The sequence below is a fragment of the Ceratotherium simum genome, chromosome 7 (genome assembly GCF_057802395.1).
Source record: "Ceratotherium simum simum isolate JZ-2026a chromosome 7, ASM5780239v1, whole genome shotgun sequence".
Classification (NCBI taxonomy): domain Eukaryota; kingdom Metazoa; phylum Chordata; class Mammalia; order Perissodactyla; family Rhinocerotidae; genus Ceratotherium; species Ceratotherium simum.
In genome coordinates this window covers 25,097,181-25,158,699 of record NC_141906.1, presented here as the reverse complement: position 1 = coordinate 25,158,699, position 61,519 = coordinate 25,097,181, and the positions used below count along the sequence as shown (strand labels likewise).

At 38.4% G+C, this 61,519-nt stretch overlaps 1 pseudogene; it reads left to right on the top strand.

Annotated features, from left to right (window-relative positions):
- The first annotated feature begins 9,173 nt into the window (after nt 1–9,173).
- LOC101402390 (E3 ubiquitin-protein ligase TRIM22-like) lies at nt 9,174–44,161 on the top strand (annotated as a pseudogene).
- Nucleotides 44,162–61,519: the final 17,358 nt, after the last annotated feature.

The window sequence follows — 61,519 nt, the reverse complement described above, 5'->3', positions numbered from 1 at the left end:
AACTAATACGTTCCCTTCAGACTCTGTGAGATGTTTTATGAGGTGTAATTAGTTCTGGAATGTAAAGAAAGATATCTCTTCAGCAGTAGAGGGTGTAAAAGCTGGCTGACCTGGATCCCTTCTCTTTAGCCCTCAAGAACTCCTTCTTCCAAAACTCAAGCCCCGGTATACATTATGCATTTCTGAGTAGATTGAGATAGGGCAGCTTTGGGCTATAAAGCCTTGGGTCAATCTGTAATTTGAAAATTGCAGCTACATAGAGAATCTAATATTTTTGAGCTAGTCTGGGAAGAAATTATAAAAAATTCATCTGGAAAATGTAGGAGGGAATCAGAGGCCCAAGAGGGGATAGGAGGGCAGGGAGAGTGCCGCTGATGTCCTGGGAAGCTCCTCTGAGACATTAGATGTAAGGTGGAGAGAAACCAGTGAGGAAATCAGAGCTTGTCAGGGTACAAGAAAACGTGGGCCAAAAGGAAACCTGAAAGAACCATGTTCCTTCTTCCACCATCTTGGAGTCCATCTCCAAAACTAACCACATTGCTATGGTCCACATTCTAGCTTATTATGTTCTGAGGTCCCAGAGAATAGTAAATCCTCTTTAGGGCTCTGTGTTTGCCTTCAGCCCCTACATCTCCTCTTGGAGAGGAATCTCATGAAAGATCTCCCACATGAGGCCCATGATGTTTTACTGTTTACAGTCTGAAAAAAACACCGGGCACAGGAAGTAACATGGTTAGAGTGTGGTGGTGTAGATAGATGAAATAACAGGCATTGAGGTAAGTATCTGAGTCGACTGTCGATCTTAGGAACAAAACAGAGAAGATATGAAAAATTTTTGGTTAAAATTCATCAGAGGAGTTCATATAAATGCTAATACTAACACAAGAATTCCATTATGTATCATGGCGATTATCTTGACTATCACAACAACAGTAGAACATAACAGTGATTATCCTCACTATGTTCAATGTGATTAAAATGATATCTATAGCTATATAAGTGCATGTCTTTCTATTTAGATTTCACTCCCTGTATACAACACTTTGTAATAGAGCTGAGACATGAAGAAGCAACATAGAAAAGGTCCCTTTCTGCCTTCAGACAACTTACTGTTGTTGGGCACAGGGCTGGATGAGGAGGGATACTCAATGACAGTATTGTGTGATAACAAAGATGATAAAGGAAAAAATGCAATTTGTACAAAATGTAGATGATTGTCACTGCACTTGAAAAGCATCAAAAGTTTATTGGTTGTTAGAAAAAATCTTATTCCTACCCAAGAAACTGCAATTGTCAATACGGATCAGCAATTATGTCTCTTTAATTTTCAGTTCTACCTCATAGACGTAAGTGAATCATAAAGAGTTTATAAGCCAAGATCAGCTTAGTTTTCTGCAGGGTAAAAACAGTACCAAAATATTTGTGCTTTAATTGGAAAAACATTGGCTTCTCAGTGCCCTACATGTCTCACCTTATTTAATGTGTGAGGATTGGTGAGTTCTGCAATCCTGTCTGTCAGGGACCCATATTAGAGAGCTTCCACCATCTTGTAGCTGCCATATCTGGAACATGTAATCAGAACAAGAACAGGATAGACAATAGGACACAAAAGTATGTGTAGGAAATATAAAATGTTTCAGTTCTGCTTTTCATTGATGGTGTAAAAAGCATAACCATAGTACCAGGAAAAGCATTTGCCATCCCTAAATATGCCTCTTTGGCATAAGAATTACTTGAGACTGATTATTTTTTTGAAACAGCTGACACCAAGGAAAGCTCTGAAAACCTAAGAGAAGTTAGTCACTTGTAAGAGAAGTTTACTTTTATAGGAGAAATCTCCATTGGTATGGGTGCCTTCTGCTTTTTGTCAGGAGGGAGAGGATGATTAAATCTCTAGAAACTCTTATCAATAGAGAAGACAATGACTTAAATCTGCATAACAACTTTACCCCTGTTTACTCTGCTGACTTTATGTTAACAGCAGAATGTTGAAGGTATTTTTGAAACGTGGCAAGCCAACCAGGAGCATGCATAAAAGAGAAAATTTTGATCTGCCAATCAAAACTCGTCCTGCCAGTGCTTTCTCATACCAGCCTGATCTCCCTGATCCCTTAAACCTTACTACACACCCTGAATCCAGGAGACTCGGTTGAAATTCTGTCCTTCTGTCTCCTTACCAATCTATTGTGTAATAAACTGCTTCTTCCTTCAAAGACTGGTGTACCACAGTCTTTGGCTTCTGTGTGCATCAGGTGGAGAGAGCCCTTGCTTGGTAACAAAAGGACCAAATGTTTCCCAAAGGAAGCAGAAGATAGTGGAAAATTTTGCAGGTGTGAGTGTTACTCAGTGAAAGATCAAACTGGAGCAACACCATCTATTAACCTCACAAGTTCTCACCTCCTCCTGGTTGCTGAGTAACATGGCACTGACACTGTTTTACCACAATTACTCTCCTGAATCCTTCCTCTTCTGGCCTGTCTGGATAAGGAGCAGAAACTGGTAATTAACTGATGGACTTTTAAGATTCAATGACATTGTAGAAATATTTTCTCAATAGGATCACACTGAAGAATTTTTTTTTAATTGTGTTTTTGCCATCCACAATGACAGCCTCTAATAATCACTGTGTCAGTTCAAAATTACAGGGCTTTATAACTGATTATTGCCCCCATCATTGTGTGTTACAAGATGTCCGGTGCCAAGGCTTTCTGGATCATTATTTTATGCCTAGTGACTTTGCTTAGGATCTGAATATAGAATAAGCTTAACTAATATTTATAGGATTGAATTGAAATTCTGAGTATTCAGGCAAGCTATAGAATGTGATATTGTAATTCACACTCTTTTTATAAAAATAATCTTACTGGAGTAAACTGGGAGAGGAAAAAGAATGTAGCGACTGGGTTTCTTTTCTTTTTTTCTTTTTCTTTTTTTTTTTTTTTTGTGAGGAAGATCAGCCCTGAGCTAACATCCGTGCTAATCCTCCTCTTTTTGCTGAGGAAGACCTGCTCTGAGCTAACATCTATTGCCAATCCTGCTCCCCTTTTTCTCTTTCCCCCCAAAGCCCCAGCAGATAGCTGCATGTCATAGTTGCACATCCTTCTAGTTGCTGTATGTGGGACGCGGCCTCAGCATGGCCAGAGAAGCAGTGCGTTGGTGCGCACCCGGGATCTGAACCGGGGCCGCTAGTAGCGGAGCACGTGCGCTTAACTGCTAAGCCACAGGGCGGCCCCATGACTGGGTTCCTAGCTGGCGGAAAATACTAAAGCATGACACTCCTCTGGTGTGCGATCTGGTAGCCTCCCATTGTTATTGTTTTTAAGTCTCTGTTCTGCTTCCTCTGTTTCATCTCTGCTTCTAAGAATTTAACTTTCATTTCTCACCCAGCTTCTGTGGGGGAACTCCTTTGTGGAGAGCATGCCTCTGGCTTGATGAGTGAGTCTTGATCACACCTATCCCTGATCTCCAACAAGTCAAGACTCCTCCACTTCTCCTGTAGGTATGTAGGGGACTTTGTGAGGGCAAATGGCAGGAGGATTTGGGAGGATCAGATTGAATGTATTTGAATGAGTTTAATTTGTGATTCTGAAGCTGCTCTGAATTAATAAAAAGAGCCAGATTGTAGGTTTGTCTGCTAAAGTGGAGGAAGAGGAGAACATTGAATCTAGGAGAGGAGTGACTTTTAAAGAAGGTTTAAAAAGGCAAAGAGCCTTGTTTATTTTTTGGAGGGACCATTATTTCTCCAGGCAGTTACCCTCATCTTCTTCCTATTTTGTAGTTTTGACTTTCTACCCTGCCAAGGTGAGCCAGAATATTCTTTTATTTCAGAGGCAGAAAACCCCCTGTTCCTTTCCTCTAGAGAATCCTGTGAGATGGATCCCTGTTTTCCCTCTTCATAAAAGCCTAAGCTCCTGGTCAAAGCCTGCAGAAATGAGAACCGTTATCTGGACGCACGATGGAGGGAAGCGATCTTAGGGGCTCTGACAAGGATAAGACCCTCTTGAAATTCATCCACTTCCTCTAGTTCTGGTAACTTTTAGGAAGCTGTCCACAACCTTCTTGATAAATTACCAGCGCTTTGGGAAGCCTGGTGAGAGAGGCTGGATGATCGAATGCTTCCCATCTGTGCAGCTCCTCTGTGGTCTCTTATCTCTGGAGTTCCAGGCACAGGGAATTTGTTCTCCGCTGAGTGCCAGGGCTTACTCTTAGCCCAGTAGTGCCCCGTGACCTTCTGGTGAGAGAACTTGCTTTGGAACTTGTTCTTCATAATCTTAGACACACCTTTCTATTGCTTAATTACCTTAACTCCTCACTCAATTTTCCGTTGCACAGAGATAAGACAAGGTGTTGGTCATTTCTCAGAAGGAATTTCCTCTTAATCTCACCTCTAAGTACTTTGTAACTTGATCTCTATGTTACATATACTTTGACATGTAGTTTATTTTCCTCTCACTATTCAGAGGTCGTGAGTCTGTGACTAACTCCTGGACAAGGTCCACAAATAGTATATATTAATTGCCTACTCAACAGCTAGTAGAGGTCACATTAAACAGGAAGAAATGAATTTTATAAAATTTTAATATTTTTGATAATGTATACAATAACAAATTCATACAGCTATGGGGAAAATCTTGTATTAACATCTACCTCACCTATAATAAATATTAAGTACCAAGAAAAGATTATATTATGGGTGAGGGAAAGAAAGTAAACAAAGAGTAAAAGAGCAAAATAGTATGCAAAAAAAATGAAACTCACTATGGTACAAATGTACAACCAAGAAAGAACAATAATACACCAAAAGGACTGTAATGGAGCAAAGGATCTATGTGCCCTGGGAAAGGTCTTTGCAATTTTAAATAGATTTCAGGTTAGGTCTCAGTGTGGGAAGGTGATTTTGATCAGAGTCTTCAGGGAAACTATGGGTTTAAGTTGGATTTTTGGATTTTTGTCCAGAGTGATTAAGGAATGTAAAGACAGCCAATGTGGGCTGGGGAAGAGTAGGAGGTGAACTGAGAGAGATGAGGCCATAGTAGGGATGCGTAATGTGCACCTAACTAGACCACGATAAGGATAGACTCACACTGAATGACATGCACTTGAGCAGAGGAGTGACAAGACTTATGTAAACTTTTAAAAATCATTCTGGCTGTTGGTGTGAACAGTGATGAGAGCAGGCTGTGTGAGATCATGAGAGTATCAGGAAGACCAGTGAGGAAATTATTCCTGGAATCTGGGTCAAAGATTTTGTTGCATGGGACCTAATTCAAAGCAAGCACTATAGGATTTTCTGATGAACTGATTGTGAGAAAAAGGGATGAAAGTAAGTGTAACTTTATGAGGATGGCCTCTGTTACCAAATGACTTCTTTGAAACTAACTGACCTAGGAGCTAGAGTGCTTGGGGAGAGGTCATTGATAGGGGACAAATTAAACCCTGGCCTCTAAGGGGTGGTCAAAGAGGGATCCTAGAGTATAGAAGAATGGAGAGGAGTTGCAATGTTTCTGAGTTTCCTCAGATCTCTGGGTGCCAAGAACAGGTCCACCTTCCCATTGGCAATTCCTGACCCAGGGGAGGGGGGAAGTTTCAAGGATGTTGGCTAAAACCCTCATAGGACTTTTTCTCCCTATTGTGAAGACACTTCTTTTTTCTTGTCTAAACTGTACAGATACAGACATCTTCTGCGCAGACCGTCAGGATATAGTGAGATAAGAAAACTCAGGACCTAGTTCGTCCTTACCCTAATGTAAAAACTCCTACTTTATACCATCTCCCAAAGGGAGGATGTATTTTATCTCTCTCTGTGTGTGTATCTGTCCATGTGACTTAGGTGGGGAGAATTTCAATGGTGAAGTGCTTCTTCAATGATAGAATCAAGAATGAATGAAGAAAGGAAAAATAAGCACTTGTATTATTTTCTAAGGCTGCCATATAAAATGTACCACAAATGGGTGGCTTAAATGAAATTTATTTTCTCACGATTCTGGAGGTAGAAACACAAGGTGAACAACGTTGGCAGGGTTGGTTCCTTCTGAGGGTTGTGTGGGAAGGATCTGTTCCATGTCTATGTGCTAGTTTCTGGCATTTTCCTGGGAATCTTTGATGTTCTTTGTTTGTAGATATATCACCCTGATTTCTTCCTTTGTCTTTACATGGATTCTCCATGTATGCTTGTCTGTCTGTGTCCAAATTTCCCCTGTTTAAAAACACACGGTCATAGTGAATTTAGGCCCACCCTTATGATTTCATTTTAACTTGGTCATCTGCAAAGACATGATTTCCAAGTAAAGTTACATTCACACATACTTGGGGTTAGGACTTCAACATCTGTTCAGGGAACACAATTCAACCTGTAATAGCACTCAGGGTGTTGCAAACAGGATAGATTTTATCTCTCCATTCTCTGATGTCTCTTATATATTGAGACCTCTCTCTCATGACTGACAGATGCCTCATTGGAATTTATGTTTCTCAGGTCTGTGTCATGTGTGTGATCCTATGAGTATATTGATAAATAAGTGACAAGCAATAGGATATATTGGAGTATATGAGGAAGCCATTTGGTGTAAAACTAATTTGTCCTGAACTTGTTTTTCCAAAAGGGCCTGACGTGGCTGTTGAGCATGCATCGTATACCTGCTTTAAGTATTTACTATGTCCTAAAGACAAGAACAATGCCTTTAAAGATAAGGATGTAACTTCTCCCACAGTGGCATTGTCTTAAGGACAAGCATCTATCCCTAAACTAAAGATTGATTGCTGAACTGCTGCACTCACCTTGTGATCACCCACCTTGCAACCACCAACCTGCTGTGTTCTCCAAATCGCTGTGCCAGCAACCAATTGCATGACTATTATAAAAGGGACATTCCAATCATATGTGATGCATGCTTTTTGATGGTATATAACCAATCTGGGGCCGGCCCTGTGGCTTAGAGGTTAAGTGCGTGCGCTCTGCTACTGGCGGCCCGGGTTCGTATCCTGGGCACGCACTGATGCACTGCTTCTCTGGCCATGCTGAGGCTGCGTCCCACATGCAGCAACTAGAAAGATGTGCAACTATGACATACAGCTATGTACTGGGGCTTTGGAGAAAAAGAAAAAAAGGAGGAGGACTGGCAATAGATGTTAGCTCAGAGCCTGTCTTCCTCAGCAAAAAGAGGAGGATTAGCATGGATGTTAGCTCAGGGCTGATCTTCCTCACAAAAATAAATAAATAAAAAACCAATCTGAACACTCTCACTTCTTTGGAGTGCTCTGTTCCTTTGTGAAAGGACTCCCCCAGGCTATATGGTCTTCAGGATTGGCTCATAGTAAACTCCCCGCAATTTTGATTCATACATTGATAATGGATATTTGTGTCGATAATATGAACATGCTCTTTTCTCCCTAGAAATATACACCTATAGTTGCTTATCAACATCTTTGTCTTATGTCCAGGCCAAGATAAAATCCCAAAATCTACAAATACAAGACTCCCCAGAACCTCCCAGTCAGTCTTCATCTCTGCATTTCTACACCCCCTTAGCATTGGGTATCAATCTAGTACTTGCAAACTTTACCTCGGTTTCTCTTTGGTAAAATCTGTGCAGTAGTGGAGAGAACTCTGAAGGAGGATCCTGAGGATGGTATGTTCACCCAAATCTACCTATTATAATGGAATGATCTCCGTGTATAGAATGATAGGTGTCACTTGATTCTATTTACACATCTGAAGAAAGGGAGTACTCTTATTTGTTAATGATTTTTATATGCAGAGTAAATAGGTCAAAGTGATTTCTGAATTGTAACTGCTATAAACTTGTTAGAGATAAGATTACCTCCCTATTATGGTCCTTGCTGTTTCTGTAGGTATCTCTGGGCAATGAGTTTCAGGGCAGGGGTAGGTTCCATGTGGGACAGGTATGTTAGGAGGTAGACACTTCTCAGCTATTGGAGAACTGCTAATAGATGGAAATAAAAAAATGAAAAGCTAATAAGAAAGGTCTAATCATCTATGGAGAGATGAGAAGGTTTTAGCTTTACATATTCATCAAACATTGTATTCCTGTGTGTGAAGCACTATTCCAGGTACTGAGGATACATAGTGAACAAAACCATGCCTGATCCATGCATGGATTACTTCTTAGGAGGAAGAGGTAGACATTTAAAGAAAGATGGTAGATACTCTGTAGTAAAAATAAGAGAAATATGGAAAATGTACACCAAGTGATAGTATCGGCACTTGTGCCACTGGTAAGTTAGAGCAGGTCCTTCTGACAAGAGGAGACTCAATGAAATGTGAGAGTGAGTCATGCTGACATCGGGGCGAGAATGCTTCCATGCAGAGAGACATGCAAGTGCAAAATCTCTGAGGCAGCAGTGTGTTGTGTACTTTTAACATTGAGAATGTGTTTTTGGCCTGGGAAAGAAAGGCAGGATAGGTGAAGCTCAATAGCAATATGCCAAGTGAAACAATTAAGATTCAAAAGACCATATATTATGATTCCTTTTTATGAGTTGATGTGAAAAGGCAAATCTATATAAACACAAAGGAGATTAGTAGTTACCTGAGGCTCAAGTTCAGAATGGGAAGGACTGCTAATGGCATTAGGTTTGTATTCAAGTGGTGAAAACATTATAAAATGGGATTGTGAAGACACACAGTCATACAGTTATGCAGTTCCATAAATTGAATAGAAATCATTGTATTGTACTCTTGAAACAAATACATTACATGTAAATATAACTGAATAAAACTGTTTTTAAAAAGCAAATCATGCAAGTATCAGGGGTAGCATCATTCCATGCAGAGAGAAGAGCAAGTGCAAAGGCCTAGGGGCTGCAGGGGGTTAGGTATAACTAACATGGAGCACGTGTTATGGGGTGGGGAAGAAAAGGCATGTTTTGCGTAAGGTTTGTGGTAGGAAGGGCCTCAATTTGTCCTTGTCTCAAGTAGGAGAAGAGAAACTAGGAATCATTGCCCTAATGGGGTGAAATTTATCATGCAACATATACTAAGAGTAAAGTATTTGAAATTAATGACTGAAAGCCCTTTTCATTGAGTCACTGATCTATTTCTCTTGTCTCTCTCTTTTCCTTTCTTTACTGAATATTAATGTTTTGTCCAATTCTAAATCTCTGCTCTTCCAAATCAATTTCCTTTCTATTCCTGCTTTCTTACCTAGTGCCCTTCAACATTCCCAGCTCTTCAGGACATTGTGAGCAAGAAGAGTCTCCAGAGTCAGGACAGAAAGAAACAAGGAAAACATTGCAATGGATTTGTCAGCACAGGTAAATCTACAGACAGAAGTGACCTGCCCCATCTGCCTGGAGCTCCTGACAGAACCTCTAAACCTGCCCTGTGGCCACAGTTTCTTCTAAGCCTGCATCACTGCAAAGAACTAGGAGTCAGTGATCCACCAGGAGGGGACTGCAGCTGTCCTGTGTGCCAGAGCAAATAGAAGCCTGGGAATCTCTGGCCTAATTGGCACCTGGCCACCATAGTGGGGAGAATCAGGGAGGTCAACATAAGCCCACACAAGTGGCAGAAGAGAGATCTCTGTGAGCACCATGGAGAAAAACTCCACATATTCTGTAAGGAAGATGAGAAGCCTTTGCAGGCGTTCTGTGCTGTCTCTGGAGCAACAAATATTCTGCATGCAAGTGGTGGTCAAGGAAATCCAGGTAGGCCCCAGGGTGGAGGAAGATAGGACAGAATGGTATCTAAAGTGAAATCTTCCCTTTTTCATCCTACATTTGTCGTCATAGAACTGAGCCCTGCAATCTTCCCATACCCTTTGCTCAGTTTCTGAGGCTTAAAGGACATTTACGTACATTCATTCATTTGCTTTTAAGAGTAAGCCTATAGTACCAAATCTTAGCACAAGAAGTTTGATGAGTGGAGAACTGCTTCCCAAGATAAGTTCTGATTTCCCCTCTGAGCTGAAGGGATTTTTGGGACCATAGTTAGTTGAATGTGGGGAAAGTGTCAATGAGAGGAAAGGACTTTCCTTGCTGCTGGATCAGTTCTTCTTCTAGGGAAAGAGAAATGCAGACTATTGTTAATGAAGGGATCATAACTTAAATTTCCCAGGGATAGAGAATACACTCACCTCTTCAGATTTTTGTCTATATCCTAGATTCTACCTGCCAGTTTCATTTCTGTAAACTTTAGTCTCTTCTAGGATGAGCATGATTTCTTCCCCATTTATCTAGATGCTGAGAGAGCTCGTAGCTTGAGTCTGATGATTGCTTTCTCACAGGAGAGGCTCCAGGAAGCTCTGAAGAAGCTGAGGAAGGAGCAGCAGGAAGCTGCGGAGTTGGAAGCTGACATCAGAGAAGAGAGAGCTACTTGAAAGGCAGGAAGGGATTTTTCCTGAGGGAGTTCTGAGACAGGAAACTGGGCAGCATCTTGGTCCAATCACAAGGAGGCTCCTTTCTCTTTGTTACCTCAGAAGTAATGAGTCTGGAAGACATTTGATTAGTCTTCACTTCATTCCTTCCTTGTTTGAGGTCCAGGGCTAGAGAGTAGACATATCACAAGGGAATATATATATTTGGAGGTGAAGGTCTAGAGGGAAGCAATACAAAAACAACTCATGCATCCCATGTCCCATTTCCCTTATCAAATTTGAGGCTCTGATACCTCCAGAACACACACTGAGAAAGGCCCAAGTTTCCGTTTAGGAAGTATGGGTGGAGGGGTTTAATACACAGTGTAGCATGATTATCCAGGACAGGGGTCTGCAATCCAAGCCTCCCCCAGGTACCACATTGTGCCTCAGGGTGGGCCTTGATAGAGTAGACTTGAATATTTTGCTTTGTGATGAGCTCAAGGGGAAACAGCAGGAAAAATCACTTTCCCAGGAATTGCTCACTGCCTTTCACCTCCTGTCACTTTGAGAATCTCCTGAGGAAAATAGTTCTTGTCTTGGCCCCCAGGACCACACAAAGTAGGCCCTCATCCAGACAGACTAACAGCTTATTCTCTTTTCATCCCCAAAGAATCACATGCAAGCTGAGAGACAGAGGATTCTGAAAGTGTTTAATGAAACGAGAGGCATCCTGGACAGTTTGGAGCAGAGGTAGCTGCAAAAGCTGGAGGAATATGAGGTGAATGTGCTGGATGACTTGGTATCGGCTAAGGATCATCTGGTCCAGCAGAGTCAGTACATGAGAGAGCTCATCTCAGATCTGGGGAGCATCAGATGTAGGGATCATCAATAGACACAGCAGGTAAGACTTGAGTTGGAGCTCCTACACAAGGGATTCAGGGGAAAACACAGAGATTAAGTTTCCTTCCCTTCTTGGTCCCTGTTCTTTCTTCCTCCTGGTGACGTTACAGGATTCCTTGGCCCCTCAGTGCCCCTTTTCTGTCACTCATTTCAAGAGTCATAGGAATAATTGAATGCACAAATGGTAAGGGAAATTCCCATTGTTATTAATTATAAAAAGGCAGTGCAAAAATTTGGAGAGAAAATTTTTATATTTGTAAGGCCTCTCCTCACTAAACTTACATACAAGCAAACAACACAAACCTTTGTTTATGTTTGAGTTTTATTGTTGTTGTTGTTATTGAGGAGTGATAAATGTAAGGCTAGACTGTGTAATACCTGAGTGAAGGATGTGCATGTATGTTTATGTGTGTGTGTGTGTGTGTGTGTGTCTATGTATGTTTATGTGTTTGTGTTGGGCAGGGTAGAATATGGGGGCCAACCTAACGAGACTTGATGGACGAATTGAACCTAGTATGAATGTTCAACTTTTCTTCTGTTGCTTTAGCAGTGTGACTGTGATCTTAAGCTATGAAGTACTTTAGGAAATTTCAAATTTTATCTACTTAACTTCTTGCCATTCTACTTTGCTAGCTGTTCAAGAGTTTCTTTATTTAACTTTTGTTCCAATACTGGGGTAATGAGCTTTCATCTGCTGGATTTTTATCTCTGCCTTAAAAAAAAACGTATTTCTTGAGGTATAGTTTACATATGATAAAACCCACCCATGTTAAGTGTGCTATCGAAGGATTTTTAGTAAATATATTGAGTTGTTAAACCATAAACAAATTCAGTTAACGTTTGTTGAAACGACTCTCCCTTCCTCCACTGAATTATTTTAGCACCTTTGTTAAAAATCAGTTTGCTCTAAATGTAAGGATTTTAGCAGTCTGTTACATGGAGCTATGTCTATTCTTGCCCTAATACTCTAAGCTTTTGATTACAGTGGCTTCATAAAAAAAATTTTAAATTAGTTAAGTCTTCCAACTTTGTTCTTCCTTTTCAAAATTGTTTGAAAAAAAATTGAAACATTCTATTTCATAACAATTCTATTCTAAATTAGTTGTTCTCTATGGGGTCAGTTATAACCAACCCTGGCCCCAGGGAACCACTGTGGAGAATGCCACTTCCATCTAGTGAGTAGAGGCCAGAGATGCTGCTAAATCTCCTACAATGCACAGGGAAGACCCATGACAAAGAATTACCTGGGCCAGAATGCCAGTAGTGCCAAAGTTGAGAAACTCCGCCCTTGGGTCCTTTGATTTTTGCATGAAAATTTTGAGATATCTCGTTAATTTTTATATAAAGAGCCTACTGGGATTTTGATAGGCATTTTATTGAATTTAAAGAAAAATTTGAGGAATATGGCCATTTTAAGGTAAAATTTCTCCGTTTATTTAGGTTTTCTTTAAACTTTACCAGCAATATTTTGTAGTTTCCAGAACAGAAGTCTTTTACTTATTTTCTTCCATTTTTGAGTTGATTTTTTTTTATTCTATTACAAAAAAATGTCTTAATTTCTTATTAGATTTTTCATTACAAGTAAACAAAAAAATACATTTTTATACTAATCTTGTATCTCACAACATTCTTAAATTTTTTTGTTAGTTTTAGTAGTTTGTGTGTGTGTATGTGTGTGTGTGTGTGTGTGTATTCCTTGAGATTTTCTACATAGTGGATCATGTCATCTGTAAATAAATCCAGTTTTACATATTTTCTACTCTGGACATTTTAATTTCTTTTATTTCCTCCATTTTTTTCTTTTCTTTTTCAGTTTTTATTATCTAATATAAAACATTCTTATTTTATGCTCTTCAACTTTCTCTGTTTCATGTTTATGAGCGTGACATTTCTGCCATTCAAAACTAGATAACCAGAAATACTACTAAGTTGTCTGGGGATAACCAAGTGAAATCTGGGAATGACACTAACTCAGAGAAAGAATAAGCTCAGAAATAGCACACCAGTGTGATAATTTGAGTTCATCAAACCAGTTATTCCTGGAGCCAGATAGGTGACTTGTCAATTCCTTTATTTGTTTTTGCACAATCTACTTCTATCTTTTTCTAATCAAGCCTGTTTGATTTTGTATTTGGTCATTTGCAATAAAAACAATGCTGCATAATTTGTAAATGATTCCCTGTATTTGTTGGGCTGCAAATGGCAGAGGGAAGTGAGGCAGCTCTTACACAACCACTTATTGTCTAGTGCGACTGTTGACTTGTATGTGGCTCTCTTGTTTAGTCTTTGGTAATCACCTTTGGGATTGAGAAATTCCAGTTAAAGCTGCTAAGAGAGGCTCCTTCTTTTTGCACCAAAGTCCAGCCTTTCTATTCCAAACTAAAGTTAGTGCCAGCAAAGTCAGAGAGGATGAAAGTTAAGCATGAGTTATGCCTGGGACTAGTGAAGAGCCAGAGACTGAGAAAGCAGTCCTAGAAAGGTCAGGTGGTAAATTTCCTGCCTGAGATAGGGCACAAGGACATCACTATTAATGTCTATCCACTGGAATGCAGGTTAGGGAAAGGGGTTGATAACCTGTTTTGGATTAACTCTAGGAAAATGTCCACATGCTAACAAATAAGCTAAACTCTTGGATACAAATCTGTAGGACTGGAAGAGATCTCTAAGTTACTAGCTCATGTAATTGGCCATTAAAAAAAAAAAAAGCAAAATCACACAACACATTGAATAAGTAGTTGGGAAAGATAAATCACAATCCTGGGAAACAATGCCTGTGATTGTTCCATTCCTTAAGCAATATACAGACTTTAATATGCAACCTGCAAGACTGTTTGTGTTGGAAAAGTATAGTCACATAATGGACAATCTTTACAATTTTCCTCTTGGGATTTTACCATGCACCACTACTGTCAAGAATAGGTCTGGGATCAATAAAGAAACTTTGCCAGTTTTGGCTATTTTTTTCCAAATGATTATAATGTGTGATGGGCTTGTGGTGTTTACTCTCCACAAGTTTGCCAACTAAGAGTTCAGATGACAGTTTCTCTGTTTTCTGGACTATTTTGTGGCAATGTTGGGAATGGATCATTTTGTCATATACACATTGGTTGTTAGACCATGAGAAGCTAGCTTTAGACTGATAAGGATGAGAATGAGTTGAAAGTGATACCAGACTGGGGTGGATTGGGGTCCTGGGTGAGACCTGGCCCTTAGTTTGTGTTCTTGACCTCACACAGGAAGGAATTCACAAGCGGGTCAGGAGAGATTATGCAAGTTTATTGAAAGACAAAAGCCAGCCTGGTTAGAAAGAAACTGAGGAAGGAAAGCAGGCCAGGCTGACCGGGTGAAAACTCACCGACCATCCCTACGTGGGGGTCTGGGGTCCTGATTTATGGTGGTTGAAGTGGGCAGCTGGGGACTGGTCAGCTTGAAGCTGGGATGCTTAGGCAAGACTGGGGGAATGCTTAGGCAAAGGGAGGGGGCTATTAGGCAAGGGGAAGGGGATGTTTGTGGAGCATGGAGTTACGGGAACTTGTGAGTTATTGGCTGAAAGTTAATCCCAGGTGCTGGGTAACAGCTGCATCCTGTTGCTGCTCAAAAGACAGTTTTTGGTTCTGCCTTTTTCCTGTCTCAAAAGTAGATTTGAATATTAGATGAGAGTTTAGATCTTCTACCCTCGAAAAGGGCTCTCATCTATTTCTTTTAGCAGCTTTGTTGAGATATAATTCACATATCATGCAATTCATCCATTTAAAGTGTAAAATTCAATAGTGTTTGGTATACTACATTATTAAATTTTTAAAACAATTGTGATAAAACGTAAAAAAATTCAGTACTTTAACCATTTTAAAGTGTATACTTTAGGGGCATTAATTGCATGTATAGTGTTGTGTAAAAATCACCACTACTTATTTCTAAAATTTTTCATCAACCCAAACAAAATCTAACCATTAAGTAATAACACCACATTCCCCATTCCCATGACCCCAGTTCTTAATAACTGCGAATCTACTTAGTGTCTGTATGAATTTTCCTGTTCTAGGTGCTTCTACAAGTGGAATCACATAATATTGGTCCTTTTGTGTCTGGCCTATTTCATTTAGTATAATATTTTTAAGCTTCATCCATGTTGTAGCATGTATCAGAACTTCATTCCTTTTTATGGCTGAATAATATTCCATTGTGTGTATATATCACATTTTGTTTATCTATTCATTTGTTGATGAACATGGTTTGTTTCCACCTTTTGGCTATTGTGAATAATGCTGCAATGAACATTGGAATAAAAGTATCTGAGTCCCTGCTTTCAATTCCTTTGGGTGTATACCTCGGAGTGAAATTGCTGGATCATAATGGTAACTGTTTATCTTTTTGAGGAACCAACAAACTATTCTCCATAGAGGCTGCATCATTTTACCTGCATACCAGCAATGTACAAGGGTTCCAGTTTCTGCATATCTTCACCAATATTTATTTATTTTTATAAATTTTTTGCCGTCCTAATGAATGTGAAGTGGTATCTCATTGTGGTTTTGATTTACATTTCTCTAATGACTAATGACACTGAGCATCTTTTCATGTGTTTATTGGCCATCTGTATCTCTTTTTGAAGAAATAGCTATTCAAATCCTTTTCCCATTTTTTTAACTTGAGTGTTTTTTTTGCTGTTGCTGCACTATAATTCTTTGTATAATATAGATGTTAATACTTTATCAGATATATGATTTGCAGATATTTTCTCCCCTTCTGTGCCTTGCCTCTTCATGCTTTTCAGAGTGTCCTTTGATGCACAAAAGTTTTTAATTTTGGTGAGGTCCAATTTATCTATTTTTCTTCTATTGCCTATACTTTTTGTATTGTAGCCAAGAAATTATTACCAAATACAATATCAAGAAGAGTTTTTTCTATGTTCTCTTCTAATACTTTTACAGTTTTAAACCTTAAGTTTAGATCCCTAATTGATTTTAAGTAATAATTTTTATATGATGTAAGTCATCTGTTTTTAATATTATTGTAACCATTGTAATATATTTAGCCATTTTTTGGAAATAATTTGGTAAATGTGGTGGCAGTCAGCTAACAGATGGGCAGCATGGGATGTTTGTTTGACTTTCCAATCTGAATTCAAATATCTATCTTTTTTTTGTAACAACCTCTTAGATTTACCCTTTGTGGAACCATCTCTACCCTCAGTTGATGTAGTCTGTTAGGGTGGATAAAATCCGTAGCATCAGGGATGTATATGTCTCTCAATTCAAGGTACATCAGCATATCTGATTCCTATATGTTTATTAACAATTAAAATATTAATTATTTTAGTCATTTAATCATTGACCCAGTTCAGTCAATGATTTGTATTCCTTAGAATTTTCCTACCGTGACTAGAAAAAGAAATTCTCTTTTCTGTGAAGTAATATATCAGGGATCATCATTTAAACCAAGACATTCAAGTTGATGCCATATAGAGTCTTTCAAAGTCAACATATGAGGTAGAAAATAAAATTTTGTGGTGAAAGAACAGATTCTGATGACAATATTTTCACATAAAAACATAGTTATGAGTAAAATTCTACCTGCCCCCTGAAATTCTTCTTCTTTTTTCTAAATTTAAATCAGTGTTTGTCATATACAATAACAACAAAAAGCTTAATACAGAAAATAAAACTTTTTTCTGAGTTAGGCTGGAGAGGGAAAAAACAATATATTGGTACGGTTCTGTTCAAAAAAATAAAGCAGATAATGGTTATGATAGGGAAAAGAAGATGGCTAAAGTCAGTTGAGGATAAGGACTGGACTGCTTACTACACTATTGGAATTCAGGGTAAGATACCATAGTTTCTAAGACAGTGATTGAGGGGATATTAGTAACATTATGGACAATGGCATGTAAATAAGTGGGAAATAATATGTTACATTTTAGACTTTCTCAGGTGTTGGTTCCTGTGGCTTATTTCTTTCTTAAAAACTGATCAGATCACCTGTAGGTAATGCATAGGAGGTTTATAGAGTAAGTAGAGGAAGGCCAGAGAAACATTTACCTGAAGTGCTTGTTTGCTTGTACCTGCAGCAAAAGATTGTTTACTTTTTAAGGACTCTTATTTGTCATTCATCTTTGATTCCCCAGGGCCTGGAATCATGTCTGGAAAATAGTAGATTTCACCTTTATTTGTGACTACAATAAATAAAGCATAATGAACTAGTGAGGTCTTCTCATAAATGTACTTAAAACCATAGTAGGCCTCTTCTCTTCTTTTTAAATAGATCCCATCTCCAGATACTTGAAACATCTTTCTAGCATCCTCACTTGAGTCCTCAAGGATGGTTGGTCTGGGTCTTATCTCTACATTCTGTCCTCCGTACTCTGACTATCTGTTTATTCACACCATATCAAAGGGTGCTAGGGGTGTGAGGGAGAAGGTGGGTAAAACTTTGTAATGTAGTAGGGCTTATCACTCCTTCAAGGCTTGTCAGGAAAAATATAGGATGCATACTTAAATTTGAATTTCAGATAAACGACACACCATTTTTTAGCAAAAGGATATCTTAAATATTGCAGGGGTCTTGCTTATAGTAAAAATATATTTTCCATCGATCCAAACTAAAATTTAACTAGCTATTTATATTTTGTAAATCTATCAGTTCTATATGTGACTCATGTTTCCTCTCTTCTCCCCAGGATGTGATTAACCTCATAAGAAGGTATGTGTGAGAGACCAGATATGGTCTATTTTTGTGTGAAGACAGTGTCGTAGCCATAAGTTTTATCTTGAGAGCAATCAGAATTAAAAAAAAAAATCACAGAGCTGGGAAATTTGAGTATTATATTGTTTCAAATTGTTGATCACAGATGAAAGATGTCAGTGGTAGGGAATTTGGGTAGTGGGAGGTCACAGATTTAAGGACAATAGAAGTATTAGAAAGGATGGGTTGCTGTATCAGAACTCCATGACTTCACTCATTTTAGCCAGACCTTAGTCTCTGCTTTGGCTGTTGTTTCCATATTTCTTAGGCGCATGTTTTATTGAAGGGAGGATCCTGTTCTCTTTATCTGCCAGGCGCCCACGTTGCCCACAAGGACGACTCTTTTATATTTACTTTTCTTCCTGAGAATAGGAAAAACAAGGTCTTTGAAGATGGTTTTCCCTGGATTTTTCAACAAAAAAAAACAACAGTAGACTCAAGTCTGGGGGAATAGTGGCTTTGATTTTGGTGCCAGTAATTAATCTCTTCTCACTTATACACTTTGGTATCTTGTAGGAAAAATGGTTTTGTTGTGTTTAAAGTTGACTACCCACCTGGCAGTATCTTTCAGGATCTTTCCAAAGACATGAAATTCTGACCACTATTAATTTGGTTCTTATAACTTCTTCTTTTCCAAATGTTTGTAACATTTATAAGAGAATGTGACCTCAAATGTTATTCTCTGGGCACCTGTACTGGGGTAACAGGCTTTGGAAACTTTCAGGCTTTTGACACAAGAGCCCCACACTTGATAACCTAAAACCATCAGTAGCCATGTTCTGGTGTCTCTCTACTGACTATCTGCCTGGGACCTCACATCTCTGGCCGTCTCCTGGTGACACCACTGAGATGACAGTGACTTCATATAACAAAACTTGTTTTGGAGGAGTCAAATACCTATTAAAGGACCATTACTTCATCTTATTTTATATTATTTTTAAAAGGTAGAGAGTATGGGTTAATTTTTCCATTTTAGAAGGAAGAACATTAGTTTCTTTGAGGTGAAGACCTTCCTATGATCACAGAGAGGGTAAAAGAAAAGGTAGACAGGAGCATATTTCCTCTGGTTGCAACATCAGAGCTATGCCCTTCCGCAGGCTCTTCAGTGAAGAAGATTTAAGTGCATCAATGGTATGAAAGGTGAGGGAGACACTGGTCTTGAAGAGACACAGGTCAGAAGTATGGGGCGATAATTTTTGTCTTCTCTAGGAGTGAGACCTGGACCGTGAAAAAGCCAACAGACAAAAATGGTTTTCAAGAAGCTCACGTGTGCCTTCTGAGTTCCAGGTCTGAGAGTGATACTGAAAGTATTTAAAGGTGAGGAGAGCCAGGGGAATGATGTGAGTGTGAGATTCTTGTAGTATTAGGGCAAAATGTGGGAGTGGACGTTGTTTCTAGATGAGGGTAAAAGAGAGGAGGTAGGACTGAGAAGGAGAGAGAGCTCCTGTGCTGAAGATGATCAGATCTAATGAGGGAAGGCCAAACGTCTGCTTTGTCTTTTCATTCACCAGTTCATAGCCTTACAGGGCTCCTCTCCCCTGTACTCAGTCTGGAGAGAAGATAGGTGTTTACTCCTTTGCTTTTAACAACGTCGTTGCAACTTCTGTCATTTCAGAGCTGACAGAGGTTCAATGCTACTGGAGTAAGAAGTTACAGGGTCTTCAAATCTCCATGGTCTGATCCCTTTCAGAAGTTGTGGTTATTGCTAGGTCCCAGGATCTTGGCTTCCTGTGTTGCTCCCCAAACATGCATAATACAAGAATTCTTACGTGTCCTACTCATCTCTGACCCCTCAACACAAATTCCTCCCAGTCAACTCCCAATATTGCTTTTCACAATGTCACAAGATACACCCATTCTGTATCCCTCACCTGACCCTGTAATTTTTCCTGCAGTGCACGTGATGCTGAATTCAGTCAACACCATTTTGACTACTGTTGTATCTGTGGATCAGAGACAAGTGAGAGTTGTGCACCCTTTTACGTTTGGGAATATATCTCCCTGTGATTTTTCTGCTTTTGATGTCTTGGGCCACAAATGTTTCTCCTTAGGGAAATGTTACTGGCAAGTAGATGTGTCTTGGAAGATTGCCTGGATCCTGGGGGAATACACTAAAACAAGTAACCTCCATAGAAAAAAGAGGTCTGAGCTTGTTTTTGATCCAAAAGCAAATCATCCAAATGTATACTCCAGACACAGACCTCAAAATGGCTACTGGGTTATAGGGTTGCAGAATGAATCTGAGTAGTAATGCGTTTGAGGACTCTTCCACCTCTGATCTCGAGGTCTTAACTCTTTCCATGGCTGTTCCTCCACGTCATGTTGGGGCTTTCCTAGCCTCTGAAGCAAGCTCTGTTTCATTTGTCTATGTCAAAAAGCATGGTTCACTCATCTACAGTTCCCTAAATGTTGCTTTCCCAGACTTCTTATCCATATTTCAATCCTTGGACCTGTCCAGTTTCCATGACTCTGTGCCCACTGAGCTCCTGAACCTTCTGTTTTTTTCATCCACTTCTAGTGCCACTTGTCCTAGGTTTCATCTCTATACCTGAACTCATTTGCGCCATTAACATCATCTCTTCCTTCTTGTCTCTCTTCTTTACTTTAGAACTTTTACTCCTCCTTGGGATGGACCATATTTCAGGTTCAAGTTAGGAGAGATACTTACTTGCCATCTGCCTTTTTTTGTATTCTCAAAGAAAGATGTCTAATCTCTCTTAAGAGCAGTATTGATATAATGTTTGATCTCCCATTTCTCCATATTTCCCTTTATCATTGATCTGAGGAGACATGGCAAAGCCTGCCTGCCACCATCCACGTTATCTACAATAATCCTTAATCACTCCCCAACCACCACCAACAACTAAGGAGTCTCCGGGTGTATGTCTGTTTGTTGCCCAGGGTACACCAGGTTCACCAGAGAGGCAAAAGAAAGGAAAATATAGCAATACACGTACCCAGAGTGAATATTTTGTGTACAGAGTGTTTCAGTTCCAATACTGTTTCTTCTTTTGCAAGATGTATACCTATGCATAAATTCTGGATTGCTTTTTCCTAAAATACAACTTAAGATTTAAAACTACAACTAACTGTTAGATTGTTTTGTAAAACTAAGTGTCCCTCAATGTAAAGCAGCTATTATAGTGTCCTGTGTGATATAATATTTACTCTCATGATTACTGAAAACTACAAGCTATGTCAATATCCTGTGCAACAGATTTGTGCCCTTCGGAGGAGCTATAGTTGATTCTACTGAAGTCTCATTTCTCCAGACTCCACTGTCAAGACCACTCCAATTCCAACCTCGTTCTATAGAACATTTTATACCGAGGCTGGGACTGTTTTTAAGGCCCTTTATTGGAAATGGGGCAGAAAAGTGCTCAGGTATGAGTTTCCAAAATCTCTCCAGCAGAGAAAACCATGGGACACCAATTCTTAAAAGTGACAGGATTTTGATATTCAGGCCTTTTCCTTGTCGTAAAACACTTGAGTATACACCATTTATAAAATCTTATGCACTGTTTTTTTCTTTTCTTTTTTACTCAGTTTCAAATTAAGGATGAGGAATAGACTTACCCAGGATAGCAAGGGTACAAACTTTCTTAGAGAAGTATGCATTATCACCTAGGGCAGCCTGCTGCCCAGAACCCACGTAGAAGGGAAATAACCTGTCCCAGTGTAATGAAAAAAATATACGTGGCCCGGGAGTGGAATATACACACACATTCATACTTACACACACACGTTCGTATGGCTATATATAATTATGTATATAAATATATATACATGGAGTGTCTTTCTCCCAGTTAATCCTCAAAAATGTCATATGAAGAAGGAATTCCTACTAGGTGGTTAGAAGAATATATAACCTTATGAGACACTCCTCAAAGTCCCACAGCTAAAGAGTGGAGGAGGCAGGATTAGAACTAGGTTTGTGTTTCTCCAGCACAGGTGCCCTCTCTGCAGTACACCCCCTTAAGAATAAGTAGGAGGCAGATTCTCTAGGATGTGGGGCAGGAGGGAGAACCCAGAGGATGCTGATTTGTAGAAGGAGCTGTGATCATCGTGGGAAAATCTTGGGTTCCAAGAAATAGTGGTTGATATTCTCAATCCGTGTAGCCATTAATGAAGCAGGAGCAGGTCATGGGGATGGCTAAAACCAAGTTGAGCTACTTCATGACCAGGGTGCTCCTGCAGGTGACGTGATGTAGAAAGTGAACTCTTTGGAGTGTTAATAGCCTGGACTTTGAAATCAGATAGAATTTCATTATCATAGTCGTATTGCTAATTATTGTCTCCTGTTTAGTTAAATTTAATTGGATTCAGTTTATCATTAGAAATAAATAAGAATGAGAAATATATAACTAAGACTTACATCATAGGAAAATTGTGGGTATTAATAATAAAGTGTTGGTAATAGTTTCCTCAACTCCTAGCACTTAAGCACTGATCCAGATCGGTATTGGTTAACTGTTTCTGTGATCTGAAATAATTAATGTTAAGAATGAACATTAATCTGCTTTAAATATTAGTACTTTTGTTTTGGTTTGAAATATAAAAACTTGATTAAAGAATCACAGATCATTTCTTTATTTCATCTTTTTGCATAAAAAATATCTTTTTTTTAAATCTTCAAATATCTTTATTTCAGCTTACATATAATTATCTGAGTACACAATTCTAACCTTTTTTTCTCTAAATATTCTTTTTTAATTTGCTATTTAATAGTCTACCGTCAATCTAACTATCTTTTTAACATTGTGGTAGGGACACTTAACATGAAATCTAATCTCTTAACAAATTTATAAGCAGTTGCTGTTCAACAAATAGAAAGTTTACATTATACAAGATCAATAAGTTCTAGAGACCTACTGTACAACCTCTGCCTATACAATCATGCATTGCTTAACTACAGGGATACGTTCTAAGTACATTTCATCTTTGTACGAACATCATAGAGTGTACTTACACAAACCTAGGTGGTATAGCCTACTACACACCTAGGCTATATGGTACTAATCTTATGGGACCACCATCATATATATGCTTCAGCATTGACTGAAACGTCGTTATGCAGTGCATGACTGTAGTTGACAATACTGTACTGTATACATAATAATTATTTCTTCATTATAAGAGAAAATTTTATCTTCTTCAAAGATACTTACTTAGTCTTTTTTTAATTTGAATTACTGAACAGCCTCTTTGATCTAAATGAGTATACTAAGTATAAATCAAAATGACATTCTTTTCTATTTTCACAGTAATTCTCTTTCTTTTTAGTCTTTTTTGTGCTGAAGTTCAGCCCTTAGCTAACATCTATTGCCAATCCCCCTCCTTTTTTTTCCTTTTTCTCCCCAAAGCCCCAGTAGATAGTTGTGTGTCACAGTTGCACATCCTTCTAGTTGCTGTATGTCGGAGGCTGCCTCAGCATGGCCCAACAAGTGGTGCATCGGTGCGCGCCTGGGATCCGAACCAGGGCCGCCAGTAGCAGAGCGCATGCACCTAACCACCAATCCACGGGGCTGGCCCCTCTCTTTCAATGGAAATCATTTCTGTTTGCCCAGATAAATCTCCTGTCTTCAGGTTGTTGGTTCCCATCATGAGTCACAGTGATAGAGGAAGGGTCAAGTGTTCCATCATGGACTCCCTCAGCAATGCCATAGGTCAGGGTTTCCTTTTCCCGGTCAGCCTCATTCTTTCCAGTGAGCTGAAAGGCTACAGTAGTCCTCACTAATGAAGAAAAGCCTGTTCTCCAGTGAGACAGCAGGGAAAATACTGCAGCACGGAGTGGTCCTGCAGCACTTGATGGTGTCCCCATATCTTTTGGCATTTTCATTCCCAATTCTTTCCCAGCGTACTTATGAGCTGAGAGAAACAGAAATAATGGACTAATTGGCCAAATATCATCTGCTCTGGTCCCTGTTTCCCAAGAAATTCTTCTGTTCTCCATTTCAGGTTAGATACATCCAGTCTTTCTCCATACACACACACTTACACCCCTCAAACTCTCATCCATGGACACTGAGGGAAACTGATTCTTATCCATATTCCCTCTGACCTCTGCTTTCCTGTCACCCTATTGCTACAATGCCTGAGGCCATAACTCGCTGAGAACACCAGATCAATGGTTAAAGATAAAAGTACCTGTGTTATCAAACACAAATGAAAAGCTTGAGACATGCTTTATTTCACAGCATCTCCTGTCCCCATATGAAGTCCTTTCCTCACATTATTATGAAGCCTATAAGTATATTATATTGCTTCCTCTAAGTACATGTCCTGAGAAGAGATTCTGTACTCAAAATAAAAAAATCGTTGAGCATTAAGTACAGTTCTCTCATGAACAATTTCTCTGACTGGCGATTTCTCCATTTTATATTTCTGGGACTCTATGATTGTTTTGGACCATGAATTTGAGAGATGAGTGTCCACAATGAGAATTTTGGGGATCTTGATGGAAATCTCAGGGAATAAACAGGCTTCATCCTGCAGGTTCATCCATAAATAAACTAGCCATCACTACTTTAGATGTATCTAAACCTTGAGGACTTCAGATCTTTATCAGAATAAAGACATATGATCTGCATGCACTCAGTGATATGGGATTCCAGTGATCATCCATTTTGCCCAAGGATGATGATGGAGGATCTATTGTTTCTGACTCTTAATCTCTCTGTATTATCCTATCACAGGTCTGTTTTTGTCTCATACTTGTTGCAACTCCACCGTGCCTCACAGTGCTATGAATCCTCCCAGACTAGGTGACTCATCTAGTCACCCAGGGGTGTAAAGTTAAGCATTCTTTATCTCCTTAGGGTAGTTTATATTGGAACATTATTGTAAATGGATGTTTAAATTTAACTTTCCAGTTCTTCACTGCTAGATTGTAAAATATAATTGATTTTCAATATTGAACTTGTGTCCTATGATCTTACTTAATTTACTTACTATTTCTGGTAGATTTTGCTAGATGTATTTGGATTTTCTTCGTAAACCATTGTGTCATCTATAGAGATTATTTTATTTATTCTCTTCTGATATTTAAGTTCTTATTTGTTTTTCTTGCCTAATTTTTTGGGCTAGGAAATAGAGTTCAATGACGAATGTGAATGGTGAGGGTTGACATTTTTCCAATCATAGAGAGAATGTATTCAATATTTGACCCTTAAGTATGACGTAAACTGTAGGCTTTTTCTTTCTTCCTTTTATGAGATTAATATTCCTAATTTATCATTATCATGAATGAGTATTGGATTTTGTATGGTGGTTTTCGGCATATATTTAATGGAACATGTGATTTTTACCCCTTTGTTTCTCATTTAATTCAGCTACTTTTATAGTTTTAGCATTGTTGTATTTTAGTAGCTGTTCTCTTGTTTAAGCCTATGCTATTATCTTGATTTTTTTACAGAGAATTGAGGCTCTGTTCATTATTTTCATATTGGATCACTTTTATTAATCTATTTTTAAGTTCACTTAGGCTTTCTCTCAGGATCCTGAATTTCCCCTAAGCCAAACCTGGATTTGTTTTTTGAGTGGTTGTAGTTTTTAGTATTTCAATTAAGAAAAACCCAACTATTTCTATTTATCTTTTGACATTTCTTATTTACTCATTATTGTAAACATATTTTCTTTTAAATCATTCACCCTAGGTATAATAGCTGCTGTGAAGTCCTTGTCTATTAAATACAACATTTGGATTATTTTTGACTTTGAGTATGAGCCGTGATTTCCAGTTTATTTGTATGTTGAGTGATTTTAGATTGTATCTAAAATTCCCTCAGGGGAATTGTGAAAGAGATGTAGAGGCTCTGGATTCTGTTTATCTGTCTGATGAATATTATTTTTTTTCAGGCCGTTAACTTGGTTGAACTCAAATTCTTAATTCTCCCCTGAATTTTGCCACAGCTGAAATCTCTGTTCAGTTCTGTTATCCTGACTTGGGCTTCTTGGCATGTCTCTCACATGTGTGTAGTTGAGAGATTGGGTCAGAGTTTATATGTACAATTTGGTGTCTCTTCCTCTGGATCTCTCTTTTATAGATATTCTACAGCACTTTCCAGCTGCTGTGTTGGCCCAAATCATTCTTCTTCTTCTTCAAGCCAGTAAGTCTATAAGTTGCTAACTGAGTGTTAACTGTCCAGTCCACTACCAATTGAAGTCTGCCTTCGGATGAAGTCATAAAACCAGAAAACTCCTCCAATACTGTTCCCTTCTTGCAAGTGACTATTATGTTGTAGTTTACAACTGCTTTTGTCACTCTCTAGTGTGTTCACATTTGGTTTCCTCTTCTTGTTTTTTCTTATATTTGTCCAAGGTTTATAATGCTGATCTATGGCTTAGGGTACTGGTTTCTTAGAATGAATACATCCGTTAGTGGAAACAGACCATCAGTTTTGCTTGTTTTCCATATTCAACAATGATGGTATGGAGTATGGTGATTAATGCAGAAATATTAAGATAAATATCTCTTTAGGTATATTATATGATTGAAACTGGAGGGGATTGGAGACTTCAGAGGGCAACTGTGACAAGCACAGCATTAACAGTATTAATTGCAGTGTTCAAAAGAAATGAGCTCCCTTCTCCAAAGACCTCTTCTTTGTCCAATAATTCTTTCCTTTCCAGTCTTTCCACAGATCAATATCCATCTTTTTTCTCCTCTCCCTTTGAATCTCTGAACTGATCCCATATCCTTAGTTGAAATGTTGGGACTTTCCTAAGAAACATTATGTTTGCAGCTGAGTGAAATCAGGTCCTGTCAAGATACCTGAAAATGTGGGCCAGCAGGAAACCTGAATTCACCATGCTCCTCTTACCACACACAAGTTTTCATTAGAGCTGAGCATGTTAGCGTGCTCCACATTCCAGCTTATCATGTTCTCATTTACAGAGAAAAATAAATAATAAATCCTAGTTAGAGCTCTGTCTTTACCCTCCAGTCATTACATTTCCTGTTTGGAGGGGAAACTAATGAAATATCTCCCTCTGGCCCATGGACTTTTAGTATTTTCCCATTTGAGAAAACCTTAAATCAAAGTAAGAATTAACATGGTTATAGTGTGGTACTTGATTAACAGACAGATTAAACACCAATCTAAGCAAACCTTAGGAAGAAAACAGGAAATATAAAAAATTGTTGGTTAAATTCATCAAAGGGGAATCATATATTTGTTAATAATGCCATAATAAGAGGAGAATTGCATTATGTAACACAGCAATTGTGTTCATAGCAAGAACAGTAGAATAGAAGTATGATTTATCATCCAGATGTTCAATTCAGTTAAAATGGTATGTATAGCTTAAGTCTGTATGTCTATCTCTTTATCACTCCTTATATGCAACAACTTCTAATAGTTCTGAGGCAGGCACTAAGCAACAAGATACAGAAAGTCCCTACCTGACCTCATGAAATTTGCAGTTGGGGGTGCAATGTGTGGTGGGGGTGGAGATCACTAATGATGGTAGTACTGAGAACACCAGGCTCCCCACTGCAGTTCTCTCAATTGCCTTCCACTCTTGATTTCTGTTTCCTAACTCAGGGTATCATGATTGAAACCTCACCTCTAGGAGTAATCCTGGTGTCAGCAAGAACTTCCTGAGAAATCCTAGCAAAGGATGCCCAAGAGGAAGAGCCCATGGAGTCTCCATGGGGCACAGTCCAGACTTCTGGACCAGTTCTGCACAGAGAGCAGCAGAGAAGCGTGCTGTGCCTCTTCAGGGATGAAAAAGATCCTTTGAGGTAGAAATAGGGGAAAGTCAGAGAGTTATCTGAACCTTAATAATTTAGCGTCTGTCATTGTAATAATGTAGGATTTCTGCTTGGCTCACAAAATAATCCTGGCACCCTGTCCTCTCTGGGTTTTGGAGCCTTAGTGGTGTGACAACTGCCCTGCTCTGCAGTTTCTTTATGTTTACTAGTCCTGCCAGATTTCCAAGTTCAAACTCAGGAATCATCTCAGCACATAAAGACCACCAACCTTGCTCCTCCTTCTTCTTGGGCCATATCTGCCACCCAGAAACAGAGCTCAGCTGAGACATCAGGAGCAAGAGGAACACGTAGGAAGAATTTCCATAAGGGGCATCTTTATAACTTTTAATGAAACAAATGAGATGCTTGGCTGGTGTTAATGATGTGAAAAGACATCAGAAGAAGCAGCATTATAACAAGATTCTGAGACCCATGAGAAAAGGGGGTTAAAGCAGGAGTGTCTATTTAATCACGTCTCTTCCTGTGAAAAGCATACTGCACCCCAGACTGACCCACTCAGATGATAGATCCCAGTCAAAGCTCTTTATCTTTTGACCCTGACTTCCCCCTGTCTAAAAAAAAATTGAAACAATTCTATTCAATTCTATTTGAAAACAATCCTATTCTAAGTCAGTTGTTCTTTATGGGGACAATTTTAACCACCACTGCCCCAGGGAACATTTGGAGAATGCTACTGCCATCTAGTGGGTAGAGGTCAGATATGCTGCTAATTCTCCTACAAGGCACAGGGGAGATCTCGCGATAAAAAAATTTCTGGGCCAGAATGCCAGTTGTGCCAAAGTTCAGAAACTTCACCCTTCACCACTGAATTTTCCATGAACATTTTGAGATATCTTGTTAATTTTTATTAAAAAGCCTGCTGGGATTTTGATAAGCATTGTATGGAATTTAAAGACCAATTTGAGGAGTATTATCATCTTAACAATACAAAATCTCCATTTATTTAGGTTTTCTTTAAACTCTATCAGCATACTTTGTGGTTTCCAGCACGGAAGTTTTTTATTTATTTTCTTCAATTTTTGAGTTGATTCTTTTTGATTCTATTATAAACAAATGTCTTAATTTCTTATTGGATTGACTTATGGGATGTTGACTTTGTATGTGGCTATTTTGTTTAGCCTTTCTTAATGACCTGTAGGACTAGTAATAAACAAGTCGATAGATTTTTGTGTTGATTTTGTGTCTTACAATATTCCTTAACTTTGTTAATTTTAGTACTTTGCGTGTGTGTGTGTGTGTGTGTGTGTGTGTTCCTTGATATTTTCTACATACTGGGTCATGTCACCTGTAAATAAATCCAGTTTTACTTATTTTCCAATGTGGACATTTTAATTTCTTTTATTTCCTCCATTTTTCCTTTTCTTTTTCAGTTTTTTCTTATCTGAGCTAATAAATTCTTCTTATTTTATGCTCTTCATCTGTCTCTATTTCCTGTTGATGAATGTGACTTTCTTCCCATTCAAAACTAGGTAGCCAGAAAAATGAAACCTGGGAGTGAAACTAACTCAGAAAATGCATAAGCTCAGAAATAGCACACAAATGTGATCATTTGAGTTCATCAGGCCAGTTGTTCCTGGAGCCAGATACATTACTGGTCGTTTCATTTATTTATTTTGGCACAATCTAAATCCATCTTTTTCTAGTCAAGCGTCTTTGATTTTGTATTTGGTCATTTGAAATAAACACAATGCTGAGTAATTTGTGAAATAGTCTCTGTATTTGTTGGGCTGCAAATGGCAGAGGGAAGTGAGGCAGCTCTTACACAACCACTTATTGTCTAGTGCGACTGTTGACTTGTATGTGGCTGTTTTGTTTAGCTTTTGGTAATGACCAATAGGACTGAGAAATTTCAGTCAAAGTTGCTGAGAAAGGTTCATTCTTTTTGCAACAATGTTCAGCTTTTCAATTCCAAGTTAAAGTTAGCGCCAGCAAATTCAGAGAGGATGAAAGCAAAGCACTAGTTATGACTGGGACTAGTGAAGAGCCAGAGACTGAGACAGCAGTCAGAGAAAGGTCAGGGGACAAAGTTCCTACCTGAGATAGGGCACAAGCATATCACTAGTAATGTTTATTCACTGAAAGGCAGATTAGGAAAAGGGGCCAATGACCTGTTTTGTATTAACTTTTGTTGCAGGTACAAGCAAACAAGTACTTCAAGTAAATGTTTCTCTGACCTCCCTCTACTCACTCTATACATGTCCTACATACTACCTATAGGTGATCTCATCAATTTTTAAGTATGAAATAAGCCATAGGAACCGGCATCTGAGACATGTAACATACTAAAATGTAGTATACTATTTCCCAACTGTTCACTTGCCATTGTCCAGAATGTTACTAATATTTCCTCAGTCACTGTGTTAGAAATTCTAGTACCTAACCCTGAATTCCAGTATTGTATTAAGCAGCCCAGTCCATATTCTCAACTTCTTTTAACCATCTTCTTTTCCCCATTATAACAATTATTTACTGTATTTTTTTGAGCAGAAATGTACCAATAAGTTTTGTTTCCCCCTCTTCAGCCTAACTCCTTTTACACCAAAAACTTGGCAACCAGTTGAGTCTATACCCTCAGAAAAAGTTTACTTTCTATAAAATTCTTTTTTTTTGTTATTGTACATGACAAAAACTCAACTAAAACTGACTTAAATGTAAAAGAAAGAAGAAATTCAGGGGGCAGGTAGAACTTTAGGCATAGCTATGTTTCTAAGCAAAAATCTCATTATCGGAATCTGTTCTTTGTTCTCAAAATTCTATTGTCTACATACTTTTGACTTTCTTGTCAGATTTTTTTTTTTTTTTTGCTGAGGAAAACTGACCCGGGGCTAACATCCGTGCCCATCTTCCTCCACTTTATATAGGACGCCGCCACAGCATGGCTTGCCAAGCAGTACATCGGAGTGCACCCGGGATCCGAACCGGCAAACCCCAGGCCGCCACAGCAGCGCACGCGCAACTGCTTTGCGCCACCGGGCCGGCCCCATCTTTTCAGATTCTATATGGCAGCAACTTGAACTTCTTGGTTTAAATGAAAATCCCTGCTATATTACCTCGCAGAAAAGAGAATTTCTCTTTCTAGTCATGACAATAAAATTCTAAGGCATAGGAATCACTGACCTGAATTGGGTCAGAATAAAAAAATTACTGCGTCATTGGTAAATGTGTAGGAATCAGTTATGCTGATTTACCTGGAATTGAGAGACTTATACATCCCTTATGCTACTGATTTTATCAACCTTAAGCAACTACATGGACTGAGGGTTGAGATGGTTCCACAAAGGTTAATTCAAGAGATTGTTGGAAAAAAAGGGGGTTTTGAATTGAGGTTTGACAGACAAACACATGTCCCATGCAATCATCCATCCCTTAGCTGACTGCCACCTCATCACTCTTTTTACCAAATTGTTTTTTAAAAATAGCTAAATATATTACAATAGTTATAACAGCATTAAAAATGGATGACTTACATCATATATAGTTTATAGCTTAAAATCAATTAATGATCTAAAATTAAGCTCTTAAACTATAAAATTGTTAGAAGAAAACAGAGAAAACTTCATGATATTGGATTTAGTAATAGTTTCATGGATATGATGCAAAAAGTAAAGACAATAAAAAAAATAGATAAATTGGACCTCACCAAAAGTAAAAACTTTTTGAAGACAGTGAAGAGACAATGCACAAAAAGGGAGAAAATATTTGTATTTGGTACGGTATTCATAACAGAATATACAAAGAACACCTACAACTCAACGACAAAAAGCAAACTCAAATCAAAAACGGGTGAAAGGGTTAGAACAGGTATTCCTCCAAAAAGAAATATAAATGCCCAATTACACATGAAAAGACTCAGCATTTTTGGTCATAGGGAAATGCAAATCAAAACCACAATGAGATACTACATCACACTCTTTGGGATAGCTAAAAAGCTCATAAAATATAATAAATATTGGTGACAATATGCAGAAACTGGAAGCATATGCAGTACATTGCTGGTATGAATGTAAAATGATGCAGTCACTATGGAAAACGGTTTGGTGGTTCCTCAAAAAGACAGAGTTACCATTATGATCCAGCAATTCCACTTTGAGGTATATACCCAAAGAAATTGAAAGCAGTGACTCAAACAGATACTTTTATGCCAGTGTTCATTGCAGCATTATTCACAACAGCCAAAAGGTGAAAACAACTGTGTCCATCACCAGGTGAATAGATAAACAAAATGTAGTGTATACACACAATGGAATATTATTCAGCCATAAAAAGGAATGCAGTTCTGATACATGCCACAACATGGATGAAGCTTAAAAATATTATACTAAATGAAATGGGCCAGGTACAAAAAGAGCAATATTTTGTGATTCCACTTATAGATGTAACTAGAATAGGGAAATTTTTATAGACAGAAGGTAGATTATTAATTATTAGGAACTGGGGTCAGTGGGCAAGGGAAATAGGGAGTTATTGCTTAAGGGTTACAGAATTTCTGTTTGGGTTGATGAAAAAGTTTTAGATATAAGTAGTGGTGATTTTTGCACAACACAGTAAATTGAATTAATGCCACTGAAGTATACACTTTAAAATGGTTAAAAAGACAGATTTTATGTTATATGTTTTATAACAATTTTTTAAAAAAATTAATAATTTAATATACCAAATACCATTGAATTTTATACATTAAATGAATCAATTCTATGATATTTGAATTATATCTCAAAAAAGCAGCTAAAAGAAATGAATGTGAGCCCTTTTCTAGGGTAGAAGATTTAAATTCTCATATAATATTCAAATCTACTTTTAAGTCCATGATTTCTGTGATTTTCATCCTTATCACTCTAAAGGTATCTCCTCATGGTCTAGTAATGAATGTATATATGATAAAATGATTCATTCCAAGCATTGACAAAAAATAGTCCAGGTAACATAATTCCTAGTTGGCAAAGTTGTCAAGGGTAAACCACAAGCTCTTCATACATTATAACAATTTGAAAAGAACAGCCAAAACTCAAAAAGTTTCTTGATTGGCCCACATGGCTGCCCCAGATCTACTTTTGTCATTAGTGGTGCATGGCCCCACACAAGAGGAAAATTGTGGGGAATCTCCATTATGTGACCGTATCTTTCCACTATGTACAGTCTTACAGGTTGAATATTAAAGTCTGTTTATTGCCTTGGAAATGGAACAATCACAAGTATCATTTCCCACAACAGTGATTTATTTTTCCCAACTACTTTCTTAAAATGTCATGTAATTTTGTTTTTTTACGGCCAATTATACGAGCTAGTAACAAAAACTAGAGATCTCTATCAGTCTAACGGATTAGGTTAGCTTATTTTTTAGCATGTGGACATTATACTAAAGTTAATTCAAAACAGGTCATTGGCCCCTTTTCCTAATCTGCCTTTCAGTGAATAAACATTACTAGTGATATGCTTGTGCCCTATCTCAGGTAGGAACTTTGTCCCCTGACCTTTCTATGACTGCTCTCTCAGTCTCTGGCTCTTCACTAGTCCCAGTCATAACTAGTGCTTTGCTTTCATCCTCTCTGAATTTGCTGGCGCTAACTTTAACTTGGAATTGAAAAGCTGAACATTGTTGCAAAAAGAATGAACCTTTCTCAGCAACTTTGACTGAAATTTCTCAGTCCTATTGGTCATTACCAAAAGCTAAACAAAACAGCCACATACAAGTCAACAGTCGCACTAGACAATAAGTGGTTGTGTAAGAGCTGCCTCACTTCCCTCTGCCATTTGCAGCCCAACAAATACAGAGACTATTTCACAAATTACTCAGCATTGTGTTTATTTCAAATGACCAAATACAAAATCAAAGACGCTTGACTAGAAAAAGATGGATTTAGATTGTGCCAAAATAAATAAATGAAACGACCAGTAATGTATCTGGCTCCAGGAACAACTGGCCTGATGAACTCAAATGATCACATTTGTGTGCTATTTCTGAGCTTATGCATTTTCTGAGTTAGTTTCACTCCCAGGTTTCATTTTTCTGGCTACCTAGTTTTGAATGGGAAGAAAGTCACATTCATCAACAGGAAATAGAGACAGATGAAGAGCATAAAATAAGAAGAATTTATTAGCTCAGATAAGAAAAAACTGAAAAAGAAAAGGAAAAATGGAGGAAATAAAAGAAATTAAAATGTCCACATTGGAAAATAAGTAAAACTGGATTTATTTACAGGTGACATGACCCAGTATGTAGAAAATATCAAGGAACACACACACACACACACACACACACACGCAAAGTACTAAAATTAACAAAGTTAAGGAATATTGTAAGACACAAAATCAACACAAAAATCTATCGACTTGTTTATTACTAGTCCTACAGGTCATTAAGAAAGGCTAAACAAAATAGCCACATACAAAGTCAACATCCCATAAGTCAATCCAATAAGAAATTAAGACATTTGTTTATAATAGAATCAAAAAGAATCAACTCAAAAATTGAAGAAAATAAATAAAAAACTTCCGTGCTGGAAACCACAAAGTATGCTGATAGAGTTTAAAGAAAACCTAAATAAATGGAGATTTTGTATTGTTAAGATGATAATACTCCTCAAATTGGTCTTTAAATTCCATACAATGCTTATCAAAATCCCAGCAGGCTTTTTAATAAAAATTAACAAGATATCTCAAAATGTTCATGGAAAATTCAATGGTGAAAGGTGATCTCGAGATACTTGAAGCTTCTTTTTTTTTTTTTTTGATTTTTTGTTCATTGCAGTAACATTGGTTTATAACATTGTAAAAATTTCAGGTGTACATCATTATACTTCTATTTCTGCATAGATTACATCATGTTCACCACCAAAATACTAATTACAACCCATCAACACACATGTACCGAATTATCCCTTTCACCCTCTTCCCTCCCCCCTTCCCCTCTGGTAACCACCAATGCAATCTTTGACCCTATGTGTTTGTTTATTGTTGTTATTATCTACTACTTAATGAAGGAAATCATACGGTATTTGACCTTCTCCCTCTGACATATTTCACTTTGCATAATACCCTCAATGTCTATCCATGTTGTCACAAATGGCTGGATTTCATCGTTTCTTATGGCTGAGTAGTATTCCATTGTGTATATATACCACATCTTCTTTATCCATTCGTCCCTTGATGGGCACTCAGGTTGCTTCCAAGTCTTGGCTATTGTGAATAACGCTGCAATGAACACAGGGGTGCATGTACCTTTACAAATTGGTGTTTTCAAGTTCTTTGGGTAAATACCCAACAGTGGAATAGCTAGATCATATGATAGTTCTATCCTTGATTTTTTGAGGAATCTCCATACTGTTTTCCATAGTGGCTGCACCAGTTTGCAGTCCCACCAGCAGTGTATGAGAGTTCCCTTCTCTCCACATCCTCTCCAAAACATGATGTTTCCTGTCTTGTTAATTATAGCCATTCTGACGGGTGTGAGGTGATATCTCATTGTAGTTTTGATTTGCATTTCTCTGATAGTTAGTGATTTTGAACATCTTTTCATGTGTCTGTTGGCCATCTGTATATCTTCTTTGGAGAAATGTCTGTTCAGGTCTTTTGCCCATTTTTTAATTGGGTTGGTAGTTTTTTAGTTGTTGAGATGCATGAGTTCTTTATATATTTTGGAGATTAAGCTCTTATCAGATGTATGGTTTGCAAATATCTTCTCCCAATTCTTAGGTTGTCTTTTCCTTTTGTTGATGGTTTCCTTTGCTGTACAGAAGCTTTTTAGTTTGATGTAGTCCCATTTGTTTATTTTTTCTATTGTTTCTCTTGCCCGGTCAGACATGGTGTTTGAAAAGATGTTGCTAAGACTGATGTCGAAGGCGTACTGCCTATGTTTTTTTCTAGAAGTTTCACAGTTTCAGGTCTTGCATTCAAATCTTTAATCCATTTGGAGTTAATTTTTGTGTATAGTGTAAGGTAAGGGTCTACTTTCATTTTTTTGCATGTGGCTATCCAGTTTTCCCAACACCATTTGTTGAACAGACTTTCTTTTCCCCATTGTATGTTCTTGACTCCTATGTCAAATATTAGCTGTCCATAGATGTGTGGGTTTATTTCTGGGCTTTCGATTCTATTCCATTGATCTGTGTGTCTGTTTTTGTGCCAGTACCATGCTGTTTTGGTTACTATAGCTTTGAAGTATATTTTGAAATCAGGAAGTGTGATAACTCCAGCTTTGTTCTTTTTTCTCAGGATTCCTTTTGCTATTCGCGGTGTTTTGTTGTTCCACTAAATTTTAGGATTCTTTGTTCTATTTCTGTGAAAGATGTTGTTGGAACTTTGATAGGGATTGCATTGAACCTATAGATGGCTTTAGGAAGTATGGACATCTTAACTATGTTAATTCTTCCAATCCAAGAGCATGGAATATCTTTCCATTTCCTTGTGTCTTCTTCAATTTCTTTCAGCAATGTTTTATAGTTTTCTTTGTACAGATCTTTCACCTCTTTGGTTAAGTTTATTCCTAGGTATTTTATTCTTTTTGTTGCAATTGTAAATGGGATGGTATTCTTAATTTCTCTTTCTGCTACTTCGTTGTTAGTGTACAGAAATGCAACTGATTTTTGTATGTTGATTTTGTATCCTGCAACTTTACTGTTTTCATTTATTACTTCTAAAAGTTTTCTGGTGGATTCTTTAGGGTTTTCTATACATAAAATCATGTCATCTGCAAATAGTGACAGTTTCACTTCTTCCTTTCCAATTTGGATCCCTTTTATTTCTTTCTCTTGCCTGATTGCTCTGGCTAGGACTTCCAGTACTATGTTAAATAGGTGTGGTGACAGTGGGCATCCTTGTCTGGTTCCTGTTCTTAGAGGGATAGCTTTCAGTTTTTCACCATTGAGGATGATATTAGCTGTGGGTTTCTCATATATGGTCTTTATTATGTTGAGGTACTTTCCTTCTATACCCATTTTATTCAGAGTTTTTATCATAAATGGATGCTGTATCTTATCAAAGCCTTTCTCTGCATCTATTGAGATGATCATGTGATTTTTATTCTTCATTTTAGTAATGTGGTGCATTACGTTGATTGATTTGCAAATGTTAAACCATCCCTGCATCCCTGGAATAAATCCCACTTGATCATGGTGTATAATCTTTTTAACGTATTGTTGTATGCGATTTGCTAGTATTTTGTTGAGGATTTTTGCATCGATGTTCATCAGTGATATTGGCCTGTAATTTTCTTTTTTTTGTCTTGTCCTTGTCTGGTTTTGGTATCAGGGTAATGTCAGCTTCGTGGAATGAGTTAGGGAGCTTCCCCCCCTCCTCAATTTTTTTGGATATTTTGAGAAGTATAGGTATTAAGTCTTCTTTGAATGTTTGGTAGAATTCACCAGGGAAGCCGTCTGGTCCTGGACTTTTATTTTTGGGGAGGTTTGTGATTACTGTTTCGATCTCCTTACTGGTGATTGGTCTATTCAAATTCTCTACTTCTTCTTGATCCAGTTTTGGCAGGTTGTATGATTCTAAGAATTGATCCATTTCTTCCAGATTGTCGAATTTGTTGGCATATACCTTTTCATAGTATTCTCTGATAATCTTTTGTATTTCTGAGGTGTCTGTTGTAACCTCTCCTCTTTTACTTCTGATTTTACTTATTTGTGCCTTCTCTCTTTTTTTCTTGGTGAGTCTAGCCAAAGGTTTGTCAATTTTGTAGATCTTTTCAAAGAACCAGCTCTTGGTTTTATTAATTTTTTCTATTGTTTTTTTGGTCTCTATTTCATTTATTTCTGCTCTGATTTTTAGTATTTCCCTTCTTCTACTGATTTTGGGCTTTGTTTATTCTTCTTTTTCCAGTTCCTTTAGGTGCATTGTTAGATTGTTTATTTGAGATTTTTCTTGTTTGTTGAGATAGGCCTGTATTGCTATAAACTTCCCTCTTAGAACCGCTTTTGCTGTATCCCATAAATTCTGGCATGTTGTATTTTCATTTTCATTTGTCTCCAGGTATTTTTTGATTTCTTCGTTAACCCAGTCATTGTTTAGTAGCATTTTGTTTAATCTCCACTTATTTGTGGCTTTTCTGATTTTCTTCCTATAGTTGATTTCTAGTTTCATACCGTTGTGGTCAGAAAAGATGCTTGGTATTATTTCAATTTTCTTAAATTTATGGAGACTTGTTGTGTGGCCTAATATGTGATCAATCCTGGAGAATGTTCCATGTGCATTTGAAAAGAACGTGTATTCTTCGGTTTTTGGATGGAATGCTCTGTATATATCTACTAGGTCCATCTGTTCTAGTGTGTGGTTTAAGGCCAATCTTTCCTTATTGATCTTCTGTTTGGATGATCTATCCGTTGGTGTAAGTGGAGTGTTAAAATCCCCTAATATTATTGTGTTACTGTCTATTTCTGTTTTTATGTCTGTTAATAATTGCTTTATATATTTAGGTGCACCGACATTGGGTGCATAGATATTTACAAGTGTTATATCCTCTTGTTGGATCGTTCCCTTGATCATTATGTAATGCCCTTGTCTCTTTTTACAGTTTTTGTTTTAAAGTCTATTTTGTCTGATATGAGTACTGCTACCCCAGCTGTCTTTTCATTGCCATTTGCATGGAGTATCTTTTTCCATCCCTTGACTTTCAGTTTGTGAGTGTCTTTAGGTTTGAAGTGTGTCTCTTGTATGCAGCATATATATGGGTCTTGTTTTTTTATCCAGTCAGCCACCCTCTGCCTTTTAATTGGAGCATTTAGTCCATTGATGTTTAAAGTAGCTATTGATAAGTACGTACTTACTGCCATTTTTTAACTTTTTTTTTTTTCTCAGTGTTTTAGTAGTCCTTCTCTGTTCCTTTCTTCTTCTATACAGAATTGATGGTCACTTTAGTTTGGCCTCTGTCTGAAAGCTGTACTCTTTAACTCCCCTCCTCCCTCCTTTTATGTTTTTGATATCATATCTAACCTCTTTTTTCTGCATTTGTATCCATTACATTCTTATCATGGAAATAGATAATTTTTCCTATTTGTGGTCTTCTCTTTTCCCCTTAAATCAGTCCCTTTAGCATTTCTTGTAGCACTGGTTTCTTGGTGACAAACTCCTTTAATTTTTGCTTGTCTGGGAAAATTTTGATCTCTCCTTCCATTTTGAATGATAACCTTGCTGGGTAGAGTATTCTTGGCTGTAAGTTTTTTCCTTTAGCACTTTAAATATATCGCTCCATTCTCGTCTAGCCGGTAAGGTTTCTGCTGAGAAGTCAGCTGATAGCCTTATGGGGTTTCCTTTGTATGTAACTTGACATTCTCTTGCGGCTTTTAGGATTCTCTCTTTTTCTTTAATTATGGACATTTTGATTATGATGTGTCTTGGTGTGGGCCTCTTTGGGTTTATCTTGTTTTGGGCTCTCTGTGCTTCCTGTACCTGGATGTCTGTTTCCTTCCTTAGGTTAGGGACGTTTTCATCTATTATTTCTTGAAATAAATTCTCTGCCCCCTTGTCTCGCTCTGCTCCTTCCGGGACACCTATAACTCGGATGTTAGTGCGCTTGATGTTGTCCCAGAGGTCCCTTAGGCTGTCCTCACTCTTTTTAATTCTTTTCTCTTTTACCTGTTCACCTTGGGTAATTTCTTCTAGTCTTTTGTCCAGCTCACAGATCCGTTCTTCTGTGTCCTCTACTCTGCTTTTAAGTCCCTCTAATGAATTTTTCATTTCCAGTATTGTATTCTTCATTTCTGATTGGTTCTTTTTTATATCTTCCATTTCTTTGTTGACATTCTCACTGAGATCATCTATTCTTCTCCCCAGATCAGTGAGCATCCTTAACACTCTTAGTTTGAACTCTCTGTCAGGTATTTTGCTCACTTCTGTTTCACTTAGTTCCTTTTCTGGGGTTTTGTCCTGTTCCCTTACTTGGAATGTATTCTTTTGCCTCCTCATTTTGCCTCTTTCCCTGTGCTTGTGTCTACGTATTAGGTAGGTCAGCTACGTCTCCTGCTCTTGGATAGGTGACCTTATGTAAGTGATGCCTTAGGAGGCTTCCAGTGTGCTTCCCTCGGTTCTCAATGTTCCAGGGGTGACCCCTATGTGGGCTATGTGTGTCCTTCTGTTGTGGCCTGTTTGCTCTCCCTGTAGGCACCCAGGAAGGCCGAGTTATGCTCCTGGCCAGCTGTTGTAATGCTCAGATGCTTGTAGGTGTTGTGGGCCCTTCAGTCTCTTTATCAGGTTGGGGAGCCCCAGCACAGTTGGCTGTAAGTTCTAATACCACATTTGTGTTGCAGTATTTCTTTTAAGTGAGCAGGTCCCCAGTGTGGCAGGTTGTTAGGCTCAGGGCCTTACAATTGCTGTAAGCCTCTAGCCTATTAGGTCTCTTGTCAGCTCTCTGAGGATTGCAGCTGGGTGGGGCTGGCCTCATGCACAGGAGCACCCAATTGTTTTAGGCTTTGGAAGGTGGAGCAAACCCCCTATGTGGGTCTTTGAGAAGCACAAATCTTCTGCAGCTGACAAGCCCTGCCGCCCACAGCCCACAGGTCCACACACACAGTCAACACAGTCCTGCCCTGTGTGCACACCCCGACCTCCCCACGTGGACCCAGTCTCTCCACGGCGAGAGCCCCACACACTCTGCCCCTGCCCCACACTCTCCACCCGCTCCTTGTGAACACCTTGCCCTGCTCAAGTTGGCTCAGTTGCCAGGCTGCAGAGAATGCCAGGCTATGCAGGCCCACAAGTTGCCTGAGGGCTTGTTGATGGGTGGGGCCAGTCTCTAGGGTGGGCTGCCTGCCCTGGCTGAGCTGGATTAAATCGGTGCTCTAGTTGGTGGGGCAGACCCTGGGCTAGCAGACCTCAGGGAGAACTCCAATGGCGTCTGTGTCAGCTCGCCCACACCAGGCCACAGCAATGGCCGCAGCCAATGTCCCGGTCCCTGGAGGTCTCACCCCTCACTGAGATGCACTCAGGGCCTATTAGGTGAGTCTCTTTTCACCACAGCACTGTGCACCTTTCTTTCTGGTGATTTTAGGTTGCTTTCTGAAACGGGTGAGTTTGCGCGCGGCCCTTTAAGAGCCGGTTTTAGTTTCTTTGTGAACCGGGTTTTCGGGGGTACTCCCCAATGTTTTAGTAGCAGGCAAAGTCAGATATTATGCCGCTGGTCTCTATTGTGCTGGGTCCACAAAATGCCCCCAGCGGGGATGCTCCCCGGCTCAGGGCCCCGCTCCTCCAGGGTGGGCTGAGTACCTGTGAGCTGCTCCCGGAGGCCCTGAAGCTGGCGGCTTGTGAAGGCGGCGTTTTTCCTCTCCAGAAGGGAGTCTCTGCCTCTTCTACCTCAGTTAGGATTGTCCATTGTTGCAGGAGTTCCTCTTATCCAGTTTTCAGTTCTGTCTCAGGGGTAATTTTTCCAGTAGTTATAAATTGGCTGTGTCCACGGGAGGAGGTGAGTTCAGAGTCTGCTTATGCCGCCATCTTGACTCGAGATCCTTGAAGCTTCTTTATAACATCCTCACAGTAGTCCTCATGGATGGCTGGTCTGGGTCTTATCTCTAGATATTCTGACCATCTATTTATTCACACCATATCAAAGGGTGCTACAAGTGTGAGGAGGAAGGTGGGTAAAACTTTGTGAGGTAGGAGAGCTTATAAGCCCTTTGAGGGTTGCTAGAAAAAATATGGGCTCTTACTTAAATTTGAATTTCAGATAAATGACACATCATTTTTTAGTAGAAGGGTATCCTAAATATAGCAGGATTCATGCTTATACTAAAGCATATTTGTTATTTATCCAAAATTAAAATCTAACTAGCCATTTTCATTTTGTAAATCTAGCAATTCTATACTTGACTCATGTTTTCTGTCTTCTCCCTAGGATGGGATTGATGTCATAAGAAGGTATGTGTCTGAGATCAGGTATGGACCGTATCTGTGCAAAGACAGAATTGTAACCTTGAGTGCTATCATGAGATCAATCAGAATTTTTAAAAAATCACTGCAAAATTTTGGTATTATATGGTTTCAAATCGCTGATCACAGATGAAAGTTATCCATGGTAGGGAATTTGGGTGATGGGACGTCACAGAATTAGGGTCAATAGAAACATTAGAAATGAGGGGTTGCTGTATCAGAACTCCATGACTTCACCCAGTTTAGTCAAATCTCGGTGTTTGTCTCGGCACTTGTTTCTATATTTCTTAGGTGTGTGTCATTGCAGGAAGGATCCTGTCTTCTTTATCTGTCAGGTCCCCAAATTTTCTATGAGGATAGCTCCTTTATGTTTATTTTTACTCCTGAGAATATAAAAAACAAGGTCTTTGAAGGTGGTTTTCTTCTGATTTCCAAAAAGATAGACTGAAGTCTCAGGGAAGAGTGGCTTTGGTCCTGATTCCAGTAATTAGTCTCTTCTTGCATACAAAATTTAGAATCTTCTAGGAAAAATGGTTTTCGTGTGTCTAAAGTTAATTATGCGCCTTTCAAAAACACATGAAATTCAGACCACTATTAATTTGGTCATCAGAGCTCCATCTTTTCCAAATGTTTGTAATATTTCCCTAGAGAATGTGACCTCAAATGTTATTCTCTGAACATCTGTACTACAGGCTTTGGAGGCCTTTAGACTTTCAACACAGGAGCCCCACACTTCATAACCTAAACTCTTCAGTAGCCAGGTTGTGGAGACTCTCTACTGACCATCTGCCTGGGACCTCACATCTCTAGCCTCCTCCTAATGGAACCACCAAGACGGCAATGACTTCTCCATGCATCAAATACTTTTTTAAAGGCATCAAATACCCTTCATAGCCACCATTATATTATCTAATTTTATATTATTCTTAAGAGTTAGAGAGTATGGGGTTAACTTTTCCATTTTAGAAGGAAGAACATAGAGTTTCTTCGAGGTGAAGACCTACACAAGATCACTCAGAGAGTAAATAGAAAGGTAAACGTGAGCATATTTCATCTTGTTGCAGCATCAGGGCTCTCCCCTCCCCGCTCCTCTAGCTCTTCAGTGAAGTGGATTTAAGTTTATCAAAGGAGTGATAGGTGAAGGAGATAGTGGTCTTGGAGAGACATAAAGTTAGAAGTGTGGGACCATCAATTTTTGTCTTATTTAGGAGTGAGACTTGGACGTTGAAAAAGCCAAAAATGGTTTCCAAGAAAGTGAAGCAAGCATTCTGAGTTCCAGATCTGTTGGGATGCTGCAAGTGTTTAAAGGTGAGGAGAGCCAGGGGAATGGTGAGGATGTGTGATTCTTGCACTATCAGGGCAAAATGGGGGAGTGGATGTTGTTTCTAGATGAGAGTGAAAGAGAAGAAGTAGGTCTGACAGGGACAGAGAGATCCTGTGCTGAAGATGATCAGATCTAAAGGGGAATTGCCAGGTATCTGCTTTGACCTCTCATTCACCAATACATAGCCCCGCAGGGCTCCTCTGCCCTGTGCCCAATCTAGAGAGAAGTTAGGTATCAGTGTTTACTCCTTTGCTTCTAACATCATCATTGCAACTTTTGTCATTTCAGAGCTGACAGAGGTCCAATGGTACTGGGATAAGAAGAAGTTACAGGGTCTTCAAATCTCCATGTTCTGATCCCTTTTCAGAAATATTAGTTACTATTAGGTCTCATCATCTTAGCTTCATGTGTTCCTTCCCAAACACGCATAATACAATAGTTCTTAAGTGTCCTACTCATCTCTGACCCATCAATACAAGCTCCTCCCAGTCAACTCCCAGTATTCTTCCTCATAATGTCACAAAACACACCCATACTATATCCCTCACCTGACTCTATAATTTTTCCTACAGTGGACGTGGTGCTGAATCCAGTCAATGCTATTTCAAATATTGTTGTGTCTGAGGATCAGAGACAAGTGAGAGTTGTGCATCCTTTTACATTTAAAAATATATATGTCCATGTGATTTTTCTGCTTTTGATGTCTTGGGCTGCCAATGTTTCTCCTCAGGGAAATATTACTGGAAGTAGATGTATGTGGGAGGATTGCCTGGACCTGGGAGTGTGCAGTAACAAAAGGAAATTCAATAGGAAAAAACAGCTCTGGATTTGCTTTTGACTGAAATGTAAATCATCTAAATGTTCACTCCAGATACAGACATCAATATGGCTACTGGGTTATAGGGTTACAGAATGAATCTGAGTACAATGCCTTTGAAGACTTTCCCACCTCTGATGTCAAAGTCTTGACTCTTTCCGTGGCTGTTCCTTCCCATCCTGTTGGGGCTTTCCTAGACCCTGAAGAAGGCGTTGTCTCATTTATCAATGTCACAAAGCATAGGTCACTCATTTACAAATTTTCTAAATGTCATTTTTCTCAGACTGTTTATCCATATTTAAATCTTTGGAACTGTCTGGCTCCCATAACTCTGTTCCCACCGAGCTCCTGAACCTTCTTTTTCCGTCACCCACTTCTTGTAGTGCCCCTTGTCCCGGGTTTCATCTCTATACTTGAGCTCATCTGCACCATTCACATCATCTCTTCCTTAATGTATCCTTTCTTTACTTTAGAACATTTAATCATCCTTAGGATGGATAGTGTATCTGGTTTGAGTTAGGAGAGATGCTTATTTACTATTTACCCTTTTTTCTATTTGCAAAGAAAGACATTGTAGCCCTCCTACAGACAGAGCAGTATTGGTATGACGCCTGCCCTCCCATTTCCCCCTACTTCCCTTTATCACTGATCTGAAGAGACATTGCAAAGCCTGTCTGCTACCATCTGTGGTATCTAGTACAGTCCATAAACACCCCCCACCCACCAACCACAACTAAGGAGTCTTTGAGTGGATGTTTGTTTGTTGCCCAGGATATACCAGGTTCATCAGAAAGTCAAGGAAAGAAAAACATAACCCATACTTGTACCCAGAGTAAGATTTTTATACAGAGTGTTTGAGTTCAAATCCTATCTCTTCTTTTACAAGATGTGTAATGATGAATAGATTCTGATTTCTTTTCCTAAAATACAATTTGAGAATAAAACTGTACCTAACTCTTTGATCCTTGTGTAAAACTGTCACTCAATATAAAGCAGCTATTTAAGTGTCCTGCACAATATAATAAATGTTTTCTCTCATGATTACTGAAAAGTACAAGCTGTGTCAATGTCCTGTGCAACAGATTTGTGCCCTTCAGAGGAGTAATATTTGATTCTACAGAAGTCGCATTTCCCAAGTTCCCAGACTCCACTGTCAAGACCACTCCAGTTCTCCTCTTCTTCAATAGAACTTTTTATGTTGAGTCTGGGACTGTTTTTAAGGCCCTTTATTGGGAATGGGTCAGAAAAGCACAAAAGCATGTTTCCAAAGTCTGTCCAGCAGAGAGAGCCATATCTAGGGACAGCTACTCTTATAAGGGACAGACTTTTGGTGTTCAGGCTTTTTCCCTGTGGTAAAACACTTGAGTATACACCATATATAAAATTGTATGCATTTTTCTTTTCTTTTTTAACCAGTTTCAAATTTAGGATGAGGAATGTACTTACCCAGGATAGCAAAGGTACAAATATTCTTAAAAAGTACATATTATAAACTAGGGCAGCCTGCTCCACAGAGTTCACATCAATATATAGAGGGGTAATAACTTGTCCCAGTGGAATGAAAAAAAAGTACTTGGCCTGGGAATGGTATATACATACACACTCATACTTACACACACACACTCTTACAGATATATATATAATTACGTGTATAAATATATATATATATATGATCTTTATCCTAGCTAATCTTTAAAAATGTCATATGAAGAAGGAATACTTGTCAGGAAGTTAAAATAATGTATAACCTTATGAGATATTCCCCAGTGTCCCACAGCTAATGAGTGGAGGAGGTAGGATTAGAACTAGGTCCGTGTTTCTCCAGCACAGGTGCCTACTCAGCAGTACACCCCTTAAGAAAATTTAGGAGCCAGATTCCCTAGCATGTGGGATAGGAGAGAGAACCTGGGGGATGCTAACCAGCAGAATCAGCCGAGAGCATCGTGGGAAAATCTTGGGTGCCAGGAAATAGAGGTTGATATTCTCAATCCACATACCCAGAAATGAAGCAGGAGCAGGTCATGGTAATGGCTAAAATCAAGATGAGCTACTACATGACCAGGGTGCTCTTGCAGGTGATATGATGTAGAAGGTGAACACTGTGCATAGTTAATAGCCTGGACTTTGAAATCAGATAGAATTTCATTATCTAGTGATGTTTCTAATTACTGGCCCTTATTAAGTTAAATTTAATTGGATTCAATTTATCATCAGAAATAAATATACTGAGACTTACTTGATAGGGATATTGTGGCAATTAATAACAAAATATTTATAATAGCTTTCTCATTTCCTAGAATATGAGGAATGGTATTGATTATTTTTTTCTGTGATTTGAAAAAATGTTAACAATGAATATTAATCTACTTTAAACATTAGTACCTTTGCTTTGTTATGAAATATAATAAATTGATTAAAGAATCACAGATCATTTCTTAATTTCATTATTGTATAATAAATATTTCTTTTTTTAAATTGTCAAATATCTTTATTTCAACTACAGATAATTATCTGAGTACAGAATTTTTATTTTTTTCTCTAAACATACATTTTGACTTTGCTATTTAATAGTCTTCTATCAGTCAAACTGTCTTTTTAAAATTATAGTAGGGACACTAACATGAGATCTAACATCTTTAGCAATTTTTAAGTATTCAATTAAATTTTTAAGTATTCATTTTAAGCTGTTCAACAGATATAAAGTTTTAGTTATGCAAGATAAATAAGTTCTAGAGATCTACTATACTACATTCTGCCTATACAGTCATGCATCAATTAATGGCAGGAATACGTTCTGAGAAATATATCACTATGCAATTGCATCTTTGTGATAACATCATAGAATGTATCTACACAAACCTAGATGGTATAGCCTACACACACCTAGGCTATATGGTACTAATCTTATGGGACCACCATCGTATATGCGGTTCATCATTGACTGAAACATGCTTGTGTGGCACTGACTGTGGTTAACAATACTATATATTGTGCACGTAATAAATATTTCCTCATTAAAAAAGAAAGTTTTATCTTCTTCAAAGCTAGTTGGTCTTTTTTTAAATTTGAATTACTGGAGCAGCCTCTTATTCCAAATGAACATACTAGGTATAAATTGATTTGACACTTTTTTGTGTTTCCACAGTAATTCTCTCTCAATGGAAAACCCTTTCTCTGTTTGCCCAGATCAATCTCCATTCCTCAGGTTGCTGATTCCCACCAGGAGTTACAGTGGTAAAGGTAGGGTCAAGAGTATGGTCCTGGGCTCCATCAGCAATGCCATAGGTCAGTGTTTCCTTTTCCTGGTCAGCCTCAGTCTTTCCAGTGAGCTGGAAGGCTACAGTTCATTTCTCAGGAATGAACTAAAGCCTGTTCTCCTCCAGTGAGACAGCAGGGCAAATGCTGCAGCACTGAGTGTTCCTGCAGTGCATGGCGGAGTCCCTGTGTCTTCTGGCATTCTCCTTTACGACTATTTCCCAACCTACCTATGAGCTGTGAGAAATAGAAATAATAGGCTACTTGGAAAAGTAGTATCTGCTCTGGTCCCTGTTTCACAAGAAATTATTCAGTTCTCCATTCCAGAGAAGATACATCCAGTGTCTCTCCATACATACATATACCCCTCAAAGTATCGTCCATGGACACTGGTGGAAATTGATTATTATCTATACTCCATTTGACCTCTGCTTTCCTGTCACTTTATTGCTAAAATGACTGAGGCCACAACTCATTAAGAAAAACAGTTCAAGGTGTGAAACAATTTAAAGGTAAAAGTATCTGAGTTAGCAAACACAAAGGAAAAGTTTGAAATATCTTTTATTTTTAAGTGTCTCCTGCCCCCAAATAAAGCCCTTTTCTCACAAAAGTATGAAGCCTGTAAGCAACTTCTCAGAAAATGCTCTGATAAGGAATTCTGGACTCAAGCGTGGGTCCTCTCATGAATAATTTCTCTGAATGGCAATTACTCCATATTGTATTTTTGGGACCTTAGGGTTGTGCTGGGCCACGAATTTGGGAGATGGATGTCCACAATGAGAATTTTGAGGGGATTCAGGAGTATCACAGGGACTAAACAGGCTTCATCCTGCAGGTTCTTCCATGGACAATGAGCAGGCAGTGGTATCTAGAACCATCACTAGTTGGTGACCAGAAGTTTCTAAACCCTGAGGAGCTAATCTTTATTGGAATAGAGAAATATGATCTGCACTCGATGATATAGGATTGCAATGATCATTCCTTTTGCTCATGGATGATGATAAGGGCTCTATTGATTCTGACTCCTAATCTCTCTATATTTTCTAGTCCTTAGTCTGTTTTTATCTCATATCTATAGCAACTCCACATGTCTCCCAGTGCTATGAACCCTCCCAGTCCAGTAACTCATCTAGTCACCCAGAGGTGGGAAGTGAAGCAATCTTTATCTTCTCAGGGTAGTTTACTTTGGGGCATTATTATAAAGGGATATTTAATTTTAATTTTCTAATTATTCATTTCTAGATTATAAAATATATTTGATTTTCAATATCGGCCTTGTGTCCTATGACCTTGCTTAAATTCCTCACTAATTCTAGTAGATTTCCTGAGATTTATTTGGATTTTCTACATAAACTGTTATGTCATCTATAAATAAAACTCTTTTATTTATTTTCATCCATGATTTATGCTTTTTTATTGTTTTTCTTGCCCTATTTTTTTGGCTAGGACTTATAGTTCAATGATGTTTATGAATGATGAGTGTTGACATTTATGAATGATGACTGTTGACATGCTTTTTGATATGTTTCCAATGATAGAGAGAATGTATTCAATATTTGACCATTAAGAATGATAACTGTAGGCTTTTTCTTATTTCTTTTTATCAGATTAATATTCCTAATTTATCATTATCATGAAAGGGCATTGGATTTTGCATGATGCTTTTCTGCATGTATTTAAATGAACCTGTGATTTTTACCTCTTTTTCTCATTTAATTCAGCTACATTTATGGTTTTGGTATTATTGTGTTTTAGTAGTTGTTCTGTGGTTTAAACCTATGCTATTACCTTGATATTTTTTTGCAGATTATTGAGGCCCTTCTCATTATTTTCATATTGGATAATTTTTATTAATCTACTTATAAATTCACTTGCACTTTCTTTTGTGAACTTGAATTTCTCCTAAGCCTACCCTAGATTTGTTTTCTGAGTGATTGTAGTTTCTAGTTTTAGTATTTCAATTAAAAAAGAAAAACTATTTCTGGAGGGTTGATGTCAACATCATGGTGGACTGAGTTATTCCTTTTGTCTCTCCCCTCTAAGTTACAACCAATTGTACATCTCAATAGATGGATTCCCTACACAGCACAACAGTGTGCATAATAGATGCATGCATCTCTACATCTGAAGGTGAGTGAATGGGACCCCTGGGAGGCAGTGGAACTAGAGGCACAATCCCCTCTTCCTCCCCCAGCAACAGCAACCAGGGCATGGATCCTCACACTGACATGTGAGCCTGTGAGCAGTTGTTGCAGGAATTGAAACAGCAAGAACTGCAGCTCATGAAACTAAGTGGAGTGGAAACAGCAGGCGATGCATCTCACATGACTGTGATCAACGTAGAAAAAGCAGGTGTGCAATACAAGCAGACACAGCAGGAACACACAAAAAAACAGGTCTGACTTGCTCCCTGCCTGTCTTCCAGCAGTTCCAGTGCACATGCACTCTCCTTCACTCCTGGCAGTGGCCAGGTCTTTCCAACAGTGGGGTCAGTATATTAAATTCAGATTTTTCAAGCTGGGGTGGAGTGCCCTGACCTAAAATTTCAAAACACATTGGCTAGTGCCAGAGACCAGAGGCTGCACAGTTAGCAGCAATAATAATCTCTCCCTGCTTAGCCCCGACTTCCCCCAAGCAGTGGCAGGTGGAACTAGTGACTAGAGGTTTCAGGAACTGCAGCAGAACTGGTGACTCAGCACCACCAGCAGCGATGGCTACATAGAAGTCCCCAGGTCCCCAGGCCCCTGGCAGTGACAGCAACACCCATGAACCCAGCGTCCCTGCCCATGGTGTAACCAGCACCACTAAACAACCTGGGTGCAGCAACACAGGGGTGTATAGTGCAGTAGCATCCAAGCCTGTGGGGAGCCCGTGGGCAGCCAGTAGAGGACCATGAGACCCAGGTGACACAGGAAGTAGCAGAAGGCTCACAGACCGGTTAAACAAGTGGTGACACCTGAGACTGAAGTGAAATTGTTAGCAGCAAGGCACCAGTAACCTCAGAGGCACAAGCAGGACAAGAAGCATACTGATGACACCTCCAGCAGAGGCAGGAGAAGGTGGACAGTGCAGGCTCTCAAACACAACCAGAATCAGCTCAGAACCAAAGTAAGCAAAGCTGTACCCAAATAAGAAAGGTGGTTAAAACCACAAATGTACCAGCAGAGAATCAACTCATCAAATATTATGAAGATCTATAGTAACAGGGCAGAACAGAAAGAGAATGACAACTCTCCAGAAAACACACTTGAAGTCACAGAAGTCTACAATCTAACTGACAGAGAATTCAAAATAGATGTCACAAAGAAACTCAATGTGCTAGAAGAGAGTTCATGAGCTCAGGAATGAAATTAATGAACAGAGAGAATATTTGACCAAAGAGATTGAAACTCTAAAAAAAAAAGAGAAGAAGAAACAAACAGAAATTCTGGACCTGAAGAACCCAATTAGTGAGATTAAAAATAAGCTAGAAGGCATTAAAAATAGAGAAGACTGTATAGAGGAAAGAATTAGTTGGATCAGAGGTAGAAAACTTAGAAATGATTCAGGTAGAGAAGGAGCGAGAACTAAGATTTTAAAAAATTTAATAAACTATTTGAGAACTATCTGACTCAATTAGGAAAAGAAACATAAAGATAATAGGTATCCCAGAAGGAGAAAAGAGCAGAGAGCTTGTTCAAAGATAAAAGCTGAGAACTTCCCAAACCTGGACAAAGAACTGGACATGCAAGTACATGAAGCTAATAGAACTCCTAATTACATCAATGCAAAAATATCTTCTCAAAAGCATGTAATATTATACCTTTCCAAAGTCAGTGACAAAGAAAAAAATATTAAGGGCAGCAGGAGAGAAGAAAATAACTTACAAAGGACCTCTCATCAGGCTTTCAGCGGACTTCTCAGCAGAGCACTTAAAGGCTAGGAGAGGAGGAGGGAGTCAAGATGGCGGCGTAGGCAGACTCTGAACTCACCTCCTCCCGTGGACACAGCCAATTTACAACTACTCGTGGAAAAATTACCCCTGAGACAGAGCTGAAAACTGGATAAGAGGAACTCCTGCAACAACGGACAATCCTAACTGGGGTGGAAGAGGCAGAGACTCCCTTCCGGAGAGGAAAAACGCCGCCTTCACAAGCCGCCAGCATCACGGCCGCCGGGAGCAGCTCACAGGTACGCAGCCTCCTGGAGGCGCTGAGCCCTGAGCTGAGCGCCTCGCTGTGGGCATTGTGTGGACTCCAGCACACCGAGACCAGCGGCATAATATCTGACTTTGCTGCTACTAAAGCATTGGGTAGCATCCCCAGAAAACCGCTCACAAAGAAACTAAAACTGGCCTTAAAGGGCCCACAAGACAAACTCACCTGCTCCAGAAAGCATCCTAAAATCACCAGAAAGAAAGGTGCACACTGCTTTGGTGACAAGAGACTCACCTAATAGGCTCCTGGAGTGCATCTCGGTGAGGGGTGAGACCTCTCCAGGGACTGGGACATTGGCGTGCCATTGTTGTGGCCTGGTGTGAGCGTGCTGACACAGACACCATTGGAGTTTTCCCTGAGACCTGCTAGCCCAGGGTCTGCTCCACCCGCTAGAACACCGATTTAATCCAGCTCAGCCAGGGCAGGCAGCCCACCCTAGAGACTGGCCCCACTCTAACAACAAGCCCCTCAGGCAACGTGTGGGCCTGCATAGATTGATGACTGGATTCTCTGCAGCCTGGCAACTGAGCTGACTTGAGCGGGCAGGTGTGCACAAGGAGCGGGTGGAGAGTGTGGGGTGGTGGCAGAGTGTGTGGGGCTCAAGGCTGGGTGAGAGACTGGGTCCACTTGGGAGGCCGGGCGCCACACGGGCAGGACTGTGTTGACTGTGTGTGTGGACCTGTGGGCGGCAGGGCTTGTCAGCTGCAGAAGACTTGAAGCTTCAAAGACCCACATAGGAGGTTTGCTCCACCTTCCAAAACCTCAAACAATTGGGTGCTCCTGTGCCTGAGGCCAGCCCCACCCAGCTGCGATCCCCAGAGAGCTGACAAGAGACCTAATAGGCTCGAGGTTTACAGCAATTCTAAGGCCCTGAGCCTAACAACCTGCCACACTGGGGGCCTACTCACTTAAAAGAAATACTGCAACACAAATGTGGTATTAGAACTTGCAGCCAACTGTGCTGGGGATCCCCACACCTGATAAAGAGACTGAAGGGCCCACAACAACTACAAGCAGCTGAGCATTACAACAGCTGGCCAGGAGCATAACTCAGCCTCCCTGGGCGCCTATAGGGGAGAGCTAACAGGCCACAATAGAAGCACACACGTAGCCTACATAGGGGCCACCCTGGAACATTGAGAACTGAGGGAAGCACACTGGAAGCCTCCTAAGCCATCACTTACATAAGGTCACCTATCCAAGAGCAGGAGACGAGCTGACCTACCTAATACATAGACACAAGCACAGGGAAAGAGGCAAAATGAGGAGGCAAAAGAATACACTCCAAGTAAGGGAACAGGACAAACCCCAGAAAAGGGGCTAAGTGAAACAGAAATGAGCAACCTACCCGACAGAGAGTTCAAACTAAGAGTGTTAAGGATGCTAACTGATCTGGGGAGAAGAATAGATGAACTCAGTGAGAATGTCAACAAAGAAATGGAAGATATAAAAAAGAACCAATCAGAAATGAAGAATACAATACTGAAATGAAAATTCATTAGAGGGACTCAAAAGCAGAGTAGAGGATACAGAAGAACGGATCTGTGAGCTGGAAGAAAGACTAGAAGAAATTACCCAAGGTGAACAGGTAAAAGAGAAAAGAATTAAAAAGAGTGAGGACAGTCTAAGGGACCTCTGGGACAACATCAAGCGCACTAACATCAGAGTTATAGGTGTCCCGGAAGGAGAAGAGCGAGACAAGGGGGCAGAGAATCTATTTCAAGAAATAATAGATGAAAACTTCCCTAACCTAAGGAAGGAAACAGACATCCAGGTACAGGAGGCACAGAGAGCCCCAAACAAGATAAACCCAGAGAGGCCCACACCAAGACACATCATAATCAAAATGTCCAGAATTAAAGATAAAGAGAGAATCCTAAAAGCCGCAAGAGAATGTCAAGTTACATACAAAGGAAACCCCATAAGGCTATCAGCTGACTTCTCAGCAGAAACCTTACAGGCTAGAAGAGAATGGCACTATATATTTAAAGTGCTAAAAGGAAAAACTTACAGCCAAGAAGACTCTTACCCAGCAAGGTTATCGCTCAAAATGGAAGGAGAGATCAAAAATTTCCCAGACAAGCAAAAATTAAAGGAGTTTGTCACCAAGAAACCAGTGTTACAAGAAATGTTAAAGGACTGATTTAAGGGGAAAAGAGAAGACCACAAATAGGAAAATTATCTATTTCACGATTAGAACGTAATGGATACAAATGCACAAAAATAAGTTGGATATGATATCAAAAACAAAAGGAGGAGGAGGGTAGTTAAAGAGTACAGCTTTCAGACAGAGGTCAAACCAAAGTGACCATCAATTTGTATAGAAGAAGTAAGGAACAGAGAAGGACTACTAAAACACTGAGGGAAAAAAAAAAAAAAAAGTTAAAAAAAATGGCAGTAAGTACATACTTATCAATAGCTACTTTAAACGCCAATGGACTAAATGCTCCAATTAAAAGGCATAGGTGGCTGACTGGATAAAAAACAAGACCCATATATATGCTGCATACAAGAGACACACTTCAGACCTAAAGACACTACAAACTGAAAGTGAAGGGATGGAAAAAGATACCTCACATGAAATGGCAATGAAAAGAAAGCAGGGGTAGCAGTACTCATATCAGACCAAATAGACTTTAAAACAAAACTGTAAACGAGACAAAGAAGGGCATTACATAATGATCAAGGGAACAATCCAACAAGAGGATATAACACTTGTAAATATCTATGCACCCAATGTAGGTGCACCTAAATATATAAAGCAATTATTAACAGACATAAAAACAGAAATAGACAGTAACACACAATAGTAGGGGACTTTAACACTCCACTTACACTAACGGATAGATCATCCAAACAGAAGATCAATAAGGAAACATTGGCCTTAAACGGCACACACTCAGAACAGATGGACCTAGTAGATATATACAGAGCATTCCATCCAAAACCAAGAATACACGCTCTTTTCAAATGCACGTGGAACATTCTCCAGGATTGATCACATATTAGGCCACAACAAGTCTCCATAAATTTAAGAAAATTGAAATAATACCAAGCATCTTTTCTGACCACAACGGTATGAAACTAGAAATCAACTATAGGAAGAAAATCAGAAAAGCCACAAATAAGTGGAGATTAAACAAAATGCTACTGAACAACGATTGGGTTAACGAAGAAAGCAAAGAAGAAATCAAAAATACCTGAGACAAATGAAAATGAAAATACGACATGCCAGAATTTATGGGATACAGCAAAAGCGGTTCTAAGAGGGAAGTTTATAGCAATACAGGCCTATCTCAACAAACAAGAAAAATCTCAAATAAACAATCTAACAATGCACCTAAAGGAACTGGAAAAAGAAGAACAAACAAAGCCCAAAATCAGTAGAAGAAGGGAAATAATAAAAATCAGAGCAGAAATAAATGAATTAGAGACCAAAAACAATAGAAAAATTAATAAAAACCAAGAGCTGGTTCTTTGAAAAGATAAACAAAATTGACAAACCTTTAGCTAGACTCACCAAGAAAAAAGAGAGAAAGCACAAATAAGTAAAATCAGAAATGAAAGAGGAGAGGTTACAACAGACACCTCAGAAATACAAAAGATTATAAGAGAATACTATGAAAACTATATGCCAACCAATCTGGACAATCTGGAAGAAATGGATAAATTCTTAGAATCATACAACCTTCCCAAAACTGGATCAAGAAGAAGTAGAGAATTTGAATAGACCAATCACCAGTAAGGAGATCAAACAGTAATCAAAAACCTCCCAAAAATAAAAGTCCAGGACCAGATGGCTTCTGGTGAATTCTACCAACCATTCAAAGAAGAGTTAATACCTATCCTTCTCAAACTCTTCCAAACAATTGAGGAGGGGGGGAAGCTCCCTAACTCATTCTACTTAAGCTGACATTACCCTGATACCAAAACCAGACAAGGACAACACAAAAAAGAAAATTACAGGCCAATATCACTGATGAACATCGATGCGTAAAAATCCTCAACAAAATACTAGCAAATCGATACAACAATACGTTAAAAGATTATACACCATGATCAAGTGGGATTTATTCCAGGTATGCAGGATGGCTTTAACATTCGCAAATCAATCAACGAATACACCACATTAATAAAATGAAGAATAAAATCACATGATCATCTCAATAGATGCAGAGAAAGCATTTGACAAGATCCAGCATCCATTTATGATAAAAACTCTGAATAAAATGGGTATAGAAGGAAAGTACCTCAACATAATAAAGACCATATATGAGAAACCCACAGCTAATATCATCCTCAAAGGTGAAAAACTGAAAGCTATCCCTCTAAGAACAGGAACCAGACAAGGATGCCCACTGTCACCACTCCTATTTAACATAGTATTGGAAGACCTAGCCAGAGCAATCAGGCAAGAGAAAGAAACAAAAGGGATCCAAATTGGAAAGGAAGAAGTGAAACTGTCACTATTTGCAGATGACATGATTTTATATATAGAAAACCCTAAAGAATCCACCAGAAAACTTTTAGAAGTAATAAACGACTATGGTAAAGTTGCAGGATACAAAATCAACATACAAAAATCAGTTGCATTTCTGTACACTAACAACGAAGTAGCAGAAAGAGAAATTAAGAATACCATCCCATTTACAATTGCAACAAAAAGAATAAAATACCTAGGAATAAACTTAACCAAAGAGGTGGAAAGATCTGTACAATCTAAAACTATAAAACATTGCTGAAAGAAATTGAAGAAGATACAAAGAAATGGAAAGATATTCCGTGCTCTTGGATTGGAAGAATTAACATAGTTAACATGTCCATACTTCCTAAAGCCATCTATAGATTCAATGTAATCCTATCAAAGTTCCAACAACATTTTTCACAGAAATAGAACAAAGAATCCTAAAATTTATATGGAACAACAAAAGACCCTAATAGCTAAAGGAATCCTGAGAAAAAGAACAAAGCTGGAGGTACTACACTCCCTGATTTCAAAATATACTACAAAGCTTATAGTAACCAAAAAACAGCATGGTACTGGCACAAAACAGACACACAGATCAATGGAATAGAATCGAAAGCCCAGAAATAAACCCACACATCTATGGACAGCTAATCTTTGACAAAGGAGCCAAGAACATACAATGGGGAAAAGAAAGTCTCTTCAACAAATGGTGTTGGGAAAACTGATAGCCACATGCAAAAATGAAAGTAGACCCTTACCTTACACCATACACAAAATTAACTCCAAATGGATTAAAGACTTGAATGTAAGACCTGAAACTGTGAAACTTCTAGAAGAAAACATAGGCAGTACGCTCTTCCACATCAGTCTTAGCAACATCTTTCAAACACCACATCTGACCAGGCAAGAGAAACAATAGAAAAAAATAAACAAATGGGACTACATCAAACTAAAAGCTTCTGCACAGCAAAGGAAACCATCAACAAAACGAAAAGACAACCTAACAATTGGGAGAAGATATTTGCAAACCATACATCTGATAAGGGCTTAATCTCCAAAATATATAAAGAACTCATGCATCTCAACAACAAAAACTACCAACCCAATTAAAAATGGGCAAAGACCTGAACAGACATTTCTCCAAAGAAGATATACAGATGGCCAACAGACACATGAAAAGATGTTCAAAATCACTAACTATCAGGGAAATGCAAATCAAAACTACAATGAGATAACACCTCACGCCTGTCAGAATGGCTAATTAATCAACAAGACAGGAAACAACATGTGTTGGAGAGGTTGTGGAGAGAAGGGAACTCTCATACACTGCTGGTGGGAGGCAAACGGGTGCAGCCACTATGGAAAACAGTATGGGAGATTCCTCAAAAAATCAACGATAGAACTACCATATGATCCAGCTATTCCACTGTTGGGTATTTATCCAAAGAACTTGAAAACACCAATTTGCAAAGGTACATGCACCCTGTGTTCATTGCAGCCTTATTCACGATAGCCAAGACTTGGAAGCAACCTAAGTGCCCATCAAGGACTAATGGATAAAGAAGCTGTGGTATATATACACAATGGAATACTACTCAGCCATAAGAAATTCATTTAAATCCAGCCATTTGTGACAACATGGATGGACATTGAGGGTATAATGCAAAGTGAAATAAGTCAGAGGGAGAAGGGCAAATACCAGATGGATTTCTTCATTAAGTAGTATATAATAACAACAATAAAACAAACACATAGGGACAGAGATTGGATTGGTGGTTACCAGAGGGGAAGTGGGGAGGGAGGAGGGTGAAAGGGATAATTCGGTACATGTGTGTGGTGATGGGTTGTAATTAGTATTTTGGTGGTGAACATGATGTAGTCCATGCAGAAATAGAAGTACAATGATGTACACCTGAAATTTTTACAATGTTATAAACCAATGTTACTGCAATAAACAAAAAATTAAAAAAAAAAAAAAAAAGGCTATGAGAGAGTGGAATGATATATTCGAAATCTTGAAAGTCAAAAACTATCAGTGAAGAATACTCTATCCACTGAACTTATCCTTCAGATGTGATGGAGAAATAATAGCTTTCTCAGAGAAACAAAAGCTGAGGGAGTTCATCACCATTTGACCTGCCTTACAAGAAATGTTGAAAGGAGCCCTCCTACCTGAAACAAAAAGGCAAAGGTTTCCAAAGCTTTGATCAAGGACACAAATAAGAGACATAATCAGAAAATTGCAGCTCTATATCAGAATAGATTAGTAAACACCTAATTATAACATAAAGGATAATGGGAAAGAAAATATCAAGAATGACTATAACCACTTCAATTTGTTCCAAACTCACAACACAAAAAAGAATAACTCATGAGAACAAAAACATAAAAGAGGAAAAGGACAAAACCATCATAGGCTATTGGAGATTAGAGGCTATCAGAAAAAAAGATTACCTCTTCTATGAGATCTTGTATACAAACATCATGGTAATCACAAAACAAATACTCAGGGCAGAGTCACAAATAACAAATGAAGACAAAAATGAGAAAAACATCACAGAAAACCACCAAACTGAAATGACAGACAGAATTACAAGGCAAAAGAAACACTGGAAACATATAACAACCAGTTAACATAGATAAAATGGCTATATTAAGCCCTCATATATCAGTAATCATTCTACATGTAAATGAATTGAATTCACCAATCAAAAGACACAGAGTGGCTGGATGGATTAAAAAACATGACCCAACAATATGCTGCCTCCAGGAAACATATCTCAGCTCTAAATACAAACATAGGCTGAGAGCAAAGGGATGGAAGATGACACTGACACTCCAAGCAAATGGAAACCAAAAGAAAGTGAGGGTAGCCATACTTATATCAGACAAACAGAATTCAAGACAAAAAAGATAAGATACAAAGACAAGCATTATATAATGATAAAAAGGACATTCCACCAAGAAGACATAACAATTATTAATATATATGCACCTAACACAGGAGCACCAAAGTATATAAAGCAACTACTAACAGATCTAAATGGTCTCAGCAAATTTAAGAAGATTGAAATCATATCAAGTATCTTCTCTTAACATAGTGGTATGAAACTAGAAATCAACAAGAAGAGAAAAATGGCAAAACTCTCAAATATGTGGAGACTAAACAAGATGCTACTGAACAACCATTGGATCAATGAAGAAATCAAAAAATGCCTGGAGACAAACGAAAATGAAAATACAACTTACCAAAACTTATGGGATGCAGCAAGAGTATTACTAAGAGAGAAGTAACAATACAGGCAATACAGGCCTACCTGAAGAAACGTGAAAATTCTCAAATGACCAATCTAATATTATACCTAAAAGAACTAGAAAAAAGTATAACAAACAAAGCCCACATCAGTAGAAGGAAGGAAATAATAAAAATCAGAGCAGAAATAAATGAAATAGAAACTAATATATATATATATATATATATATATATATATATATATATATAAAGGATCAATGAAAGTAAGAGCTGATTCTTTGAGAAGGTATACAAAATTGACAAAGACTTAACCAGAATCACTGAGAAAAAAACAAGGAAGACTCAAACAATTAAAATCAGAAATGAAAGAGGAGAAATTACAACAGACACCACAGAAATACAAAGGACTGTAAGAGAATACTATGCAAAGCTACACATCAATGAATTGGATAACCTAGAAGAAATTTATAAATTCTTATTATCATACAACCTCCCAAAACTGAATCAAGAAGAAACGGAGAATCTGAATAGACCAATCACAGGTAAAGAGATTGACACAGTAATCAAAAAACTCCCAAAAAACAAAAGTCTAGGACCAGATGGCTTCTCTGGTGAATTCTACAAAACATTCAAAGATTTAATACCCATCCTTCTTAAACTCTTCCAAAAAGTTGAAGAGGATGAGTTGTTTCCTAATTCATTTTATGAGGCCATAATTACCCTGATACCAAAACCAGACAAGGACACCACAATAAAAGGAAAATTACAGGCCAATATCACTGATGAACATAGATGCAAAAATCAAGTGTCATCAAGATCATAGATCCTCAACCAAGCATTATCAAGTCAACTACAACCATGCATTAAAAGGATCACACACCATAATCAAGTGGGATTTATTCTAAGGATACAGGGATGGTTCAACATTTGTGAATCAATGTGATACATCACATTAACAAAATGAAGTATAAAAATCACATGATCATCTCAATCAGTGCAGAAGATCCAACATCCATTTAAGACAAAAACTCAAGAAAATGGGTACAGAAGGAAAGTCCATCAACATAATAAAGGCATATATGACAAACCACAGCCAACATCATACTCAATGGTGAAAAACTGAAAGCTATTCCTCTGAGAACAGAAATAAGACAAAATGCCTACTCTCATTACTCTTATTCAGCATAGTACCGGAAGTTTTAGCCAGAGCAATTAGGCAAGAAAAAGAAATAAAAGGGATCCAAATTAAAGGAAAATGTAAAACTGTCCCTATTTGCAGAGGACATGATTCTATATATAGAAAACCCTAAAAAATTCACCAAAAAACTATAAGAAATAGTCAACAAATACAGTAAAGTTGCAGGGACATAATCAACATACAAAAATAAGCCGCATTTCTATATACTGAAAACAAACTAGCAGAAAGAGAAATCAAGATTACAATTACATTTATAATTGCAACCAAAAATAAAATACCTAGGAATAAATTTAACCAAGGACGTGCAAGACCTATACACTGAAAACTGTCAGTATTGAAAGAAATTGAATATGATATACAGAAATGGAAAGATATTCTATGCTCACTGATTGGAATAGCAAACATAGTTAAAATGTCCATATTATCTAAAGCAATCTACAGATTCACTGCAATCCCAATCAGAATCCCAATGACATTTTTCACATAAAAAGAACAAAGAATTCTAAAATTTATTGGAACAATGAAAGACCCTAAATAACCAAAGCAATTCTTAGAGAAAAGGACAAAGTTGGAGGTATCACACTCCCTGAATTCAAATTATATTACAAAGCTTTAATAATCAAAATAACATTGTACTTGCAAAAAAAAAAAAAAAAAAAAAAAAACCAGACACACAGATGAATGGAACAGAATTGAGAGCCCAGAAATAAAACCACACATCTATGGACAGCTAATCTTTGACAAAGGAGCCAAAAACATAAAATGAAGAAAGGAAAGTCTCTGGAATAATGGTGTTGGGAAAATTGGACAGCCATATGCAAAAGAATGAAAGTAGACCGTTGTCTTACACCATACACAAAAATTAACTCAAAATGGATTCAAGACTTGAATGTAAGACCTGAAATCATAAAATTCCTAGAAGAAAATATAGGTAGTATGCCCATTGACATCAATCATAGCCATATCTTTTTTTTTTTTTTTTTTTACCCGTCCTTTGTTTATTGCAGTAACATTGGTTTATAACATTGTAAAAATTTCAGGTGTACATCATTGTACTTCTATTTCTGCATAGATTACATCATGTTCACCACCAAAATACTAATTACAACCCATCACCACACACATCTACCGAATTATCCCTTTCACCCTCCTCCCTCCCCCCTTCCCCTCTGCTAACCACCAATCCAATCTCTGTCCCTATGTGTTTGTTTATTGTTGTTATTATCTACTACTTAATGAAGGAAATCATACGGTAGTATTTGACCTTCTCCCTCTGACTTATTTCACTTTGCATTATACCCTACATTAGCCAAGACTTGGAAGCAACCTAAGTGCCCATCAAGGGACGAATGGATAAAGAAGCTGTGGTATATATACAAAATGGAATACTACTCAGCCATAAGAAACAATGAAATC